General features: G+C 37.9%; 1 protein-coding gene across 2 annotated transcripts; it reads right to left on the bottom strand.

Annotated features, from left to right (window-relative positions):
• Positions 1–14,501: 14,501 nt before the first annotated feature.
• Positions 14,502–49,347, bottom strand: CCM (CCHamide). Of its 2 annotated transcripts, XM_062668871.1 has the most exons (7): positions 49,286–49,347; positions 48,526–48,713; positions 32,919–32,996; positions 22,741–22,814; positions 19,691–19,820; positions 18,195–18,265; positions 14,502–15,569 (listed from the first exon to the last, which is right to left on the bottom strand). In XM_062668871.1, the coding sequence occupies exons 3-7, from the start codon at positions 32,986–32,988 to the stop codon at positions 15,510–15,512; spliced, it is 405 nt and encodes a 134-aa protein (XP_062524855.1). In that variant the 5' UTR covers positions 32,989–32,996; positions 48,526–48,713; positions 49,286–49,347; the 3' UTR covers positions 14,502–15,509.
• Between the last annotated feature and the right edge of the window lie 17,571 nt (positions 49,348–66,918).

Genomic DNA, 66,918 nt, shown 5'->3' with positions numbered 1-66,918 from the left:
CCATAACCACGTAACGAAGATAATAGCAGACTAGTGATATCTTCTAGCCCAATGCAATAGTACCGCAGATTTTATGGTAATTAAAAAGTAGCGTCTGTCTACCCTCTAAGAACGAACCAATCGTTGTACTTAATCTGCCAAAGATAATGCAGAGATGGAAGCGTTCACAAATTTTAATAAAGGACTGAGGAAGGCGTGTGTATCATTAATCATTTACATAAATAGCAGACTAATAATAATAATTAACATAACATGCATTCCCGAAATACCTTTTTTTTCCGGACCGGAGAAAATTGCCATTAATTTAATTAAATTGCCCTATTCGTGCAGCGGGTGAGGTATGTGGGAGTCGAACCTCACTAAAAACTCCTTCCGTTCACAGCCGGCGCCCTACCCCCGACCGAGCCGAAGCCCAGTCGGAGTTATTGAGATGGCGAACGGAGGGACAGGTTTTACGCAGAGCATATTACATCCAGATGCCTAAACGACCTAGTGATTATGAAACAAAACTTGCTTTATCACGCTACAGTAGGCAGCGGCTTAGCAGCTTGGCTCTGCCCCTGACTTTGCTGACGTCCATGGGCGACGGTAACCACTCACCATCAGGTGGGCCGTATGCTCGTCTGGCTACAAGTGAAATAAAAAATAAAAAAACTCGTAAAAATTAATGTATTAGAAAAAGATGAAAAAATGAATTAATTAAAACGTATGATTGTGGCTGAAATTTGTGTAGAAATCTCACTGTGCAGTATTCTGATCAGTCAGTCACAGGTGTACTATGAACCAATCGTAAATTTTTAACGAACCTATACATACATACCATACGACTCATAAAATATACAATAACTAAAATGGCTTTAGTATGCAAAACTTATTTTATAACGTAGGTATACGAACAAATTTTGTCTTTCAGATTTCTCAACAATAACGTTTCATTTAGTAAAATTAAAAATCAAACCCGCAAAATTATAATTTTCGTAATTACTGGTGGTAGGACCTCTTGTGAGTCCGCGCGGGTAGGTACCACCAACCTGCCTATTTCTGCCGTGAAGCAGTAATGCGTTTCGGTTTGATGGGCGGGACAGCCGTTGTAACTATACTGAGACCTTAGAACTGATATCTCAAGGTGGGTGGCGCATTTACGTCGTAGATGTCTATGAGCTCCAGTAACCACTTAACACCAGGTGGACGGTGAGCTCGTCCACCAATCTAAGCAATAAAAAAAAAAGTTATCAGAGATATTATTTATTTAATTTTCGTTCATGACCCTTTTTTCTCATAATACCTCGTCTAGATTTCAGCAAAAAGACATTTGTTCATTTTTACTATGGTAAGATTTTTATTATGTTTTTCACTTCTATTTCTCTACAGAAGCCCCTAATTCGTTTCTTTAATACATGTGTTAGGATAGGCTCCTCTTTTAAATATTTTCAATGCGTAGATCAGTGGACACTGTAGGAATGTCATTGATATTTAAATCTTCAAGACGGACAGCTCGTGAACTCATATCGTGTTATCATAAAGTAGGTTTCTTTTTTTTTTGTTTTTTTTTTTTTTAGTCAGGAGGAAATCGCCGGACTTCCGCCCTTTTCTGGGGATACCGGGCGGGGTATGTCAGAGTCGAACTGACTAAAACCTCCTGTCGCTCAACAACCGACGTCCAAACCTCGCATGAGACAGAACTCATAACAAGGCAAAGGGGGGAAAGTGAAGCGTTTAGTGCGGAGCCCATGTCTCCCATCACCCTCCCCCTCGGGACGCCACGACCACCAGCCCTCTCGGTCAGTAGATTGTCCGAAGCCCGCCTAGATGGCGCCAGTTAGAGTGGGTTACCCTACGGAATACCCCGCTGGGCCAGAACCAGCGTGGGTCGAGGATAGCCGGCCTTCCATCACCCGGATGCTCTTGCGTAAAACGCGTGCAGAGCAGCTTGCACGTCGTCTTCTTAGGCCCCCCTCGCCGGTCCCCAGACCGACATGTGAGGGCCAGGGCTTGGGCGAGATCCGCCTCCCTGGCCCCCGCTCGACGGCGGCGGGATTGTGCATCTCTCATGCGCCCCGCCGCCTCTTTCTGCGAGATGGTGCACTCGCAGAAGTCGAGCATCGCCTTCCACGACTCGTCGTCGCCGAGCATCGATGCCACAACACTCGGCAACGACAAGTCGGTTCCTATTTTTGCGACGAGGACACGGCGCCACCCCTCCCATGCGGGGCAGGCGACGAGCGTATGCTCTGCCGTGTCCAAGTCGCAACCACAATGGTGGCACTCTGCCGTCGGCTCGGCTGTGATCCGGTGCAGGAACTCACCGAAACAACCATGCCCAGTGAGCACCTGCGTGAGCCGGAAAGTGAGGCGTCCTTTGTCACGATTCACCTAATCCACAAGGACCGGGCGAATCGCCTCGACCGTCCTACGACCAGCCGAAGGATCAGCCAGCCGTCTGGACCATAACTCCAGCACGGACCGCCGAGATTGGGCCCTCCGCGCTCTGACCACACTGGGGCTGGAACGCACCACGCCCCGGGCACGAAGGTCAGCCCGCCACTTATAGTCAGCGGCGAGCGCCTCCGCTTCCAGAACCCAAGGCGGCGTCCCAGCCAGTACACACGCCGCCTCAAAGGAGATGGTGCGATAACCACGGATGACCCTGACCGCGATGGTGCGTTGCGGCCGTTGCAGCAGCTTCGCCACCCCCACGGCTAGGGACTGGCGCCACACGGGCGCCCCGTATAGGGCCATTGATCGCACCACCCCCGTATAGAGACGGCGCGTCACCTGGTCAGGCCCCCCGACGTTGGGCAGAAGCTGGCTTAGCGCGCCAGCCACCCCCAACAAACGAGGGACCAGGTTCTGAAAGTGAGATCATAAAGTAAGTAATTATTTTTTTTATTGCTTAAATAAGTGGACGCGATCACGGCACGTTAAGTCGTTATTGGAACCCATAGACACCTACAAACTACTGCTACCTTTACTGGTGGTAGGATCTCTTGTGAGTCCGCACGGGAGGTACCACCGCTCTGCCTATTTCTGCCGTAAAGCAGTAATGCGTTTCGGTTTGTAGGGTGGGGCAGCCGTTGTAACTATACTGAGACCTTAGAACTTATATCTCAAGGTGGGAGGCGTATTTACGTTGTAGATGTCTATGGGCTCCAGTAACCACTTAACACCAGGTGGACTGCGAGCTCGTCCACCCATCTAAGCAATAAAAAAAACATATAAATGCTCCCGCCTTGAGACATGAGTTGTAATTCTCAGTTTTTTACAGTACAACGGCTGCCCCATCCTTCAAATCGAAACGCATTACCGCTTCACGGCAGAAATGGGGGCATTGATACCTAATTTATACCCGAATGGCGGGCTCATAATGACACCTTACTACCAGTGAAAGGGTTAGTCGAATACGCTATAAAAAAAATCGGTTGTCTGTAAAATCGGTTTACTGACGATAGTTGAACGTGACAAGGTCATAAGAAAATACTGATGGAATGGTTTCATTTTTCAAAAGAAAATTTTAATTTTATTTGTTTGATAGATATTTTGTAAGGACAATTGACACCACATTCACTTTTCACTGAACTTCATACTTGACGTAAACATGTAAATGTATTATTGTATAGCAGCTGTCCACGCATCGCTCGATGCATCGCTCGCTCAAGTAAGAGAGAGACAGATGTCGAACGCTGCCGAACGCGGAGGCCGATTGTGCCTCTTTGTCGCTCGTTGCGCGCTCTCGCTTGCACTTCAAGCCTTAAATGGAACGCCTCAATGAGTCATGTTTTTTCGTGCGTGCAGCCGGCTCCATCGAATTATAAGACGCTATCACGTCAAAAATACTCAAAGCTAAATAAACAATCCGCTTACACGTACTAGGTCAGCTTTTGTTTTTTTCCTCTCAAAACCAAAACGAATTACACTTGCACGCTGCACATTCACACATACGACATTCAGATCTCAAAAATGACATGTCCTACTTCAAACGAGGCCTGTGGAAAGTACTTAATGGTAGGCAGTGGCTTGGCTCTGCCCCTGGCATTGCTGAAGCCCATGGGCGACGGTAGTCACTCACCATTAGGTTGGTCGTATGTTTGTCCGCCTACAAGGGATATAAAAAAAAAAACATCAAAAATCGAAGTTCGAATGTTTAAAGCTAAAAAAAAGTGTAGATTCTAGTAGATTTCCAAATTGGACATCTATGTAACGTGTACTCATGCAAATTGAATTTTCATTGTATTGAATACCTGACATATCTGACTTGGTAACAAAAAAAAAGAAATGTAAAGGACAGTTGTGACACGTAATTGAATGCATCGGCTATAGAAAAACTGAGAACTACTCGTACCTAATAAATGTGGGGGCTATCTATTCAGGTTGGACCAGTGAAACGGTTATTGACTTCACACAAACTTAATTTTTATTATGTCTTTCTAAATCTGTGTAACTAAAATATAACACCATTGTGGGCAGGACCTGAATACGGCGGAGCATACACTCGCTGTCTGCCCCGCTTGGGAGGTGCAGCGCCGTGTCCTGATCGCCAAGATAGGACCTGACTTGTCGCTGCCTGGCGTCGTGGCGTCGATGCTTGGCGGCGATGAGTCCTGGAGGGCTATGCTCAACTTCTCCGAGTGCACCATCTCGCAGAAGGAGGCGGCGGGGCAAGTGAAGCAAAGCTCTCCTCCCTACGCAGAAACCCGCCGCCGCCGAGCAGGGGGTCGGCACCGGGGTCGTATCCGTGACCCGGCCCCCTAAGAGCTCAGAGATTCAGCGAAGCACTAGTCTTTCTTGGACGAGTGTTAGCAATTTTCTCAGGTCGAGCCCGTGAGCTCACCTACCGGTCCGCATGAAATTGGAATAGCCCCTTAAGCTACCAACGATTAGGTACGGGAAAAAGTACATATTTGAGTCTATAATTATGTAAGTGTTATTTGTTATATATTAATAAATTTTTGAACATCGACAGTTATTAGAGGTTCATATAGGTAGCTACCGGTGTAGACCGGTAAGGGTAACGCCACCTATCGCCGAATAGTCGAACAAATATCGAAGGATCTAGTAGCACGTAGAACTCTCGAGAAGTACAACGCCATCTATTGTCAGATAGCGGAAACGCAATACTCGAAATGTGTGGAATATTTTCGTTAATTCTAGGGATGTGGTATCGGCTATAAAAGTTTGTGAAGTGTTTTAAGTGCTAATACAGTGTTAACTTGTACTTCGGTAGATTTTTTTATTTATCCCGAACTCCAGCGCGTTACTATATTTTAACGAATTATTTTAATGAAACAATAAGTCTGTTTATGATCGCAACGCACTCCCGTTGCATTATCGTAAAATACCGAAATAATGAGTAGCGCATTAAACGCTCATCTAACTTTACCATTAAACTGTAAAAACTAACTAATTATTATATTAATGTGATCATGAGTTTGAAGTTGCTTTTATTATATCCATTATCACTAATGTTCACCTATTAGTGTCGTGTCGTGGCTTGCGATCCTAACTTCAACGATGAGACAATAACAACGTTTAATAAAAAACTGAATCTTAAAAGATATAAAGCATGATCGATTGAAGCTTTAGGGCGTGCTTAAGTCGTCGTGGCCCAAAGGATAAGACGTCCGGTGCATTCGTATCTAGCCATGTGCACCAGTGTTCGAATCCCGCAGGCGGGTACAAATTTTTCTAATAAAATACGTACTCAACATATGTTCACGATTGACTTCCACGGTGAAGGAATAACATCGTGTAATAAAAATCAAACCGGCAAAATTATAATTTGCGTAATTACTGGTGGTAGGACGTTTTGTGAGTCCGCACAGGTAGGTACCATCAACCTGCCTATTTCTATCAAGAAGCAGTAATGCGTTTTGGTTTGAAGGGTGGAACAGCCGTTCTAACTATATTGAGACCTTAGAGCTCATATCTTAAGGTGGGTATTTACGTTATGGATGTTTATGGGCTCCGGTAACCACTTAATAGCGTCTAAGCGATAAAAAAAGTGATTATAATAGCTTCATTCGTTTCCAATTAGAGGCGCAATGCTAATTCTTATAAAATAGGCGTGGCAGCATTCTCGTAGCGTCTGTATTAAATTACTCGTATTTGAGTCAAATCGAACTATCTTATTGCGATAAAAATGAAAGTTAAAAGAGAGTTCGTTAGGCGATGCTAACATCACCTCATTTCCTCTTTCAAGCGTGTAAATGTCTCGCTGATCGTAAATACCGGAAAATGAGCCTCAACGTTCTTCACGATAAGACAGAGGCGGATTAGGAATATCCTATCGAGATTGATTGAACAACTTTTGAGTATTTTTTGTGTTTTCGTAATAAACATTTGCGGATTCATTACAACCACGATTATTGAGTTACTGGTCTTATAATTTTCTTTGATCCGATTACTATCAAACTTCAGAGGCCAATTTGGAGATTTTGTGAAACTTTTATCACAATCGGTTGCACCGTTTTTGGGCCTAATAATCGATGTTTGTATCCATATCGAGGGGTGAAAAGCTATTTAGTTTAAGGGACATTGATCTTTGAAAATAAGGGTCCGTTTTATTTTGTGTTGGTATCAACAATTCGATGCTTTTGATTGAACATCAATTAAGTTGACCCCATTCAAAAAGTTAACCCCACTCAAATAGCTGAAGAAGTTTTTTTATTATGATATTTTTTGCAAATTTTATACTTTAGTTGGCTCTCTTGTAAAGTTACAAAAATTTGTTACACAGTCGGTAACAGTTTTCTTAATAGCAATACGGACTGATAAATACTTCCATTACTGGAAATGAGCTGCTAAAAAAGGCTCCTCACCTTTCGTAGGGACTCATCAGGGGGGTTGCCAGGGAAGATTTTCCACCGAGCGGGTGATATTGTTCGGTAGACTGACGGTCCGAATGTTGTTGTTCGGAACTTGTATATTCGAGATTCAGGCATATCTCCTAAGTATTTTGTCTGAGTTCAACTCTGTAACGAATGCATCGGTAATCATGTCATCTTGCAATCAATACGTGAACAGGCCCGTGAAAACTCTAAAAGGATCGTCTAAAGTGAAATGCTATGATATTTTACACTTCATAAATTATATTTCAAAGTTTGTTGGTTTTGGACGAGTCCACCTGGTGTTAAGTGGTCACCGGAGCCCCTAGACATCAACAACGAAAATGCCGCCAACCGCCATGAGACACGAGGTCTCAGTTTTTCAGCATAACGGCTGTTCTTAAAACCAGAATGCATTACTGCTTCATTGCAAAAATAAGCAGGGTGGAGGTACCTGCCCGTGCAGACTCACAACTACCACCAGTAATTACGCAAATTATAATTTTTGCGGGTTTTATTTTTATTACACGACGTTATTCCTTCACTTTGGAAGTCAGTCGTATGGCAAGCCTTGCAAGTTGAGCAGAGAGGTCCGGTGAAGTGATCAGGGAGTTAGTTGGTTTTAAGTTGGTCAAGGTGTTTCTTTGTCTTCCCGTCAAAATGAAAAGCAAAAACCTTTTCGTTCAGTGCAGCGAATTCAATGCAGCTGCTGAGAGGCATCGACATGAAACTCTCGCCATCGTTTTCTCAATAAATACGTACAATACAACACATAGACAAATATTCATACTACAATAACAAAGAAGTGCTCAATTTTTCTTTTTTACTGCATTAAGTAAATACATTTTTTTTTATTCCTTAGATGGGTGGACGAGCTCACAGCCCACCTGGAGTTAAGTGGTTACTGGAGCCCATAGACATCAACAACGAAAATGAGGCCAACGGCCATGAGATATAAGTTCTAAGGTCGCAGTATAGTTACAACGGCTGCCGCCACCCGTCAAACCGAAACGCATTACTGCTTCACGGCAGATATGGGCGGGGTGGTGGTACCTACCCATGCGAACTCACAAGAGGTCCTACCATCAGTAAATACATCTGGTAAGGACTTAATATTTACTGGAGCTTTGAACATGATTTCTTGTAAGTTAACTCTACCGGCTCAGATGTATGAGATTAATTGATACACCGGTCTACCTACCATTTAACACTTTATTCCTTCCTATAAACCAATGTGAAATCAATTAAATTCTCTTATCAGAGACTATTATTTTTAGTACCTAAGCAATTTATATTTTAAAAAGTTCACCTCACACGTCGTAAGCATTTAGAATTACGCCATCCAATCCAGAAAGAGTCGTAGACGTATTATTCTTTGTAATTAAAACTTCTGTATGTTTCTTTTGAGAGTGAGTTAAGTTTCTTTCATTTACTAAATACATTGCGAGCGTAATCTATAGTTTAGCTCTTTCCGGGACGAAGACAGCGAACTCTCAAAGCAGATTTTTGAAAGCAAACTTTATTTATTAGTCTTGATTTGGAATCAACGACTCAGGGGTCGTGTTTAAAGATTATTTTGTTGATTTCGTTTCATTCGTATTTTATTATTGGTTTATTAGATAGGTGAGTGAGCTGCCGACGCCCATAGAGATCACAATACGGTCACTACCTTGAGATTCGAGGGCAAATTCTCAATTATGTTGTATAAGATATGTTCATATCTATACTAATATATAAATCTACAGTGGTTTTTATGGATGTTCCGTTATAACTACTGAACCTTGCATTCGATTGACTTGAAACCTGGTATGCATGTAGAAAATACATGTACTTAATGGATAGACTAATATTTATATGAGTGTTGGACTCCCTACACCAGTTGCGGGGACGTTAATGATGAGAATCTTTGTGGGGGTGAGAAATAATAATGTTAATTTTAAACGCACAGCGAAGCGGACGAGTACAGCTAGTACTATCTAAATTCAAAGCTCATTTAAAGTGGGATCTAATTATCGTTCATTTAAATTACTTTTGCCTTTAGCATCAGATGCAAGATATGCAGCTTGCAGAACCCACAACTAACGTAAGTTCGCTATCTGACTTTGACTTGAATTCGAAGCATGGCAATTTAGGCTATGTGGATCTTTAATTTACAGAACAAAATAGTCTGCAACTTTACCACATATTATATAGACTAGCATCAATTTACTGGTGGTAGGACCTGTTGTGAGTCCGCGCGGGTAGGTACCACCGCCCTGCCTGCCTATTTCTGCCGTGAAGCAGTAATGCGTTTCGGTTTGAAGGGTGGGGCAGCCGTTGTAACTATACTGAGACCTTACAACTTATATCTCAAGGTGGGTGGCGCATTTACGTTGTAGATGTCTATGGGCTCCAGTAACCACTTAACATCAGGTGGGCTGTGAGCTCGTCCACCCATCATCATCATCATCATCATCAGCCTTTATCTGCCCACTGCTGGACATAGGCCTTCCCCAATGCCTTCCACATAATGCGGTCCTCCGCCTTCCGCATCCAACGACTTCTCGCCGTGCGCACTAAGTCGTCAGTCCACCTGGTTGGAGGACGCCCCACGCTTCTTGTCCAACCATCTAAGAAAAAATAAATAAATAAATTAATGGCCTATTAGAACAAGGCAAATCTTCCATCACATCTCCACCATTTTGTGCCACTATTCTGTAACATTTTCAGAGACTCCGAACACGAAATTTCATTGGCAATGGAATATTTAAGACCAGTTCTTTATTCGATGTTTGCGTCCGTTATTAAATTTGCAATATATTTATTATGTATGTACACTAGACTAGTTGGAGGAGGCCTTTGTTGATTGACAAAGAGATCCACAGAAGCTAAGGAAAATCCATATAAAAGACTAGATTATATAATAATTATAATATGGATCTGAATGGCTATTCATTCATTCATTCATACTTCCTGTATTTCATCTAAATAACAGATGCAACTCAACCTTCTCGCCAAAATGGAAAAAATTAGTACCAATCTAACAACAACAGAAAAAAAACATAGAATTAAGCTTGAAAACAATTCTTCATACTTTTTTACTTAAAATCAATCAACTATAGATCTGGAGCACGTTCCTTTACGCGACCAAAGGCTTACTGAAATAACGAGTGATTGTTATAAGGAAACTCATTTGTAACAAGTTCGTTGTGATTTCATATTACTTCTTAGAAATTAAGAGAAACAATTGTAATATGAACGCGAGCGGTTTAGCGCATTGTCTTTTTCAACTTATGAAGCGTAATTTCATTTCGTACAATTAATCAACTTTTATGAAATACTAGCTTTTGCCCGCGACTTCGTTCGCGTGGAATAGTTCACAAATAATGCTTTATTTTAAAACAAATTTGGTAAGCATAAAAAACGTTATAGTGAGCCAACCTTAACATATAGACATATGCTGTCGCGGACTCTTTTTCAGATCTTTCAAACGGAAACAATTCTGTCGTACATTATTTTAGCGAAACTTTAACCGTTTCTGCAGCGCATGCAGCGGAAGCTCTCAAAAGGTAAAAATAACCCCGATTTTGAAACATTATGTATTGGTGCTCCGCTTGTATTGGTCTTAGCGTAATGTTATATATCGTATCAATAAACGGGCTATCTAACACTGAAAGAATTTTTCAAAACGAACCAGTAGTTCCTGAGATTAGCGCGTTCAAACAAACAATCTCTTCAGCTTTATAATATTACTAGCGACCCGCCCTCGTTTCACTTCGGAAACTGTAATTTATTATTGATTTCTCCACTATTTAATGGATGTTATTATACATATAAACCTTCCTCTTTAATCACTTTATCTATTAAAAAAACCGCATCAAAATCCGTTGCCTAGTTTTAAAGATTTAAGCATACATAGGGACAGACAGATATAGGGACAGAGAAAGCGACTTTTATGTAGTGATGTAAATTTTACATTTGTTCGTACAAGCATGATTGAAAGATTACTAGGCGGAGACCCTTTACTATAACATTACAGACTGTCACTATGTTTAGTCTCTCCTCTGGTCTCAAGGTGGACCTTGAGACATTAAGTCGAAGCCTCAATTGTGCCATGTACGCCAAGTATTTCGCATGACATATCCCCATAACGATAATCCCACACGAAATTAAGCAGATCAAGATATTTCTAAGGGGTTTAACTAATTTATCCTTCGGTTACACCTCAATAACATGTAGGTTTAGAAGTTAATTTGATATCGATAATGATTCATCAAATATTATGGTCATATGACTCTGATCTCCAGTTACTAATGCTACTGCTTAGCTGTAGACCTTCCGTCGTAGCAGTCCGAAAGGAAAACTGGAGGATGTTTCCAATTTTAAATTCTGTTATTAGTGGTATTAGATATACGATCAACCATTTCCACTTTGATTATTCTCTGTCCAATTTTTTGAGTATAACAGCTCTATAGGTAATAGAGACTTGAATGTTGTCTCAGGGCAGCAGCATACGCATTCATATTCAAATATGAAACTGTGAAATTTAATGTATATCCCGCGCAATGCCTACCTATTAATGAAATTATCTCAAAAGCGAAATTTTGATATTTCGACAGGACTATTGTTCTGCGTAATTATTGTGAAGGGCTTTTCATTTATTGTGGTAAAAATACCGTGAAAAAGCCTGGAAAAAGGCGAGGATTTAGAAAACTTCAGGTCATTCTTTGAATAACGAAATATTTTACTATTTCACATTGCAATCAAATATTATATGTCCAGTTAAACACATACCAACTAAATTAATTATGATGAAAGGCTATCACTTAAAATATATTGATTGCTTTTTTAAAACTATATTTTACTCACGGCTTGATTCGCGTTAAAGGAAGCTAGTGTATTTTTTCAGGATGAAGGTAACCTATGTCTCCTATGATTCCTATCCATGTATGCAAAATTTCTAGATGACTCTAGGTTAGGTAATTCTGGTAAGAGAGCGTAACAAAGTAATTCATTTTCGCAATTATATTATCATATTTTAGTACCTATGCATTTAATTTCTAATGTTAATTTTCTTTTGTTTCTCTGTACTTCTTTCTTGGATTCATTCTCCGCATTCATGTACCCATAAAAAAGTTAAAATCGTTTACGAAATTCCCAACCTGAACAGACAATACGCAAAATGAGCCAATAAAACCTGATAGAACGTAAAATGTTGCAAAAATTAACATTGCAAACATACTTTTCTAAATAAAGCTCATCTCTATAGCACACGCCCGTGTAATGTTACGTCCCGAATTTTATTATACTCTCATTAAAACTACGACGTAACAACCCTGTTGAACAAACTAAACGGAATGTGTGCCAGATTGCGAAATAAACGCTTTAATACATTTAGGAGTTTGCTTCATAATTGAGAAATCGTTTAACTTTTTATTTTCCATTTATTTATTGACTATGCCTTATCGCTTCTGGGTCCTCGTGATCCCTCACGTTGGCATGGCAAGGACCTCGGGGAAACCCGCTCTGCCCGAACTTGAACTCCCAAACCTATTGGCGATGGTGACTTTACTGCATGCAGTATTAAAGATAAAATTGATGATGGATGAGTGAGTGAATGGCTAGCTGAATACATTACGAGAATGGCTTGAATTGATAAAGATGGAGATGGCATTGGGCAGCTTGCCATGGCTGATGTGTCCGTCCAGATTCAGGTATATCTTATCAGAGCCCATTATCGTATTTATAGTAGAATTTTCCTTTCCAAGTTCTTGCTTGGAGTTAGGCCTGGTCATTCCCAATTAGGCCTTGTTGATGGCACAGCGTATTTTCAGGGACGGGTAGATGTCTTGGACCGGTCTGTTTCTAATGTGGAATAATCATGGCCTTAAGGTTGGAATGCCATTAAATAATGCAATTGAAACTTTCAAATTCGTGTTTTGTGTCATCAAGTTTTGGTAACTACGATATAAATAAATAAATCTTTACTAATTATAAAGAGGAAAGATTTGTTTGTTTGTTTGTATTTAATAGGCTCCGAAACTACTGAACCGATTTGAAAGATTCTTTCACTGTTTAGAAGCTACACTATTCCTGAGTAGCATAGGCTACAATCTTTTTTGAAAAAATTAGGGATCCTTACTAAAACTCCAATAATGTAAACCAATGTGTAAAAAAATTACCTAAAATATTCTTTACATCGCGGGCCCTGCGGAAACTATTGATGATAGGATAAAATAATGTACTACGACTTTGTAGAACACATTATTATTTACAAAAAGTGTCGCGACAGTATATGTCTAACTACTTTATGCCGCAATAAGTGTTCTTTTATTGAAAAAATAAAACAACGTCAAACATCGTTGAAATTTTTGTTAAAGACCCGAGCAGAGCCGGACCGGGCTGCTTGTAAATAAATAAAGTCCAGTCACTATTACATCTGAGACCTTAAATGTTTATTTAATGCTCAAGACGAGTACTTCCCGTGTCTCCCGTCTGCCAGCCTCTGTCCGTCGCTGCTAATAGTATAGCACCCCAACATGAATAGCACACAAATGTTCTTCAAAAAATTCCCCAGGTGCTAATCTCAGTGAGGGTCGCTGCTATTCAAGTAGAGCTTTCCGTAACCCTTTTTTGTAGCACGTGATTTTTTATTCTTTTCTCGGACAGCGATAGTGACCGATACATCATTTTTTATATAATCGTAATGAAATATTAAACCTTTCTACACGATATTAAAACATTTACCATCTAAGTGTGACGATACAGAGAGTACTGAAATGGAACCTATCCGATGATTTGCAAGCTAAATTGTCCCGTAGAAATAAGGTGACACCCTACAAAACTTGCATACGCCCCATCATGACCTATGCAAGCGTAGTGTTCGCTCACGCGGCCCGTACTAACTTGAAACCCCTTCAAATAATACAATCCTGTTTTTGCAGTATAGCCGCCGGAGCCCCATGGTATGTCAGAAATGTGGACCTCCACGACGACATGAACCTAGAGTCCATCATTAAGTATCTACAGTCGGCATCATTTCGAGAAAGCGGCACGACACGAGAACTTTACTGGTGGTAGGACCTCTTGTGAGTCCGCGCGGGTGGGTACCACCACCCTGCCTATTTCTGCCGTGAAGCAGTAATGCGTTTCGGTTTGAAGGGTGGGGCAGCCGTTGTAACTATACTTGAGACCTTAGAACTTATATCTCAAGGTGGGTGGCGCATTTATGTTGTGAATGTCTATGGGCTCCAGTAACCACTTTACACCAGGTGGACTGAGAGCTCGTCCACACATCTAAGCAAAAAAAAAAATATCTTCGTGACCCCCGGAATGGTAAACAGTCGACGTCGTCCAAAACACGTTATTTCAGATCCTCCCGATCCGCTAATTGTGCTTTTAGGTACCCCAAGCACCGTTCATCGTTTTCATGGAACTAGTCGCTTGCGACGAAGGGCTCGGCGCGAGTAAATTAATCCACAGACACAGTCCACTGAGTTTCTCGCCGGATCTTCTCAGGTATAGTTCCTTAGACTGCCAACGAATAGGTAGGAAAAAAATGTATGTTGTGAAAGGCGATTGCTTTTTTTGTAAATATTTTTGTTATGTTCAAACCTTCTCGATACTGAACACAAGAGCTACATAATTTCAGCCAAAAACAAAGTGCAAATTATGAAAAGGTTTCTTAAATAAAACACGTCATTCATATTGTACTAACCATTTAATATTTAGGTACATAAAAGTTTTCGTATTTTAAGATTACAGCTACATTCTTGATGGTAAACTTACGTCTGAGAAATAGCAATTCTCGATATAACATGTACCATTTAATATAATTCTATAATACAAATAATTATTTAAATGTTCGATTATAGTCCAGATGTAATTAGAAACATTAAAAAATAATAATTTCCACGGATCGAGACTGTCTCTATTAAAAACATCAGAGGTTTTTTCGCAAATTTATTTCTTTCGACCAAGCGTATTTGGATGGTCTTTTATGGTAATAGCTAGACAGCCTTAACTGTAATTCACATTAATTGTAATTTATCAACGATACATTTAACAAAAACAACGGAAATTTAAATTAAGATTTCTTTTGAAGATAATAAGTTCAATGAACGATGTTTATAATTTTTGGGATTTAACTGGCAAAGGGGTCTTCTCCTATTTAATTTATAGTTCACACTTACAATATACTTCCAGCCTTACACAGAGATTGGATAGAAGTTAACACCTTGGCTGCGGCGAGTAAAATCATAAGCCTTAATCTGTTGCGGTGGCGGGTTGAAATGCACCTCCTAAGATATTTCGGCCAGTGCATTGCAGGTCTTTTTCGACCCAACAGCACTAAGGTAGATTATAATGCTACAACATAGCGAAAACATACTGTATACAGTTTATAGTTGTCGTTGTCGAATTCTTAAAAACACCTCGATCCGCATCAGCGAGAGGGACGTAGCTTCGTCCGCACCATCAGGTCAATGTTTGCCGGTTCCGCAGCGAAGGTGTTAAATAACCATTATAATTTAAACTTGTTTTATAATTGACGAACATTGAAATTTGTAGAGTAATATAGTCTGAATATATATATTATAGTAATTTAACAAGTATTATCGTAATAGAAAAACTCTATATATATAACGTCACGTGTGTGTTTTGTTTGTTTACGTCATCAATGATTAAGAATTATTTGGGGGATTTTTTGATTTAAATCGTTTCTAGGAAATACTCGTCGTTTGTGTTCTGCGACCGTCGGTAGTTGTCCATCTGTGGGCAAAACAAATATTAATATACTCGTACTAATGTCGACAATGTTCACTATTTTTTAAATTGCTTAGATTCGGTAGGCAGCGGCTTGGCTCTGCCCCTGGCATTGCTGAAGTCCATGGGCGACGGTAACCACTCACCATCAGGTGGGCCGTATGTTCGTCTGCCTACAAGGGCAATTAAAAAAAAAATAGATGGGTGGACGAGCTCACAGCCCATTGGGAGTTATGTGGTTACCGGAGCACATAGACATCTACAACGTAAATGCGCTACCCACCTTGAGATATAAGTTCTAACTTCTCAGTATAGTTACAACGGCTGCCCCACCCTTCAAACCGAAACGCATTACTGCTTCACGGCAGCAATAGGCGGGGTGGTGGTACCTACCGTGCGGACGCTCAAGAGGTCCTACCACCGGTAGTACAACTTTATTTAAACTACTTTTACGGATTAACTTCGGGTATTTTTTTAATACGGTTTTATATGATACGATACGATAAATTTTAAGTATTCCAAAAATATCGGATATAATAAAAAAGACTAGAAAAAACAGACAAAAATACAAAATGAACAGCGTGAAACGAACGCGTCGAAGATACTGCGTTCGAATAATGGCATAGATTTTTCAAGTTAATAAATATCAAATATCCATCAAAAACAAAGCAGTTCTTATATTATTTAATCACATAGTCATGAAGCAAAGTTAGCCAGACTAATTATATCTTCGCACCTTCGTCGAGATGCAAACTGTTGAATAATGCAAGACTCATGTATGCTTCTAACTTCAAACTCTATACCTGTACTGATGTGACGTCACTTAATAATAATTGTCTCTTAATAAAGAACCATTATATTATTTAACTGAGACTTTAATAACTGAGATCAAATTACGCATATGGTCATTAAGCCCTAATTTACAATTACATGTGTTATGGGTACCAGAGACTAATAAACATACTTATATATGTCTAAATATATACATAAATAGATAGTAAATATACAGACAAAGAGCAAACAAATCTGTTCATCACACGAATGCTTGCCCGACGTGGGAATCGAACCCACGACCCTTGGCGCAACAGTCAGACCCGCTAACTACTGCACTAACTAATACCAAATCAATCAGTCAGAATTTAATAAAAGATATAATATATTTTGAAGACAAACAGATCAGTGTTTTCGGTTCGAATGTAAAGGCGACATATCGCCCTATAGCCCCAATTAGGATCATTGACACAGCGGTATAATGCTCTGTCGAAAAAATACAATAATATAGTGTATTCTCCAAACCATCAACAACAACCAACAACAAACAAACAATATATACCACCATCATGCCTATTTTAGCCGCGTATAAGCCCTACGCTTCATTTGGGGCATCAAGAAGCCGTAATAAATCACAATTGAAATTTCCATATCAAGTACCAAGGATTAACACTATTCTCAACATACCTTAAAACCGATACAGAATTCAGAGGCCGGTATAGAGGATGCTATGTGGATGACGAAAAAGTCACAGTAGTGGTAATAGCTAGAGGTAACTGATTTAACCTTCCCATATATTTGAATTTGAAGCATCAAGCAACCGCTATTAATCACAACTGAAGTTTCCATGGCAAGTTCCAAGGAGTAGTACTATTCACAGAATACCTTAAAGTCGATACAGACCTAAGAGGCCGTCGTGGAGGATGCTATGTGGATGACGAAAAAGTCACAGTAGTGGTAATAACTAGAGGTAACTGATTTAACATTCCCAAATATTTGAATTTGAAGCATCAAGCAACCGCTATTAATCACAACTGAAGTTTCCATGGCAAGTTCCAAGGAGTAGCACTATTCACAGCATACCTTAAAACCGATACAGAATTCAGAGGCCGGTATAGAGGATGCTATGTGAATGACGAAAAAGTCACAGTGGTGGTAATAGCTAGAGGTAACTGATTTAACCTTCCCATATATTTGAATTTAAAGCATCAAGCAACCGCTTCACAACTGTGACAATGTTCACAAATCACAACTGAAGTTTCGATGGTAAGTTCCAAGGATTAACACTATTCTCAACATACCTTAAAACTAACACAGAATTCAGAGGCCAGGTTTTTTTTTTTATTATTATTTTTTTATTGCCCTTGTAGGCAGACGAGCATACGGTGAGTGGTTACCGTCGCCCATGGACTTCAGCAATGCCAGGGGCAGAGCCAGGCCGCTGCCTACCGCTTAATACTCTCAAAGTTAAGTGTTAAGTGGTTACTGGAGCCCATAGACATCTACAACGTAGACGCGCCACCCACCTTGAGATACAAGTTCTAAAGTCTCAGTATAGTTACAAAGGCTGCCCCACCCTTCAAACCGAAACGCATTACTGCTTCACGGCAGAAATAGGCAGGGCGGTGGTGCCTATCCGCACGGACTCACAAGTGGTCCTACCACCAGTAAAGGATGCTATATGAATGACGAAGAAGTAGTGATAATAGCTGGAGGTAACTTATACATATAACATTCCAATATATTTGTATTTTGGTCTTTCATATAAAAGCTTAACAATATTTACAATAACAAAGCAACGAGCAAGTTTGTTTTACATTTCTTTTGAATATCGTTTATGTTGTGTACATACAAACTTACCCAATGTTTGAAGATATTCCTAAGCTTGTACTTCATCACGTCTCTGGCAGCGGCGTCATGGTCGTACACACCTGAACAACAATAAAATTCTAGCCTTAAAAATTCAAAAGAACTTAACAGATTTACATTAATTATTTGTGGTACCATGGCCAAATTTCCAAGGGACCTTATCGTGTGATTTCACTATAGCTTCATACTAAGGCTGATGGAAATTTTCCTTGATAATCATTCTTTCATTTTGTTTCAATGGATACAGAATCTCTTGGCCACCTAGTGTTAAGTGGTTACCGAAGCCCTTAGACATCAAGAACGTAAATGCCACCATCCATCTTGAAACATGAGTTCCACTCAAATTATGGGACTTAGACGCGCAATTACTGAAGCTAGTGAATGATTTGTAACGATAATATCTTGAACATGACCCTATTGAATTATCTGATGGTTTTTTGTGAAGCGACTACTAGAGCTGGACGTCATTGGGTACCACAACATGAACGATTCTAGCTGATAGCTTTAAGACATGAAGGAGCAATTTCGCTTGCGTTTTAAAGAGCACCTCTTAGACCGAAGCGCGAGGTCACTCCGCTACGGGAAAGTGTAGAAAAACCGATAATGGAACCAAGTAATATAGGCTTTCCAGGTAACTTGTTATCATTAGTAAAACTCTTTTCTGTAATGTTTTTAGAACTTTAAGCATATTTAAGAAGAGTTTTCTCGGTAACGCGCTGGGACCGTAAAATTATTAAAAGCTGTATTTGACGACTTCTAATTATTATTCTTTCTTTAAATTTAGAGATTAACTAAATTAAAAAACGCAATTAAAGTAAGTAGAGCACTGAAGTGGAGATGAAGAGGACATACCTATATGTATCTTAAGAGAGAAATACGAAGAATGGCCCAAAATAATTACAGAACGTACACACGGGACGGCTTTAGAAAAAAAAAGGACAGCAACCAAAACGTTAGGGAGATGATATAAAGAGTATAGCCGGTCCCACATTGAAGTCGGATAGCCAAAAATAGAGAATATTGGAAACTAGCTTTTGCCACGTGAAATAGTTACTTTGGCATAACGCTAAATTTTACCCTAAACAAACTTTAACCGTTTCCACAGCGCACGCAGTGGAGGTTCTCAAGAGGGATTAAAACCCCGATTTTTGATTCTTTATTGGTGCTCTGCTTGTATTGGTCTTAGCGTGATGTTAAATATGGGCTATCTAACACTGAAAGAATTTTTCAAATCGGACGAGTAGTTCCTGAGATTAGCGCGTTCAAATAAACAAACTCTTCAGCTTTATAATATTAAAGTATAGATCTTTAAAACAGGCCTTTGTTAAGAGACAAGCTCATTCGAAAAACAAAGCAGTGAACGGCGAACGTAATACTTAATTATACGCTAGATTTAAATTTAAGGTATTACATACTAAGTAAAACATATTGTTGAGCAAAAACCAGTAATAAAGGCTCATTCATTATTAATCCTTTCTTATCCGAACCTCCATCCCTAATAGGAATGATGTCGTCGCCAGGCTGCAGCACGTTGTAGCTGGAATGAGGGTACCCTGGGTGAGGAGGAGTCTCCTCTTGACCGAGCTGGTGACGCACCATCATATCCTGATTCGCCATCTAAACAGAGTCAAACGTAATGATACCTATATGAAAACGACAGTTAATTTGCTACAAATATAATTAATTAATCTGGTTAAAATTTAAATTTTATACTAGCTGACCCGGCAGACTTCGTGGTGCCTCAATCGATAAATAAAAGACACATCAAGGGGATACATCAAAGGAAAAACAAAATTGTTTGTTTTTATATAATTCCGAGCTTTTTTTATATTTTCTTACCTTTTAAACCTTCTGCGGACTTCCACGAATAATTCAAGACCAAAATTAGCCAAATCGGTCCAGCCGTTCTCGAGTTTTAGCGAGACTAACGAACAACAATTCATTTTTATATATAGAGATAGAAGATAAATAATAAACAAATTTCCTAATGTCAATAAACAAACAGACCTTTTTCATTATATTTCCTTATAGAAACGCTTATTTAAAGTTAACATTTACGAATATAGCAGCATCGCCTTATTATATTAATTATTATATTTAAAGAATATTTGTATATGTGCGTATGCGGAATGCAAAACTGCTTATGTTTGGATATTTATTCAAATATGTACCACGCTTATCAAAGACACGATCAATAGACTGGTAAATAAATAAATTATATTTACTTTTTTCTAATCTGCTTAGTTACTTAGATTAGATTTAGTTATTAGTTAGAGGCTATACAATTTATAGTTAACTTTAGGTGACGTACAATAAAACTGTTATGAGTAATAAAGAATATACAGAAACCTTAACGAAATAACATAGTTAGTTACACAGCTTTGAGATATATAGTTATACATATGTTAGTGTTAAAAGTTCAATTAAAATATACCCTTTTTTCGTTAACTCCAGGAATCAAAACTATCTGACTATGTAGGGCTGTTTTCTCAACTAGTCTAACGCATTATGAAATGTCTCATATAATTAGGGGCGAGTTCCCCTACAAGGGTTCCAGTTCAAGCCGAGTAATTCATACATTACATGTAGTTTATTTACGTCATAACACCCCTAAGTTTCCATTAAGGACTTTGTTTAATTTAAAGTAAGAAGTTTCTTTAAAGTTTGTTTTTTATATGAGTGGACGAGCTCACAGCCCACCTGGTGTTAAGTGGTTACAGGAGCCCATAGACATCTACAACGTAAATGCGCCACCCACCTTGAGATATAAGTTCTAAGGTCTCAATTATAGTTACAACGGCTGCCCCACCCTTCAAACCGAAACGCATTACTGCTTCACGGCAGAAATAGGCAGGGTGGTGGTACCTACCCGTGCGGACTCACAAGAGGTCCTACCACCAGTAATTACGCAAATTATAATTTTGCGGGTTTCATTTTTATTACACGATGTTATTCCTGCACCGTGGAAATCAAACAATTACGATAGTTAGGTATAGGATGGTTATATGAAAATTCGAATGTTTTATGATTATCTATAATTTATCTAATAAGCTATTTGTCTGAGCTATGCTGAAATTGGCTATTGTGGCCTTAAATACAGCCACTACCGTTATTGACATGAATTGCCGTCAATCTGTCAATCGTGACTGAATCTTTCAGGTCCATCACCGTCAGACTTTTTTAAACTCAAGCTCGTGTTAGTACCACAAGTGTGCATTAACACAGAGATTTGACAAATTTTATTGAACATTTTATCTTCCAGATTGTTCTAATTTTCATTTGCTGCAAAATTAAAGTCGACTACCAATTCTCAAAATAAAACTATATAATTGAAACCGAGCGAATCAGATCTTGACTTTTGTTGTTTTTTCAAATTAATCTATCTATATATCTTTCAGCCCGCCGACGTCCGCTACTGAACCTAAGCCCCTTTCCATGGTAATTCATAAAAATATACGCATAGTTTTATCATTTGCTATTTCATATTCCAGAGTTTTGTCGGCACGATACGAATTTCTTATCATATCTATTCCAACCATCACCTTTATTTGCAAGCAATCAGTTTGTTTACTATATCAACGCCATTGGAATGTACTTAATTTGCTTGATTAAGATAACGGGACGTCAAGACATAAACCTTTTCTCGTATTGTTCATTCTCTTTATATTTAAATGCTTTATTTTTTTATGGGTATTGTGGGTGAGTCACATGTATTGTATGGTATAAGTAGTTATAAATCTTTTATGAATAGATATGAGTTAGAAGGGTTATTTTGATAATATCCTGAAAAGCACCCCACGCTTTTTTTACAATAAAAATTTTTTTTCTTACACTATTTTTAATTCAAATTTATTAAAATTTATTTTCTATTTTTTGTATGATTTTAAATTTTAGATTTTAGATTTTAAAAAAATTTAAAAGCGTATTTTGTTAGTTTTTTTACACTATTATTTATTAATTATTGCTTTTTGTTTCGTGTACCGCTTGTGTTACTTAGACAATCTTGTTTACTTTCTCCTTCTTTGTATATTTTGTGTTCGTCTTAAATAAAACCTTTCTTTGTGTCCTTTTGTGTTTGCAAAGACATCATAATATAACGAAAGACGACTAAAGGTATCAAAGTAGAGGGCGACTTAAAAATACTTGGATGGATTGTGTGGAAAAGGATATGTGATGAAGGGAGTGAGTGCAGAGATGATGTGTCATGCTGCGCCGGCCCCACGTTGTGGGATGAAGAAAAGAAAAATGAGACAATATTTTTCTTATCAAATTTCATAGCATACTTTTTCTTATCAAAATTTCCTAAATACAAACCAGACATTACAATTTAGGTATATTGTTGTAGGTAATTTTTTCAATGCGTGGAATTTAAAGGATGAAAAACACTTGATTTTTTAAATTTAATTAATGATTTTGTTACACTAATTTAATATTTGTTTATTATTTTCATCTTTTTACCGTTTGAACTTATTTATACAGTCTTAAGGACTCAAGGATGCTCAAGGGTGGTAAAATTAAGTTTTTTAAGAACACTTACATCCATCGGTGCAGGTTCGCCTGATCTCTTTCCATGCCCGCCGAAGCAGGAGTGCCCAAATGCTGAACAGCCTCCTGCAACAAATATATCCCGTCAAAGATCGCTGATACCTTAATGATATGCATTATGATATGCATGCTGACACTGAAATGGCAGTAAACTGATGTTTAATTTAATATTTAGATGAGACGCAAAAAATCCATCCTTCCCATCTCCGACAAAGGTATCTAGCAAAAAATATTCATTAAATTTTAAATTGTTATACGACAATATAGTGTTTTTATATCTTACACCGTGTTTACAGAGATATTTTTTTTTACTATTCTGTCAACCCACAGACATCCACTGCTGGACATAGGTCTTCCCCAAGCCTCGCCACAAATGTAGATATGATGAAGCGATAATTCTGAAAACTCATTTGTGAAAATTTGATTGTCCCCGAAAATAAAAACTGTATTAGGGAACAACAACAAATTGCTTTATCCTCTGGCCCTAACGTAACCAGTGTGTATTAAATCCTTCGTGCATTAGAATAGAATAATAATTTATTATCCCCATATACACACGGGAGCGAACTGTGTTCAATTTTGTTGATCGTCCCGCAACGACTTTGTGGAGTTTTGTGCAAATGTTTCGGGTTGTAGATTGACTTGACTTTGTATTTTGTAAACGAAGTTTAACGGGATTTAATAAAAAAAGTCATTTTATTGCTTTCAATGGATTTCGCTTGATATATTAACTTAAATCTCTGATATCATTGATGGAAGGGTTAGCCCTTCCAAAAACTAAAAAAATAAAAAATTGTGAACTTGTTTTTTTTCCCTTTTTTATTGCTTACATGGGTGTACGACTCACGGCCCACCTGGTGTTAAGTGGTTACCGGAGCCCATAGACATCTACAACGTAAATGCCGCCACCCACCTTGAGATAAGAGTTCTAAGGTCTCAGTATAGTAGTTACAACGGCTGCCCTTCAAACCAAAACGCATTACAGCTTCACGACAGAAATAAATAGGCGGGGTGGTGGTACCTACCCGTGCGGACTCACAAGAGGTCCTACCACCAGAATAGACAACACATTTTGGTACTGCCAAGCGTGTAATACGGTTTGAAGGCTGATATATCCATTAAAAGATAAAATTGTGCCTTAGCTCTCGTATGATGCGTGTGAATGTCGATGTGAGTAGATATGTTTCATATAGACTGTAAAACTCTTGGATCAAATCAAACTGGCCAGCAAAGCGGGCGGGATTTGAATAGTTGAACGATAAAGTCAAATTATCTTTTTATGTTCAAATCACTTTTTATTTTGCCTATCTATTGCTAGTTACCTCGAGCGGTTATGCTAGCTTCACCGAACGTATAGGCGAGCACATGGGTTTCAGTCAGTTACATACTTTCCTAACATCTGCCCTACCAAGAACAGTAGTGAAACTTTGCTAACATCTGCCCTACCAAGAACAGTGCTTCACTGAATCCACCACCGGATCGGAATCAAGACCCACTGAGAAGATCCGCCGGAAACTCTGCGGGTTGAATGAAGTTACCTATGATATCGTGGGTGCGTGGGTGTGAGTGCGTGTTATCCGCATTGAGACTTCGAACCCACTTCTCGAGGTCGATTATCTCATTCGCGTTGTAACACTCTTAACATTAGCTGATGTATGACCCATTAAGTGTTTAACTAGCCAACCAGTTCACTGAACCAGTCTTACATGACGTACCCTTCCTCGCATTCAACGAGTTCAAACAGAATGGTGACCGGTGCTTGGACTACCTAAAATCTCCGAGAGTGGATCAGGACGATTCGATATAACGTGTGATCATTCACGTGGCGCACGCTAATATAAACACCACAAATCTTTACCAAAGAATAACAGTAACCGCAAAAGGGTTCATTGTCTGCTTGAAAAAACAGGCGATTTTGCGAAAATTAAAATTTCTTCGAATTAGAAAAATATATATTAGTGTTACGCGCTGGGGTTCAACACTGAACAAACACTTTAAAACACTCAACAAACACTTTAAAACTCTCAATTCACTTGTTCCGCTTCGCTTCAGGTGATCCGTTCGCTGTTTCGCTTCGAGTAATTCCGACTACTGACTGACTGCGTGCCATCCCTGCAACGCTTTTATAGCCGATACCATATCCCTAGAAATATCGAGAATATTCCATACATTTCTAGTATTGTGTTTCCGCTATCTGACAATAGATGGCGTTGTACTACTCGAGCGTTCTAGGTGCTATTAGATCCTTCGATATTCGTTCGACTATTCGGCGATAGATGGCGTTACTCTTACCGGCGTAACATAAGCATGGCAATGACGTACATCCAATTATAGTTCGAGTTCATTCAAAATCGATAAAGTATAAATTCCATTGAATATAAATATTGGAGCACTTTTGTTCGAAGCCGTGTCAAGGTTTGCAATTGTTCATTTATGATTCATGCTTATTATTTAATGCGTATACATAACTATATTACCTATGTTTTCAGTGACTTGAAAAAAAATTATATGCAACTTATCAAAAACTAATAATATTATCTCTCTGGTCACGATAAGTCCGTTTATGGTTAAGGACAAGAGGATTTTTTTATTCCAATGATTTGGAATTTTGGAAAATTTATACAATACTTTACTTTGGTATAACATTATGAGAGGAGTAGTGAATGCATTAGTAGCAAATCTGTTACCACTAATGATATAGTCATCATATCGACAGGTTAAAAGTTATTTGTCTTAAACGACGTTTTTCCAACTTTACAGGAGAGTCATTGAAAATGTTAAATTTGGTAATAATTTATGACAAATAAAAAACTTCTTCAGCTATTTCTCAGCTAGGTCTCTGATGCGTGTGCAAATTTTCAAATGAATCGGTGAAGTCAATGAGAATGACTTTCTAACTTTCCATTAGACGAACTAGCCCATTGATGAAACTCCTGAGTTTCTCGCCAGATCCTCTTAGCGGGTAGCATTATTTAATTGTTGCATATGAAGCAGGCGAGCTCGCGATCCTTAAACATCCAAAATACCTAATACCCCCCTTAATTCTATACGCCGAAGAATGGCGATACGCAGCCATTAACAGATAACTCCGGTCATCGTTCTCGTCGAACCCGTCACTTGCGACGAAGGGCTCGGCGAGTAAATTAACCCACAGACACAGCCCAATGAGTTTCTCGCCGGATCTTCTCAGCGGGTCACGTTTCCGATCCGGAGGTAGATTCTGCGAAGCACATCTCTTACTAGGGTTCGTGTTAGCAACGTCATCAGGTTTGAGCCCCGTGAGCTCGCCTGCTAGCCCAGTGATGCTGACATGGTCTCTCTAGACCATTTTATTTATTTATTTTTATTGCTCAGATGCGTGGACGACCTCACAGTCCACCTGGTGTTAAGTGGTTACTGGAGTCTACAGAGATCTACAACGTAAATGCGCCACCCACCTTGAGATATAAGTTCTAATGTCTCAGTATAGGAAGTATTAGAGGAAATAAAAACACACACACACAATATCGAAGTCGCAATTAAAGTCCGCAGCGCCTATTACCAATCTTTCTCTAACTCTCTAGCTCAAAAGGAAAGATTATAAATCATGTACGACATAAGCAATCTAAACAAACAGTGCAACCACATAGGATTACCCCTAACGAACCTCAAATCCATCTATACACGACTGCTCATCCGCGCGGACGTTGGAGAAACATGAAATAATGAAAGAATCCGAACCTTTGTATTTTTAGTTTTCCATAATCCAAAGTTCTTTTTATGTGCAACAAACCACAATGTTTGCGTAGTGGAGTCAAAAAATAAAACGGATTACTAATGATAAATAATTGGTGCAACTAAATAAATAAATAAATAACTACTTAATATTGCATCTGATAAAGCAAATGCTGCTTGTAAATGTAAAACGTAATGATTTTATATATTAATTGCGGCAGGTTTTATATACTCGTATATCGAGGGGTGGAACGTTGTTTAAGAGACATTTCGCTTAAAACACAACATTAATCTTTTTAATTAAAGTTGCGTTTTATTTTGGTACTAGCAGACCCGACAGACTTCGTAGTGCCTCAATTGATAAATCAAATACCTAAACTTTTGTATAAAATAAACTGAAAACAAACAAAAGGAATCCGTCCGACGGAGGATACATCAAAGGAAAAACAAAATTGTTTGTTTTTATATAATTCCGATCATTTTCATATTTTCTCACCTTTTAAACCTTCTATGGACTTCCACAAGTAATTTAAGACCAAAATTAGTCAATTCGGTCCAGACGTTCTCGAGTTTTAGCGAGACTAACGAACAGCAATTTATGAAAACAATCCGTACGATTGGCAGTGAAAAATTTTCCCATAGAAAGAGTGCGTGCTTCTATTGAAAACTGGCCTCAACGTTTAAAGGACTGTATTGCAGCCAATGGAGACCACTTCGAATAAGCTATTTATACTTTAAATTGTTTTATATTTATGTATTAAACTAACACACTGTAAAAGTAATAAATGTTAATTGCAATAGTTTTTTTTTTTTTTAATTGTAACAGTATTTATGGCCAGACTAAGTAGATTACAGTTCGATGTTTTTAATTGAACTTCAATTAAGTTTACTCCGTTCAAATAGCTAAAGAAGTTTTTTTAGCATGATATTTTTCCAAATTTCAAACTTTAAATGTCTCTCCGGTAAATTTGCAAAAATGTCGCTTACCTAGCGTTTTATCTCTCGATATAGATATTATAGTCTTCTATACTAATATTATAAAAAGGAAAGATTTGTTTGTTTGTGTGTATTGAATAGGCTCCGAAACTAATGAACCGATTTGAAAAATTCTTTCACTGTTTGGAAGCTAGACTATCCCCGTGTGACATAGAGTATTCTTTTTTTTTTATAGTTATCCTTGCTAAAACTCCAATAATGTAACCCACGATTATTCAAAAATATCTTTATAATTTGGTTTTTTAGTAAGCCGACGCAAATAGAAGGGTTGATGTGTGTGTATTATTTATAAAATTTAAATACGTGAAGCAAAAACTTTGTATCCCTTTTTACGAAAATTGCGCGGACGGAGGAATATGAAATTTTCCACACTTATAGAGAATATAGAGAAGAAGTACGCAATGCTAATATTTTTTTAAAATAATGCATAAAAGATACATTAAATCAATAAAGAAAACATTACACACACTACATACCATGTATTTGACGCACACACGCATCCATACTATTTATTGTCAAACTTTTGTTCTTGACGTCTGTTGTCAAATTGAGAATAGATTAAATATTGTTTGTCTTTGTTAATATTTTTTATAGTTTAGTCTTGGCGAAATTAGTGATTATAGAAGTATAAAATACAATCATAATAAATAGTGTACAAACTTACAATTCCAATTAATTATAGTCGAATTTCGACTACTGCGGGACCTCTAGTGATTGTTAATTTGGATTTTTTTTATTAAAGACCCAAGCGAAGCTGAAGCGGTCCGCTAGTAATCTGATAAACTCAGATATTTCGATGTACTCATTATAACTCCGTACCGAACTCATTGAATTAAGAACCAAAGTTACATACGCCGTGTTCTATCTCCATCTCTGGGTTCACGGAATTTTTCCTCTCATCGTTCGAGTCTTTGTTGTGAGAATCCTGTGTACTTGTATCAGTTTATGACACTTATCTCACGTAAACTCATGAGAGATCAGAACAGAATTACGATTTCATTGTTTTGGAGTTAGTTTTACGATACTTATCGTTCAATAGTAAGCCAAGGTCTGCCCAAAGTTGATACATTGCGAGTGACAATCGAAATGAATAAAAAATTGGGTACGTCCACTTATTTTTTCTTTTTTTTTATTGCTTAGATGTGTGGACGAGATCACAGCCCACCTGGTGTTAAGAGGTTACTGGAGCCCATAGACATCTACAACGTAAACGCGCCACACACCTTGAGATATAGTTCTAAGGGTCTCAGTATAGTCACAACGGCTGCCCCACCCTTTTAACCGAAACGCATTACTGCTTCACGGCAGAAATAGGCGGGGCGGTGGGACCTACCCGTGCGGACTCACAAGAGGTCCTACCACCAGTAATTACGCAAATTATAATTTTGCGGGTTTGATTTTTATTGCACGGTGTTAACTTAACAAGAAAGCGTCCATTGCGTGCATAGTTCACGGGCGCTTCCCACTTTAGTTAATTCTCAAAAACTTTAAGACTCTCTTTAACAGAACAAGGATTGCTCCAAATATTATTGACTCCGAAATTGACGTAATAGTTAACCACTACTTAATAGATTTTTTTATATTCAAAGCGATATCTGAGGGTATGTAGTTTGGAAAGTATTCCCTGAAACAGATTAATAGAATAGTACAAAGCACTAGTTACAGGAAACAGTGGCTATAGTAGGCATATTTTTTTTACCCTTTCCGTACCTATTCGCTGGTAGCTTTTCTTTTGCTCAGGAGGAAATCGCCAGTCCTCCGTCATTGCGGGCGGGGCATGTCGGAGTCGAAACAACTAAAAACCTCGTATCGCTCAACAACCCACGTCCGAACCTCGCATGAGACAGAACTCATGAAAAAGCAAAGGGGGAGAAGTGAAACGCTTAGTGCGGAGCACATCTCTCCCATCACCCTCCCCTCGCTAAGTAGCCTAAGAGGCTATTCCAGCTAAGCCCGGACGGGTAGGTGAACTCACGGACTCAACCTCAGAGAATTTGCTAACACTAGCCCTAGCAAGAGCAGTGCTTCGCTGAATCTACCACCGGATCGGAATCGCGGTATCGCAAGCATATGTATTTACATACACTGCGCGCCCTCTCGGCGTGGGGATATCGTGAGAAAACTCGAACCCCGATCCCGAAAAAAAAGGTGCAGCAATGGAAATATAACATATCATAAATAACGTTCAAACGATACCAGTCAGTCGCTAATTTTATCCAATCTGACATTTTTAACAAATACAAATATCGAACCACATAACACCCACTGATTGATCGCAAACTTTTATCGAGCTTATTTGTTACGTTTCATTTTCGTAAATTAAGTTTGTTTTTAAGCCAGAGCTTTTAAATTTCGTTCAGTTCGTTCGAAAATTATTTATCGACCGCAAGAGCTATTGTCGGGAGCTTTCATAAAGAATTTTGTTTAATCTATTTTAACAAAGTTATTTTTAATTCATCCTAAAAATAACAATCAAAATGCGCTAAAAAGACAGTACGTCAAAAAAATCCTATAAGATCCAAGCCGAATGCAGACAGACTTGAAAACAGTGAATTCTTTTCACCCATTCAATGTGTTATTCATAATTATCCAGGAGTGAAAGGTTAATTGGTATAAGCGACATTTATCTTTTTAAAGGTCCGTTTTATTTGTAATTAGCATCAGCAGTTCGATGTTTTTAATTGATCTTCAATTAAGTTTAAATTCCATTCAAAAAGCTGAAGTTTTTTTGTTATAATATTTTTTCCAAATTTTAAACATTAAATGGCTCTCCTGCTGGTAGGACCTCTTGTGAGTCCGCACGGGTGGGTGCCACCACCCCGCCTATTTCTGCCCTGAAGCAGTAATGCGTTTCGGCTAGAAGGATGGGGCAGCCGTTGTAACTATACTGAGACCTTAGAACTTATATCTCAAGGTGGGTGGCGCATTTACGTTATAGATGTCTATGGGCTCCAGTAACCACTTAACACCAGGTGGGCTGTGAACTCGTCCACCCATCAAAGCAATAAAAAATAAATTAAAAAATAACCCACCCTGAGATATAAGTTCTAAGGTCTCAGTATAGTTAATTTTGTACTTTTATGTTACTTTTGATGTAATATAAATAAAGTTGTGAAAGGAACAAAAACTAAGAGCGGAAGTAATAAATAGCGATCAAATAAAGCAGACACGTGAAAACAGCTACAACGTTATAACGTTATAACATAGGCCAATTTGCTTAGTAGGAACGTCACAAAACTTTTCGCATTTGTTCATCTTAAACGTTAAAACAACAATCGGCTTGCCAAGTTGTAACTTAAACAATATGGTTGAAGTTAAGTTATGGATAGCGGGTATTGGTTGTGGAATCGACCGAACCTTGTTTATTTTGTTAGTCGCTTTGGCTGGTCTCGAATTCGGTGTGTTTTATGTAACTATGCTACTTACTACAACATTAACTATTATTTTGATCTAACATAATATGTTTTTGGTGCCGAAAGTCGTTGTTAAACCAAAACTAAGATTCAGAACTGAGAGAACAGTTACTGGAGCCCATAGACATGTACAACGTAAATGCGCCACCCACCTTGAGATATAAGTTCTAAAGTCTCAGTATAGTTAGTATAGCCGTACCATCCGCCTATGGAATGAGCTCCCCTCCACGGTGTTTCCCGAGCGCTATGACATGTCCTTCTTCAAACGAGGCTTGTGGAGAGTATTAAGCGGTAGGCAGCGGCTTGGCTCTGCCGTTGGCATTGCTGAAGTCCATGGGCGACGGTAACCACTCACCATCAGGTAGGCCGTATGCTCGTCTGCCTACAAAGGCAATAAAAAAATAAAAAATAAAAAAAAAAGTTACAACGACTGCCCCACCTTTCAAACCGAAACGCATTACTGCTTCACGGCAGAAATAGGCAGGGTGGTGGTACCTACCTGTGCGGACTCACCAGAGGTCCTACCACCAGTAATGTCGAGAAATATTAATCAAATATTCTTGAAAGTGGGTCAAAAATGATGTGAGGCTACTTTTCTCTGAGATGAATAGAAAAGGGGAATTGGACATCACCCTGCTCACTAATTTGTTCCCTACCATCTCTTAACCATTCGTCAGCAACAAATCCTGACCTTAATTTTTAACTGTCTCCTCTTTCTTATCCTCGATTCCTATCCCGAGTCCTGGTCTACTGTTATACCTATTATTTGAAACCGTCACCATTTCAAAGGTCAACTCTTACTCCAACATATCGGAGATTTGAATTTAATTTTCCCAGGTGAGATTGTGAAACATATCGTAACATATCGCAAACAAATTTTTTTTCTAAAATTTCTCCTCCGATAATTTTCTATGCATTAGACCTTTATAGCCACAAATGAAAACGCGTCGATCAGTAAGGCGATTCTGATATTCAAGATGCGATGTGAGACCGAGTGGAACACATACAAATGCTCAATTTTCGGACCTTCATTCATCGGTCATTGTTTGGGATTTTCGTTTAAAACCCAAAAACGTGGATTCCGGAGTCATTCGACGTGGAACGAATAAATGGAAATATTTAACAATCAAACCAATATATATCCAGATATCTCGGATGGAAGTTTAGGGTAATGTTTTGCAACAAATTACAACTCGTTTCGATTGCTTTAACCCGACAGTCATGTTGTTTTAAGTAGTGTTTATTATGAACTACTTAGACAACGAATCAACATAAGAATAAAATAAATACAACACATACGTTATTAGTCGTCGTCGTGGCCTAAAGGATAAGACGTCCGGTGCATTAGTATCGAGCGATGCAACGGTGTTCGAATTCCGCAGGCGGGTACCAATTTTTCTAATGAAATAACATCGTGTAATAAAAATCAAACCCGCAAAAATTATAATTTGCGTAATTACTGGTCTTAGGACCTCTTGTGAGTCCGCACGGGTAGGTACCAACACCAAATCAAATCAAATCAAATCAAAAAAGTTTTATTTAACATAAATGAAAGTACATACTTGTTGAACGTCAAAAGAACTACCGCCAATTCACAAGAATTAGCCTCCGTCCTGAGAATAATTGGCAAGAAACTCAGCGGGCATGTCTTTTTTTTTTTTTGAAATATTAGATTTTTTATTTTATTTTAAAAATTAGTTTTTTTTAAATATTCATTCACCCTGCCTATTTCTGCCATGAAGCAGTAATGCGTTTCGGCTTGTAGGGTGGGGCAGCCGCTGTAGATGTCTATGCGCTCCAGTAACTACTTAACAACAGGTGGGCTGTGAGCTCGTCCACCAATCTAAGCAATAAATTAAAAAAATATTATACCATTCAATGAAATTTATGTATATACATAAATTTTTAAAAATTAACATATCGGCTCATTCTGCGACATGTTTATAAGTATATAAGTAGATATTCAAGAAATAAAATATATAGTTTAAAATGGTTGCATTACCAATGATGCATCATCATAGTTATAAGTTAGAAGTGTAATACTCACGTTTAGCACTCACTCCTTGTGACATCATCAGCAAGGCTGCGATGGACACCGCTAAGTAGATCTGAGCCATTGTTGAAACTGCAATAAAACGAATGTATTAATTTTTTCATACCATTCATATTTTTAAGTACGTGGTACTGAAATTAAACTAGTGACAACAGTTCGCTTCTTTTTCCGCTGCAATCAGCAAAGGAGTTTCAGCCCGCTTAAAGTTTAGACGTCACCGAAGCCAATGGACATGACAATGTCCCTGGGACGCTTCGTAAGAGGCGAAAGTCATATTCTCGTTAATATTGCGTAATATAATTTTTTTCAGGAGGAATTCGCCGGACTTCCGCCCTCCACTGGGGATGGAGGGCGAAGCATGTCAGAGTGGAACTGACCAAAACCTCCTGTCGCTCAACAACCAACGTCCGAACCTCGCATGAGACAGAACTCATGAAGAAGCAAAGGGGGGAAAGTGAAGCGTTTAGTGCGGAGCACATCTCTCCCATCACCCTCCCCCTCGGGACGCCAGACTGGCGGTCGTCGGCGCCACGACCACCACAGTTTTCTGTCTGACGTATATTTCGGAGCAGAGAAAGAGGGGATGGTGATTTTTTTTATAACGTTGATGGCGCCCTTGTCTACTTTTTTATTGCCTAGATGGGTGGGCGAGCTCACAGCCCACCTGGTGTTAAGTGGTTACCGGAGCCCATAGACATCTACAACGTAAATGCCACCCCTCACCATGAGATATAAGTTCTAAGGTCGCAGTATAGTACAACGGCTGCTCCACCATTCAAACCGAAACGCATTACTACTTCACGGCAGAAATAGGCAGGGTGGTGGTACCTACCCGTGCGGACTCACAAGAGGTCCTACCACAAGTACGTTTTGCGTAATTACTGGTGGTAGGACCTGTTGTGAGTCCGGGCGGGTAGGTACCACCGCCCTGCCTATTTCTGCCGTGAAGCAGTAGTGCGTTTCGGTTTGAAGGGTGGGGCAGCCGTTGTAACTATACTGAGACCTTACAACTTATATCTCAAGATGGGTGGCGCATTTACGTTGTAGATGTCTATGGGCTCCAGTAACCACTTAACATCAGGTGGGCTGTGAGCTCGACCACCCATCTAAGCAATAAAAAAAAAAAAAAAAGTTATTACGCAAATTATAATTTTGTGAGTTTGATTTTTATTACACGATGTTATTTCTTCACCGTGGAAGTCAATCGTGAACATTTGTTAAGTACGTATTCCATTAGAAAAATTGGTACCCGCCTGCTGGATTCGAACACCGTTCCATTGCTAGATTCGAATGCACTGGACGTCTTATCCTTTAGGCCACGACGACCTCGACAATGGAAGATAAGGAGGTTCGCCGCATATAAACCGGTCATTACAGCCTTTGGGTATCTGATCGGTTAAAACTGCGCCACGCTAATTTTATACACTCCTTACTACTCTCCTCGCCTTTTATCCGTGCAAAATCTTAAAGAATATTATGTATTTTAAGCACTAGTAAAACAAAAGAAAAAAATCGGTCTCCTTATAAAAACACAAATAAATACTACAATATGAACATTACTGTGAATGGCTTTGATAAAATCCGCCGAAAATACCTCAATTATAATCGAAGGGAAACAACACTTGTATTGGCTCTCCGACATCAAAGCCCAAAAATATTTATTATTAAAAGAAACATTCGTTTTCCTTTGAATTAAAGAATTTTTTATTTATATATATTTAATTGACGTCTGGAGATTAAAATACTGTAGTAACGGCTGTATTTATATAAATTTAGTAACTTTACTACTTTTACTGGTGGTAGGATGACTTGTGTGTCCGCACGGGTAGGTACCACTATCCTGCTTATTTCTGCCGTGAAACAGTAATGCGTTTCGGATTGAAAGGCGGAGCAACCGTTTTACTGTTAAAAGTGAGACCTGATATAATGATAAAATGGAAATAATATAACCAAAAACGGACGAAGCCAGAGAAACACAGTAAAAGTATAAGTCTGGCTTTTGAACAAAGAAACAATAAAAGCGGTCGATCGTAAAACTCATTCCAAATCCGGATGCAGCATGATAAGAAGACTTGCAGCTCTGACCCCGAATAATGCGGGATAAAGACGATAAGAAGAACATCTATTTATATAAGCACGTGATTCTAGTTCCTACAACAACAACAAAAAAGATGTGTGGTGTCGTGAGACACCGGGTAAGAAGGAATTCCTTATTATAAAAATATTAATTTTAAGTTCTATTCGAGGTATAAAGAAAATAAAAATGAAGGTTTTGCAACAACCCACAGTCATTCGGTGACGTGCGAACTTATTGTGGTACACTTCATTCACAGTTGTTTGCATAATTATGAGTTAGTGTATTGCGCAAACGAACGCTCTGAGATCGTGGTCAATGAATGATAAAAAAATATGTTATTTTTTGTACGTTATTACAAAGTTAAGTCGTACACTGAGTGCATTAGTAATAAAAATCTTACGTTACGGACGTTTTTTCCCGGTTAGGGTATACGGAACTTCTTTCCAAAAAAAATTAAATTCACAGTTCTGACTAAATTATTCCTTAACTGAGCATACTATGTAATTCAGGAGAACTTAATTCTAAGCTAAAACTGTTACAATGTGGACTTGGGAATCAGTATCTGTCTTTAGCGAACACGACCAGCGTCGGGCGACTAAATACATTCAGTTCAATGTAATCAGTGCGTCCCTACCGGGGAAGCAACTTCGTTAGCCTCACTCGAGCGTCCGGACCGGAGGTAACATAACTGACCAGATAAACTTGATCCGTACAGGAAAATTTCTTGTGTTTCTATTGTAATTTTACATTCTTTCGTACTAAAAACGAGTTTTAGGCCAATGTTGCTTCAGCTCCGAGAGAAATTCAGAATTGTTTGTTTTTATTTTTAAGCTATTGCATAGCTTTTATCGCGGACCTTGAGCACGGCGACCGAATCATGAAATTCCGTAACGAAAAAACCTGACACCCCTCACTCCGCCTACCATGTAGCTCGCGTTCAACACATTCACACGTTGCGCTTGTGTAGTATTTGTGAATAAGCGCGTGGCGTGACGTCACACTGCATGCGCATCATGAAAAGTCTGCCCATTTCTCTCTAGCATATGAGTGTGAAGGGGACAGTTAAGGTTTTGCTTTTATTCATGTTTAATATAGCGTGGTCTTGTTTTATTATTGTTTTAATATTAAATTATCATTGTCTAATTATAATTGCATAAGTTGATAAAAAATGCTTTGCAATAGCTTTACCGCGGCAGTTCACGAGTACCACACGTTTTTATTTTTATTTTACAGCACTTGCGAGGAAATCTTTTTTATTGTATGCCCATATGGTTGACAATTCATGAAATAAATAGCGTATTCATTCTAAATTGATGTCTGATCAATTGAATATCGAACCTGCATACTTTGGTGGTTAAAGACAAAGATAGATAGATTCACTAACAACCCAATATGGTGTGATTTGGTCATGAAATATGATGAAACATGACTGATAAAAACAAACAAATTATTATTACAATATTAATCTGAATTAGATTTGATTTATCGTGTCAGTTTTGTCGCCAAGTACTTTGTCGTACGCTTTGATCTCATCTAACAAGATCAACAGAGATAATCGTACATCTTTTGAACTCATCTGCTCATTACTTTTTCAATAGCAATTCATATGATTATAAAGAATATATTAGTCGACTTTATCAAACGGTTAGGTTAGCGTTACACTTGAGAGTTCAATCTACGCTGGTACTTCTAAAGTTCACCGACAACAATCGAATTTGTGGTTCACCGTGTTTGCACGGAGAGTTTGCGTGTCAGTCGATTGATAAAACTATTTCCGACTGTTACTAGTTATCCCCTTTTTTTTAGAAATATTCATCCTTAAAATTAGAGAATTCAAGGCGTGAGACATCTTAATTATCTTGGAGTTTTGTTATAAAATATTTATGCACATTATTATTGTATAACACACTGTTATATTTATATACATTATTTTGCTGCTATGAACAATATTAGTAGAGAAAATACGTTATTAATTTATAATCTACGATCTGTATTGATTACTGCCTTGTCCGTGCATTAATTTTTACTTCACAACGAAGTTCTCTGAAAAATTTTAAAGAGAGGAAAATATGCAATTTTAATAGTCAATTTCGAAGTGCCAATAAACAGATTCTATAAGCTAATTATATTATATTATTATAATAAAATTAAAGAAAAACACACAGACCAGTTTATATTCAGTGATTTTGAAAAAGCAGACGAACAATGGTCAAGTAGGTATTTTTTTAAGGAAACAAGTTCCTTGCAACGAGTCCTTAATTTTTACTATTTACAAGATTTTGTGTTCGACTAATAATAATTTAATCGTAATTCAAAAACACGACTCTTGAATATTTAGATTAAGTTTATTAAGTTTTGTCTTGTCTTTTATCATTAAATTTTCTGTAAAGATGAGGAAAACTATTTCTAATTATATTTTCTTCATTATTTACTAAGTTTACTTTCAAATTTTGTTTTGCCAACAGAGGAGAAGAAAGTACATTACTGTTTTTTTTTTCCTAAATAAAACGATTTATAGAATACTTATATATATAATATCTGCCAGAACCGTAACACAGTATTTATAAACCAATCCCTTCAATAAAAAAATTCTTCTTAAATCTCTTCGAGTATTTTTTTTTTCATTGCTTATATGGGTGGACGAGGTCACAGCCCACCTGGTGTTAAGTGGCTACTGGAGCCCATAGACATCTACGACGTAAATGCGCCACCCACCTTGAGATAAAAGTTCTAAGGTCTCAAGTAAGGTTACAACGGCTGCCCCACCTTTCAAACCGAAACGCATTACTGCTTCACGGCAGAAATAGGCAGGGTGTAGGTCGCGCGTTCTAACAAGAGGTCCTACCACCAGTAATTACGCAAAATATAATTTTTCGGGTTTCATTTTTATTACACGATGTTATTCCTTCACCTTGGAAGTCAATCGTGAACATTTGTTGAGTACATATTTCATTAGAAAAATTGGTACCCGCCTGAGATTCGAACACCGTTGCATCGCTCAACACAAATGCACCAGACTTCTTATCTGTTAGGCCACGACGACTCCAAAATCTTTGACTTTAGTGGGTATTTCCAAATTGATCATATTTGGAAAATAAGATATTTTCTTTTTCGACGGAATCCGAAGTTCTGTTCGGCCGTAGTATAATAATGACTGAATTTATTTATTTATTAAAATTTTGGTAACGTAGAATCTCTCGTATTACCAACATAGCATATGGGGCCAAACCTGGTCAGATCGGTTTGCGCTGGTAGGTACCATCACCCTGCCTATTTCTGCCGTGAAGCTGTAATGCGTTTCGGTTTCAAGGGTGGGGCAGCCGTTGTAACTATACTTGAGACCTTAGAACTTAACTATATCTCGAGGTGGGTGGCGCATTTACGTCGTAGATGTCTATGGGCTCCAGTAACCACTTAACACCAGGTGGGCTGTGAGCTCGTCCACACATCTAAGCATTAAAAAATCATTTATTAATTAAAATTTTGGTAATGTAGAATCTCTCGTATTACCAATATAGCATATGGGGCCAAACCTGGTCGGATCCGTTCTGTGGTCACGTCTAATTTTAAAGCCGTGGAGTCGTTGGCTCCCGTTTGAGAAGACGTTTTCTCTATGGCTTACCGTTCTGAGCTATTAAAACACTTTATCTGTACCAATAAAAAGACAATTCCGAACTTTTAAATTTTGTGAACGGAGCGACTTAAAATCTCGTTATCTCGCCTCCCGGTACGTTCAATTTCAAACAAATCCCGAGAGTTGCTCTCAACTCTCCGAACGTAACGCATCGTTTTTCGTGTGTTTATAAATAAAATATTGAAATATTCCCTTATTGCTCTGCATTATGGCCTCAATAAACAGACGAATGAAAGTAGTCTTTTTTTTATTTTATTGCTTACATGGGTGGACGAGCTCACAGCCCACCTGCTGTTAAGTGGTTACTGGAGCCCATAGACATCTATAACGTAAATGCGCCACCCACCTTGATATAAGTTCTAAGGTCTCAGTATAGTTACAACGGCTGCCCCACCCTTCAAACAGAAACGCATTACTGCTTCGCGGCAGAAATAGGTGAGGTGGTGGTACCTACCCGTGCGGACTCACAAGAGGTCCTACCAACAGTGACAAGAGACAAAAAAAAGTAGTTTTCCTCGCCTATGGACATTTACAAGGCCACACTCCTCAATCACTTTAGTTCGTAGTAATTACCTAGCTTCCTCAAACTTCAATTTTAAGTGCAAGGCACGTTATAAGACTGCAACAGGTCGCGAAACTTAATTAAGTTGTTGTTTATTTAATTAAAGATGTTTAATAGCACATTCTGAAACATGTAACAACATAAGCTCATTTCAATTGAGTTTTAAGATACAGTAGGACTCTTTTGTTATGCGACATAAAAAGTGATCTGTTTTGCGAATTCGGCTTAGGGAAACTACAAAAAATCAACGAACTCCTAAGTCCTACAAACCCTAATGCTGCCATATTTACTCAGGGCAGTAGCCCTGATCCTCTTATTCCGTGCCCTGGTTAGGGGCTAATGCCCTAATAATGATGGGTCTCCAGAATAACTCCTAACTAATGTTACTGGTGGTAGGACCTCTTGTAAGTCCGCACGGGTAGGTACCACCACCCTGCCTATTTCTGCCGTGAAGCAGTAATGCGTTTGGTTTGAAGGGTGGGGCAGCCGTTGTAACTATAATTGAGACCTTAGAACTTATATCTCAAGGTGGGTGGCGCATTGACGTGGTAGATGTCTATGGGCTCCAGTAACCACTTAACACCAGGTGGGCTGTGAGCTCGTCCGCCCATCTAAGCAACACAAAAAAAACTCCACTCCCTTCACTATTTAATAGAGCAGACATCTACTTTAAGAAACTTTCTTTTTCTTTCCTAGTTAAGCTGGTAGCGTTGAGTGGATATGCCAGTGTAACCGAGCGAGTAGGTTAGCTCACGAGGCTCAAACCTGACGACGCTGCTAACACTAGCCCTAGCAAGAGCAGTGCTTCGTAGAATCTACCACCTGGTCGGAAACGCGACCCACTGAGAAGATCCGGCGAGAAACTCAGTGGGCTGTGTCTGTGAGTCAATTTACTCGCAAGCGACGGGTTCGACGAGAACGATGATCGGTGCTTGAAGTACCTAAAAGCACCGTCAGTGGATCGGGAGGAAGAACAAAGCCATGACACGAAACCACCAGCATTTAGTTCAATTCAAATTTTATTACAATGACGAGCATAAGACCATCCTGGCCGTCTGATCATAGTAACGCCGCGGCCTATAGCAAAACAAATTTGTCCGCAATGTAATCAAATAAATCAAATCATTATTCGATTATTCGCACGTGATTCTACTCTAACTAGATCGGATAGTAATTTCATAAAAACAAACCAACTAAACTGTTATAACGCAACACAATCGTGCGAGAATGAACAAGTTTAGTAATTGACTACATTACATTACATTACAGTAATACATTAACGTTCTTTAGTTACTGAGCGCGTGATAATTGAACTCGCGCTTATTGTGTTATGGTCATTAATGGATGAATTTGTTTGACAGGATGTAACTTTGTTAATATAGACTCGTTTAGCTTTTGGTGAGAGCCGACCCAGTGGCTTTTAAGACTTGACACTTGCCAATGTAATTTTCTGTTCGTGTTAATGAATTATTTTGTTATGTTTCCATAATCTATATAATATATACGTGAAGCAAAAACTTTGTAAAAATTTTTACGAAAATTCCGCGGATAGAGGAGTATGAAAATTCCCAAACTTATAGAGAATATAGAGAAGGAGTGCAGAATGTAATTTTTTTTTAATTATGCCTAAAAAATACATTAAATCAAATAAAAAAAACCATTACAAACCCTACCATGTATTTGACACACACACGCATGCATAATATTTGTTTATTGTCAAACTTTTCTTATTGCTTTTAGTCTGTAGTCAAATTAAATATAGAGTAATATTGTTTGTCTTTATTAATAATTGTCTGAAGTGTAGTCTTGGCGAAATCTGTGATCATAGAAGTATATTATTTTTTGACAATAGATAATAATAGTGTAGAAATTTTTAATTTCAATCAATTATAGTCGAATTTCGACTACAAGGGGACCACTAATATGGTATAATATGTTAGAATGAACAATGACGTAATTAAAACTATTTTTACATTTTGATCTCGTGTTTTCCTTTATAATATTAAGAGATAATATTTTAAAGGAAAATTGCAAAGCATTTGAAACATCGGCTCTGATAAAATGACATTAGGAAGGAACGTCAGACGTATAACTACTACGACTCGCGACAATCGGCGGATGCATACGCTTGGCAGCCTGACGTTCCAAATGTTGACAATTGGAACTTGTAACATATGTGTAAGATCATCTTTCTCATCACCTCAGCCCGCTGAAATTCTTGCCAGATTTAATACACGGGTCACAATCTCGACCTGGTGGTAGATAAGCTCGCGAAGCAGCTACCTTTGAGCAGTTATTCACTCGGGTATGTGCTAACGTCCGTCTGGTGTAGTGGTAAGTGACACGGTCACTACACAAGGGGGTCACGGGTTCGAATCCCGCCAAGGGAAGATATTTTGTATGATAAATATAAAATGTCTTTTCCGGTGTTATGGATGTATATTAAATATATGTATGTGTATAATAAAAATCTTACATTTATTTCCGTTTGGTAGCTGTAACACAAGTTCTTTACGAGCTTAGCACGGGACCAGTTAACGTGGCGTGATTGTTAGTAAACATTTTTATTTATTTATTTATTTAATATATCCGTCCGTCTTAATGACGTTCGAAAGGTTTTCGGGTCAAAATAATCCCTCCATCCCAGAAAAAAAATTATAATTGTCGTTAGAGCGGTTCAGATTTTCTTCTATTCTACTCGTTAGATAGTCACAGCCATATAAACAGCCATAAGAATAGTTCAATTTGCATTACAGTAACGTAATGAGGAAAAAGACAATTTGGGAAAGTGCTATTCACACGAGGTATTATGCATTATGAGTAGGTACTTACCGCGTTTTACGATGTTCGTAAAACAGATTCAATTCATACGCGTACAGTTTGGGGGTTGATTGATATGGAGATGGTTAAAAATTGAATAATCACTACAGGTATTGTCAGCGAGCAGTGATAGGTACCACCACTTTGGCTATTTCGGTGCGACTTAGTCATATTTTGTGGTTGAAAACCTTTTATAAGAATACTAGCTAACCCGGCAAAGTTGTTTTGCCGTATATAAGATTTCTAGGGAATTTCTAGTGTAGAAAAAAAGCTAACTTATTGTAAGTGTGTAAGGATGTGGTAAATGAGTGAAAGAGGCATATAGCGCTGTGAGCGATGAGGGAATATGAAAATAACAAAACCTCATTCAACCACATAATTCATAATAACAAAAAAAAATTGTCCAAATAATAAAGTCAGGGGTGGACAACCCTTATCACTTAGGGGTATGAAAAATAGATAGTAGCTGATTCTCGGACCTATTGAACATGCATATAAAATTTCATAAAAATCGGTCAAACCGTTTCAGAGGAGTATGGTAACTAACATTGTGACACGAGAATTTTATATCTAAGATGATGAAAACTTCCATCGAATAACTCAAGGTAAGCAGCAGCATTGACATTGTAGTAAGTATAGACTCGGGTCCATTCTTCGAGAGTTGAAAATAATTGAACACCTCTCCTTCTCCACATTTTTTATTTATTGATTATATGGTTGGACGAGCTCACAGCCCACCTGTTGTTAAGTGGTTACTGGAGCCCATAGATATCTACGACGTAAATGCGCCACCCACCTTGAGATATAAGTTCTAAGGTCTCAAGTATAGTTACAACGGTTGCCCCGCCTATCAAACCGAAACGCATTACTGCCTCACGGCAGAAATAGGCAGGGTGGTGGTACCCACCAGCGCGGTCTCACAAGTGGTCCTACCACCAGTAAAAAACTTCTGCTCGGTAACTCGTCATTAAACAGGTCACGGCTACAATCACTTGGCTTAGAGCATGGCGACGAAGAAGAAAAGCTTACCACCAATTTTGACAGAAAATCGTATAATCGATTATAGCAAAAAAAAAACAATCAATCGAAAACGAATCCAAAAATGAATCGAATAGTATGTATCAGCAGGAATTCGTATGAAAAACAAAACTGCATGCAGACTTCGTCGTGAGCGTTCGCTGGTATTCGGACAGTTTTAGTATCGGATTTTATTTGTACTGTTGCACGGTTTTGATTCTAACAAAATGTTCATAATATGTTTCGATAATTCAAACGGTCCTTTAAGCGATTTGTGACAAGATTGAATCTCTTCAAATACATATTCAGGTTTTTCTCTTTTCGTAGGATTCTTGGTTGTGCAATTATAATATTTTTTATGGTATCGCGTTTGTCGTTTTCGTGTTACTACTTCCAACGCTTCGGATACTTTATAGTTTTTGAGATAACGAAAGACTATTTAGTGTCCCTAGTGGACTATTATCACTACATAGTATAAAACAAAGTCGCTTTCTTTGTCAATATATCCCTATGTATGCTTAAATCTTTAAAACTACGCAACGGATTTAGATGCGGTTTTTTTAATAGATAGAGTAATTGAAGAGGAAGGTTTATATGTATAATAACATCCTTTAAATAGTGGAGAAATCAATAATAAATTACAGTTTCCGAAACGAAGCGAGGGTGGGTCGCTAGTGTTTGATAGCTCAGACTAACTTATATTTCCGGCTGTGAAGCAAAAGAATCCAGCCTCTCGGAGTTGCTAACTCGAGTTCTTCCTGCGCACAAAAACTAAAGCCCGTTTACTCATCTAACTATACTACGTAATGATAACAAAATCTTATCTTATCTTTCTTATACCTTTAAACGAGCAATTTTTGTATATATATAATCTGAATCTCGGAAACGGCTCCAACGATTTCCATAAAATTTAGTATACAGGGGATTTCGGGGGCGATAAATCGATCTAGCTACGATTTATTTTCAGAAAATGTTGTTTTATTCGTGTTTTCTATAATCAACTTTATGACTATTCCCGACATCTATTAGCGAATAATAATACTATTTTTCTTAATTGAAATAACCGGTCATCATCTAGTTTTATTTAAAACAACATATCAGATATTTTGTTAAAGTTTTTTTTTATATTAATTTAACAAGAAAACATGCCCACGAGAGAAGCCAAACGACGAATGGAATCAATTCCAAAAAAGGGTCAAATTTCAATCGGCACGAAATATCTTTCTAATTTTACATTGTTTCAACAAAAACATTTTCATAGGACCGGAAGGATACTTCACAACTGCCTTTGTACGTTTCAATAACTTACTAGCTCTTCATACGCAGATTCGCTCGCGTGTACTAAATTAATATATCCGGTAAGTACACAATTATATTCTTTCCCAGTTATCAAACTATTTCAATGTCGAATTTCATCGGGATCGATTTGATGATCCGGCGTGAAAATATAAAAGTGACACTGAGTACGTAACTTAATACTAATAATAATAATAATAAAAAATAATAAAAAATTATAATAATAATAAAAACTTAATGCTTAACATGTTGACTGCCGTGTTGGTCACCGGTGTCCTACGCGGCACACTAAAGTAATTACATATGTCGATTTCTTTCTTCGATCTGCTTATTAAGGTGCCGGAATGTCTGGTAGACTATGGGAAAAATGAATCCGAACATATTGAGAATGAATCTGTTTCTAAGAGACTTAAAGACTAAAACATACTGTTACGCCGGTAAAAGTAACGCCATCTATCGCCGAAAAGTCGAACTAATATCGAAGGATCTAGTAGCACCTAGAACGCTCGATAAATACAACGCCGTCTATTGTCAGATAGCGGAAGCACAATATTCGAAATTTGTGGAATATTCTCGACGATTCTAGTGATTTCGTCTCGACTATAAAAGCGTTGCAGAGATGGCACGCAGTCAGTCAGTAATTGGAACTACTCGAAGCGAAACAGCGAACGGATCACCTGAAGCGAAGCGGAAGAAGCGAATTGAGAATTTTAAAGTGTTCTAAGTGCTAATACAGTATTAATTTATGCTTCGGTGGAATTTTATTTATCCCGAACCACAGCGCGTAACAATACTTTAAAAACAAAAGAAGGCAAAGTTAGGCAATCCAGATCCTTAGTAACTGAAATCGACATGATTACTTCAGTGCACCGGTGACTTACATGGCAGTCATACGTGTTAAGCATTATTGTAATTAATTACAAACGAACATACAGACCAAAAACAAAAAAAAACTAATTTATGTTTTACTTAAGCTACCTACCTCCTTATAGATAGTAAATGTACAGAAAATATAATTAAGGATACTTTTCTGTTTGAAAATAGATTATCTTTGCATACTATTTATCGTGTCAATCGGCGGGCGAAAATAAGTCGCCTAAATTTTTTAAATGTTGCCATAATAAAGATAAATTTTATAACATCGTATATGGTACGTACCTTGGTAATAATCGACTTGTTTGGAATTATTTATTAGAGCAACATTGCAAAACAGGGTTAACAAATTTTCGCGTTATTTATTAAGGATAGTTTCAAACTTTAGTCACAGAAGCCGTAAATTTTAATTACGCTGTAATGTTACTGTTATTTTCACCTAATGTCTGCGTAATGTGAAGTGTTAAGATACATTAATACGAATCTTCTCAAGTTCATATAACCTCATTATGTATTAAGGCAACTCTCCCAAAACTCTTACAATAACTTTAATTCATTAAGTACATAATTGTGGATTCTTAGAAATAACAATCTATGTACATGACGAGATAATTTAAAAAAGTAATTTCCTTTCCAAATAATATGCATAGTTATTACGTACACTGTCCTTTTCCGTTTATTTTAAGGAAAAGGAGGTGTTTGTGTTTTCTCCTGTAATGCTTGAGATGATTCCACCATTTTTTTTAACATCATACTAATCGCCATCGTGTTCATCCTTGTAACATAAATCACCTATAGTGCATTCCAAGATATAATTGGATAATCAACAAAAATATCATGATAACACCACACATTAGTACCTAATTTATGAAGAACAGAATATTCCAATTTCCTCAGTATTTGTCAAGTGTTATGGCTTGTTCAATAAAATCAGTCACGTTTTGAAAAGAAGCCTACCATACAATCAGTTACTTAAGTGAAAAATATACTTCTATACGAAATTATAAAAATAAATATAGTTTATACCATGCATAGTTCGATTAATTACTCATAGGTCATTTTAATAGGTAACATTTGACAATTGATCAAAATTCATCAACGCAACCTTGTAACGGCGGGCGAAATAATATATTTTTTCGTTTTCTTAGAACTGGACACTTTTTTCAATAACGATTATATATTTATTGTAACTAGAGGTCCCGCAGTAGTCGAAATTCGACTATAATTAATTGGAATTGTAAGTTTGTACACTATTAGATATGATTGTATTTTATACTTCTATAATCACAAATTTCGCCAAGACTACACTATAAAAAATATTAACAAAGACAAACAATATTTAATCTCAATTTGACAACAGACGTCAAGAACAAAAGTTTGACAATAAATAGTATGCATGCGTGTGTTCATCAAATACATGGTATGTAGTGTGTGTAATGTTTTCTTTATTGATTTAATGTATCTTTTATGCATTATTTAAAAAAAATATTAGCATTGTGCACTTCTTCTCTATGTTCTCTATAAGTGTGGAAAATTTCATACTCCTCCGTCCGCGCAATTTACGTAAAAAGGAATACAAAGTTTTTGCTTCACGTATTAATATATAGATATAATGACCGATACGAGTAATTTTACGTTTTACTTTCACTAATAAACCATTCTAAACAAATAAAACTGACAGACTTCAAACGTTACCTATTAAAATGACTCAATATTACGCGAACCTAACTACGCTTTGAATCGATCGACTGATACCCGTAGCATCGTACGTACTACGAGATTATTACATTTAAATTTAATTATTTCGCGTCGATCAGAAGAAACATTGTTTTGATAGGTGAAACTCGAAAGTTAAGTCTCTCTTGAATGATAAATTGCTGTGATTGTAATATTCTAATAGACGCCGAGAGGGCGGAGGGTTGTAGTGTTTAAAAAAATAATAAATAAAATATTTCGTTTTAGATTGAAATTGTTATAAAAGCTCCGATATCTGAATTTAAATTGATTTAACAATGTTATTATCTATAATATGATTTATTTCACCAAGTTTTTCCCGGTGCACAATCATAAGTATGGATGAACTTGAAGTAGCTTGACCGTTATATATCTATCTAAGTATATAAAGGAAACTTCTTTTTATTTATTTTTTTAACCTAATATCCTGGATAATCAAGGTAAAAAAAGATTGTAATATTTGTTCTAGTTTTGCTATTAAAGTATATCTGTGTTTGTGAAATTGCTTTTTTTTGTTTTTTGTTTTTTTTTTTGTGTTCAGAATCCACATCATAAGGATTTACTGGAATCTAAATATGTACATCATAAAACTTACATATATTCACTTTGAGACAAGCTGAACTATAAATTAGTATTAAATTTTTTTAAGCTATGAATACTACGTCTAGTTACGCATCATTTATAAGAGGCACTTAGAACTTATCATAAACACCCATCTGCCTATTATTTACGGCATGAAGTTCCTATGCGTTCTGGATTTAGCATATGATAGAGCCTCTATACAAATGAGACTACGATTTTTGCCTCAAACTCGGTATGGGTATTCCCTGCCTATTCTAGCTAGCTCCCTGGCTCACGGGCTCAACTTAAGAGAATTTTCTAAGACTAGCCCTAGCAAAAGCAGGACTTCGCAGAATCTATCACCGGATCGGATTCGCAACCCACTGAGAAGATCCGGCAAGAAACCCAATGGGCGATGCCGATCTATGATCTAGATCAAAAAAGCTGTTATAAATGACAATAATATAACAACAATAATATGAAAATGACACTAGCGGAAAAGTGGCGTAAAATAATTAGTAAATATCACCTAAAGTTTCTTATTATTATTATTATTGGTGTTTTCTACGAATTTAACAGGTGAAGATCACGGTTACCCGAAAAAAACGGATATCCCGTCTGTCATACCGGAACCAGGATATTTTCTCAGAAGATTGAGGTAAGTAGAATAATCGTATGAGTTTCCTATATTAGACGAGACGATAGTGCTTTCGATTTTCGTGTTAATGTCATCATCTGGTTTTAATGAGGTGTTTTTTTTTTTAAATCAACGACTTTTCATTACAACGCTTACGAATTTAACTTTCTTACTTTTAATAATAAAAATAAATGTTGAAATGGCAACGTGATTTTATTTATTATTCGTAACAGCCAAAACCAATGGCAAATTTCTTTATTTCTATCAAATAAAGTTTGAAAGGTGTTTTTTTTATTTATTTCAACTCAAAAGCTTCAGGTGTCCAATTCAAGTAAACTTTCCGTCCTAAACAAATTTAGTGCAAAAAATATTTTATTTCAGACAACTCACCTCAAAGATACTCCGTAAGCCGAGGACACCGTGAGGAAACTCTGAGTATATGAGTTGTGGCGCGTTTTGCAGTGGAGTGCGCTACGGCGGCAACTAGCGGCGGTTTTTAAATGTTGTCCACAGAGCTAGGAGGTGGTAGAAGCGGGCGTGGGACGCAAATGACGTCACTTTCGTATCATTCAAGTCTACTGAAAATTTACTTCTGTTATTTTTATGTGCGAGTCCTGAAGATATGTAGTTTTTTTATATTTATTTGTATTTTTTTTTCTGTAGAGTTATGGCAATCTGATAGACCCGCTGGAAATTATTTCTGATAATAAAATCGACTACTACAAAAGTACATAAATCAACTATAGTATATATTTGTACGAATAAGATGATCATTATTTGTAAATTTTTTGTTGTGTGAATAATGTCTGATGGATATTTGGAACGTTATTAAAAAACTTATTAATTAAAATCTTATAAAAAGGTTATTAAGACAAAATTACTTATTATAAGTCCATATTATATTTCCGTATATAAAAGTAAGAGCTTTTGTTGTGAAGAATTTAAATAGTGAATAAGGTAAAAAAATAATTTGACAGATATATTTCTACATGTTTTTTCCATTTCACCCATTCCCTTTGTCCCTTCCGACGAAGCAATGTCAGCTAGTTAAAATATGGCAACCATACAATTTCACGAAACCTCCCGATTAAAAGTAAAAATAATCCAATTATTAGATATAGATATATAGATTATATACATTATATATTACAGCATATTTATTACAGCATATTTCGATCAATATTTTCACCAAAACCAACGAATTACAAAAACAAACAAATGAATCCTTGCCGTATCTATTTATCAGTAAGCCTACTTTACCCGCCCAACAATTGTCGGCCACTCGCAACACAGATTTCAACTTGAACTACGTTAGACAGAGACGCAAACATTCGCCGTCGCACTCGTCGTGCTCGCACTCAAACTTATCGCATCAAGTTATTAAAGCTCCAATCACTTCATTTTGTTGTTTTATTTTTTTATAGCGATGCGAAGCGATGCCTTAATTACGCTAGAGTAAAAAAAATTGTAACTAACGACTACATATGTATGTATACAAATATTTTCTTGATTTATTTTCTATATGTAAATGTGACTATTTATGAATGTAATCACACAGTAAAAATATAATCGATGATTAGACTCATATGGTCATCTGGTTCCGAGTTAGGAGTCCCTGTACTATGGAAGCAAGAGACTGATATACTTATTTATAATGCTGTATCTTAATAATAATATATAAAGTTCTTCTCTCCGTGTGTATGTTAGTGAAGTCTTCTTAAGCGGCCGGACCTATTTTGTTGAATTTTTTTATGTGTGTTCCAGTCGGTTCGAGAATGGTTTAGATTCACAATTGTCCAAAAATAGTCACAAAATAGTCCAGATTATTAAGACTTTTTCAAAAAAGTTCAGAATAAGCGGATTTAAGACGTGTGTCTGCTAGTATATTATTATACATATAATAATACGGGTTTAATAAGAACTCAACACTGAGCAAGGTTGCATCGATCGTCGAGTTAGAAGGGCTAACAAAACCACCGAATCAATCTAATCATTATGAAACTTGAAGTCTATTTATACTTCCAACGACTATTCATAATATAACACACACAATGTGGTATATATGATATTAGAACTATACAAAAACAATTTTTCAATCAGTAAGTACACCGCGTTTTAATTTCTAACCTTAGATGATTCTTACCCACCTGATGTTATTCTAGAAGAAAACTCAATAGACACTATGAGCTCAATAGACACGTCTTAGTCGACTATAAGCTCAATAGACATGTCTTAGTGGGTTATGAGCTCAATAGATATGTCTTAGTCGACAGCGACCTCAATACAAATGTCTTAGTCAACTATGGACTCAATAGACACGTCTTCGTCGACTATGGACTCAAATATTTTTGGCCATATCTTTTCAATTAGAAGACTATGGCTTAGAGTCGGTCTGTAATTCGGCTTTTGATTTGCATAGTGAAATAATTGCGGGGCAGTCATTGATTACGCTGATTTGTCTAGTGATTTCTTTGATCTACATTTTTTGTTCTGTTCTGGACTCATATTATAAAACCATTGCAATTCAATTAGTAAATACTGCTTTTACACGCTTTATATTAGCTTCACTTGTATTTATGTTTGTATGTTTGTAACTGACTCCTTTAGACGCGATTTTGACCCACTTTAAACGGCCAGATTTCATTCAAACTTTGTAGATTTAACGAGGACCGATGACAATACACTAATTTGATAAGATTATTCCATTATTCAATTTGCAAAAAGAATTTAATTAAAAAAATGAAAAATAAATAATAGTTAAAAAAAAAAATTAAAAATACGCTTTATATAAAATACAACTAAAATAAAAATAAACTTTAATAAATTTAAATTGAATATTGTGTAAAAAAATAATATTTTATTTTAAAAAAAGCCTGGGGTGCATGGTGTTATAAGTTATAAATATTTTTCTGACAGATATGAGTAGAAGAATTATTATCTATATATTAATACGTGAAGCAAAAACTTTGTATCCCTTTTTACGAAAATTGCGCGAACAGAGGAGTATGAAACTTTCCACACTTAAAGAGAATATAGAGAAGAAGTGTACAATGCTATTTTTTTTTAAAATAATGCATAAAAGATACATTAAATCAATAAAGAAAAACTTACACACACTACAGACCATGTATTTGACGCACACACGCATGCATAGGTACTATTTATTGTCAAACTTTTGTTCTTGACGTCTGTTGTCAAATTGAGAATAGATTAAATATTGTTTGCCTTTGTTAATATTTTTTATAGTGTAGTCTTGGCAAAATTTGTAATTGTAGAAGTATAACATACAATCATAATAGTGTACAAACTTACAATTCCAATTAATTATAGTCGAATTTCAACTACTGCGGGACCTCTAGTTTCAATAATACCTTAAAAAGCAATTTAAATTTAAATTTATTAAAATTTATTTTCTATTTTTTAGTTGAATTTTATATAAAGCGTGATTTTTTAGTTTTTTTTAACTATTATTTATTATGATGAAATACTACATTCTATATATTATAGTATAACCATGCAGAATAGATTTTCGCAGAGCATGTAAGCGATTTATTAACTTAGCTCACGACTCCGTTAGTGGTGTGCTCATTCAAATAAAATTACTAGCTAGGTATTTTACGATACCAGGTATCCAATGATAACCCATTAATAGCAAAAAGATGTCACCATCCACATTGATGCTATGTAAATGAAGAACCTGACTGTTCCTACAGCAAACCAATTATCTGTTCCATTCTCCGACCTGATTTCTCAAGATGAATATCGACAATTACGCTATGATGTATGTATGTATGTATGAGAAACTCTAATAAAAAATTTACATCGCAATATCTTCTTCGGCCAGTTGTAGACATCACTAAAAATACTTTTACAGTTTAATCTTTACTAGTGGTCCCGCAGTAGTCGAAATTCGACTATAATTAATTGGAATTGTAAGTTTGTACACTATTATGATTGTATTTTCAACGCCAAGACTACACTATAGAAAAATATTAATAAAGACAAACAATATTTAATCTATTCTCAATTTGACAACAGACATCAAGAACAAAAGTTTGACAATAAATAAATAGTATGCATGCGTGTGTGTGTCAAATACACGGTAGTGTGTGTGATGTTTTCTTTATCGATTTAATGTATATTTTATGCATTATTTAAAAAAAAAATTAGCATTGTGCACTTCTTCTTTATATTCTCTATGAGTGTGGAAAATTTCATACACCTCCATCCGCGCGATTTCCGTAAAAAGGGATACATTGCTCCACGTATTAAAATATAGATTTAGTCGTCCGTGACTATTATAATGGCAATTAAAAAACGCAACATTGAAACGTCAAAGTACTTTTAACCTATTATAAGATAAGCCGTGAGCTTGCTAATCTAGCAAAACGTTGCGAAAAGAGATGAAAACCTCAATTATATTGTAAAAGAGCTATCCGACATAGATTACAAAAAAAAAAAACTTACAATAATAATGTAGATTTAGAATGTTGAATTATCATAATATTGAAAGTATTAAACAAATTTCATAGTACATTTTTCCACGCGCGCTCAAAAAAATAAGCGAATCGGAGGAAAACTTTCATATTGAATTGATCAGTCTTCTTGTGTTGAACGGGGTGACGGTCGAATACTAAATAACCAATTTCATTTACTTTATTTTTTATATAGCAGTTACAACGAAAACCTGTAAAATGATCGTAATGTAATTACTAAGTTACTGTTCATTACGACGCTTATAATACTTTGTAAGCAGAGGCGGGAGTCTAATGTGCCGGTCGGAACAGATATGCTATACCCTGGACTACTCAATCTACGATATCACTCACGCAGCCGAAGATAAACTGAGCTAGCGCAAGATAGTCCAAGAGACAGCTATTCAGGGAGGCCGCGACCCTTAGCATTAAGGATTATCAAGGCAAGGAGGAGAAAGCATTTTCACCCCTTCAACATTTAGAGGAAAACAATCTGGTGAATTTTTCTAAATCTCTTTTTTTCGATGCTTACATGGGTGGTCACGGCCCACATAGTGTTAAGTAGCTACCGGAGCCCATAGACGTCTACAACGTAAATGCCACCACCTACCTTGAGATATGAGTTCTAAAGTCTGACTTTTTACAACGGCTGCCCCACCCTTCAAACCAAAACGCATTACTGCTTCACGGTAGAAATAGGCAGGGTGATGGTACCTACCCGTGCGGACTCACAACATGTCCTGCCACCAATAAATATTTTATTATTATTTGATTAAAACATAAATTACAGTTCCCGTAATTATCTGAAACCCACGGGTCGAATGTCATATCATTACGAAAAGCATTTTTCTGAAACATAAAACTTAGAAGGGTTAATGTCAATGCGGTCCGTTGACCACATAACACCAGGTGGGCCGTGAAGTGGTCCACCCATTTGAGGAATAAAAAGCTCAGTATTTCCTTCTTCATTATTAGTATCCGCAGTTTTAGTTTCTAATTTTGAAGCAATCATAAAGGTTTTTTTTTAATTCCTATGTAAATAGACGAACTGGAATACGGCCTGTCTACTAAACAACTAAGCAACCTAACTAAGCATTTACTCGTAAATACTGATTTAGGTTGTTTAGTTAGGCTAGTAACAAGGGCGGATCCAGCTTTGGTGCCAGGAGGGGGTCACATAGTCATGGTCAAGTCAAGAACTTATAATTTAATTTTGATAACAATAGATACAAGTAAAAAGTAGGTATTTTATTATTGTACGTAAGTACTGTACTTAAAGCCGATATTCATTTACAATGACAGAAACTGGAGTATTATCTAGTAATAATGTATAGTCGGTAGCTAGACTAGCTAGTTGTTTCACAGTTTCAATGTCTCCATTACTATATTCGCTTTTTGGCATGAATACGCATAGCTGAAACAAATTGAGTACATCAGGAGACAGGCGGTCCTGGAGATCACTTATCATTGAATCTAGAAGAGGGATGTACCTAGTCAGGTCATAAATTCTGTCACATGTTTAATGTAAAATAATTGAAACAAGTTTATTCATTATGTAACCATTCATATACCAAAATGAACTTAACAAAACATAGATTCTTATGACACTAAAGTTTATTCAAAATGACCTCCGTGATGTTGAATACAGGCCTTCAATCTGCGCGGCCAGTCGTCTATCGCAGCACGAACGAGGTCCATGTCAATATCGGCGGCTGCCTTAATCAAGGATGTCTTGAGTGACTCCAAATTGGGATGAGGCTTTGAGCACGCCTTTTCCTCCAAGTGCTGCCATATCTTGTAATCTAACGGATTCAAATCTGGACTGGAGGAGGGCCAGTCTTCGTGCCGGATGAAGTCGATTTCACGCGCCGCCAGCCAGTCTTGTGTGCTCTTCGCTCTATGAGCTGGCGCCGAATCTTGTTGGAATACCCAGTGCCTCTTATTGAACATGGTATGAGAAACAGGTTCCACAAGGTTCGTCAGGACTGTATTTTGATACACAACTGCATTCGTTTTTACACCTTTCTCACAAAAATGTACCTCTTTTAAGCCCCAATAAGAAACTCCCAACCATACCATGAGCGAGGATGGAAAATGACCTCGTTGGACACGCGGAATACGGTTGCTCGCTTCTTCACTACTGTGTGCGTACAACTTATAATTTTGTTTGTTGTATCTCTCTTCTACGGTAAAAATTTTTTCATCCGAAAAAAGAATTTCCCGATATTTTTTTCCCGCATACCACTTCAACAAAGCGCGGCATCTCTTCAGTCTCAGGTCCATTAGACGAGCATTCAAACGATGTCCTGTTTTTCTTCGATATGCCCGAAGCCCTAAGTCTTCATTTAACACCCTTTTCACCGTGGTTCTGCTTAACCCCATCTGAAGGGCCAACAGTTTCTGCTTACGTTTGGGATTTCTTTGAATTCGCGCCTTCACAGCTTTTATCACTGCTGGAGTCCTAACAGACGGAGGGCGACCACTTCTTGACCTGTCATCTACACTAGAGTCTTCATTGTATCGTTTGATGGTACGCTAGACGAATCTTTTGGTTATATTCAAAATTTTCAGTATGTTAAAAATTTGAATTGGCGCGTAACCGCAACGATGCAACGCAATAATTGCAACACGGTCTTCTTTAAGCGTCCACTCCATATTTAAAAATGAGTAAAATTCTAAAAGTATACATTTTTACTTTCATGAACAATTCCAAATTCGAATTCAATAAACTTTTTTGTGGCCAGCATTCTAAAAGAAAAGTTTTTACTGTGTGACAATACTTATGACCTGACTAGGTATATAGCTCTGCGGAAATACTCTTCAGTTGATTGAGCAGGTTGATTATTGACCCTATGTATTTGTTTTGATACTATTCTGGGGCATTTAATTTCTACATCTAGCTGCTCAGCTACTTCTTTAGGCTCTTCAAAAAGCTGACGAAAGATTACGTCCACGTTTTCTCTTTTATTTTGTAACACACTTAAAGTATCATTAATAGCGTTCGTAGCTTTTTTTAAATCAATTGAGTTCGATTGCAATATTCTGCTTAAAGATACAGTAGTACCTGAGAAATAAAAAGTAAGTAGGTAGTTTTACAGTCCACTGCATTTTCCATAAAGACCTTACTTAAGTTTAGGCCCCTACACGATTTTTTATTACCTAGGTAGGTACTTACGTCAAATAGGTAATACCTACTAACTTTAGGTAAGTATAGTGTTAAACAAGCAAAACAATTTCAGGTTCTCTAATATTTTATAGTTTTTAAAAATCTGTAATATACAAATAAAGTAAAAAGTAGTAGGTAGGTAGATTACTATTTAGGTACTTGTTGTAAATGCATACCTGTTAATGAAGCGCAATGTTTTTGTGTCGCGCAATAGTTTGTATCGAAGTTTTCGCTAGGTGCTTTTAAAACTTTTACGAAGATTATTTTTAAGTTTATGCATGCTATATTCATTCTTTAGGTTGCTCTCTTATTTTATTTTTAAAAGCATTAAAATCAATGTGGTCACGACGATACACTTGATTTCATTGTGTGAATTTATCTAAGATTTTAGGTTGGGTCAGTAACCTTATGCTCTTCAATCTCTGTCGTCCAAAAATATATATAAGTAGGTACATAAGGCACGCAGGACTCTTTCAGTAAGTAGGTACCTACATATCTACCTATGAGGTACTTTATGAACATTAACAACAATAACATTTAAGTTAAAACACACGCACTGGAATAATGAGAAACTGATTACTTGCCATTTCTTGTAATTAAAGAATTTACAATAATAGTTTTTAAGAATACTTATAAAGGTACACTTATAAGCACATTAAAGCTAGAAAGAAATTTTAGTTTTTTAACTTAGAACTATGTTATGATATGTTGAAGTTTAGTCGTTCCGATTCCGATTGAGGTTAGGATTCAATTTGAGGTTAGGCCTAGCTAGACGTTACGTATTCGAAAAGCGCGCGCGAGTGCGGCGCGGTAAAATTCAAATTTTCGATGCGTTCGTTCTCAAAAATTTGCCATCATACAAAGTTATTATATTAAATTAATTAAGGAACAATATAAGGAGCAACAATATATTGTGTCCTAAAATCATTAAGTTCAATATGTGGTCCACCTAGGTCCTGGAACCAGCTCAGAGGGGGGTCATGACCCCCATGACCCTCCCCCTGGATCCGCCCTTGGCTAGTAAGGTAATATAGGTATAGAATAGGTGAGTTATCTTTAAATATAAAAGAAAGTCGTGTTAGTTACACTATTTATAACTCAAGAACGGCTGAACTGATTTGGCTGAAAATTGGTGAGGAGGTAGCTTAGAACCAGGAGAAGGACATAGGATACTATTTATCACGTTCCCATTGGGACGTGTCATAAAACGTGGTATAACAAAACGCAACTGATATGTAATAACAAAACGCAACTGACAGCTAAACGTAATATATTCTATGGTTATTTATAGTAAAATTTTGAAGTGACCTAAAGGTCTCTGTCACCAGGTCATAAAATAAAAAAAAAATAAAAAAAAATTTTGAAGTTGACCAGTTGATGTGTTTGAAACAAACCGTGCGGCGGAACAAAGTTCGCCGGGTCCACTAGTATAAAATAGTAGTAGAATTAGTAATTTGAAGTGGCAATGGGCTGGCCATATTAGTCGGACAACCGATAACTGTTGAGGTAAACGCGTTCTTGAGTGGAGACCGCGTGTTGGAAAACGCAGTGCAGGACGCCTTCAGACTCGGTGGAGTGGTGATCTGTGCAGAGTGGCTGACAGGAGCTGGATGAGAGAAACCGAGTTATATCATGCCGTTTTATATCATGATGATGATCATATAATATAAAGAAACATTCATCGCTTTCCGTTTTCTTTTTACGTGATGTACTAGTATGATATCCGAAAAAAAGAAGTAACAGTTTAAAAAAACTAACAAAATACGCTTTCGTAGAAAATCCAACTAAAAAATAGAAAATAAATTTTAATAAAGTTGAATTAAAAATAGTGTAAGAAAACAATATTTTATTGTAAAAAAGCGTGGCGTGCTTTTCAGGATATTATAAAAATAACCCTTCTACTCATATCTGTTCAAAAATATCTATAACTACTGATACCATGCACCCCACGCTTTTTTTACAATAAAATCATTTTTTCTTACACCATTTTGAATTCAAATTTATAAAAAAAAAAATTCATTTTTTAGTTGGATTTTCTATAAAAGCGTATTTTGTTAGTTTTTTTCAACTATTTCTATTTTAATTTTTTAGTTGATATTCAATTTTTTCAATTTATTTTTTAATATTTAATTGTCATCGGTCCTTAATAAGTATACAAAATTTCGATTTAATCCCACGTTTGGAAGGGGGTCAAAATCATGTTCAAAGATTCCGTTACATACTAACATACTAACATACTAACTTATACATACGTCTGAAGCTAATAAAAGCGTATTAAAAACCTTTTTATACATTTTTTTATTGCCGTTGTATGCATATGAGCTTACGGCCCACCTGATGGTAAGTGGTTACCATCATGGACGTCAGCAATGCCAGAGGCAGAGCCAAGCCGCTTCCTACTATTAAGTAACCATTAAAAACAATTGACGGGCGTAACCTGAGTTCTCGAGGGTGTGAAGAGGACGCATCTGTCATCGAATTATATAGGACCACGAAATATGAACTTAACATAGCAATTATCAATGATTAGTTTAGTAAATATATGTTATCCGCTTACTATATAAGTTAGTGGTTAATAGCAATTTCAGCTTCTAAAATTGTTCAAATACAGGGTGTGTATTTTGTATGTGTATTGTTAAGCGCTGTGGTTCGGGATAAATAAAACTTCTACCGAAGTACAAATTAAGACTGTATTAAGCACTTAAGAAACTTACAGAGCACTACAATTTGTTATTCGATTCTTCCGCTTCGCTTCTGGTGATCCGTTAGCTATTTCGCTTTTAGTGTATCCGGTTACTAACCGGTACCTTCGGAACATTCTCGATAAGGCCAGTCGCTTCGATATATGTTTCGCTATTTGATAATAGATGGCGTTGCTCTCCTCGAGCGTTCTCGATTTTATTAGTTCTTTTTATATTCGTTTCTACTTTTCGACGATAGATGACGATACTCTTACCCGCGTAACAGTATGTATGTTTTTGGAATGGTATGCAGCATTTGATATCTTGAAATGCATAACCCACAATGGGGATGGCACTTTCGACAAAATATGGTGTGATAATAAAAAAGATACGATAGATTTATCTCAAGCTCCATGAAACTCTGCACTCGGCTTTCTCATACGAACGGTATTTCTAATTGGGAGGGAACAGGTGAGAGGCGAAAACGAATTTAAATTTCAATTCGAAATTAAAAACATAGATTGCTTCTGTAATCGATAAAGTTTTCTCGGTGAAGCGCTAAATGGAAAAGCTTCCGCGCGAAATGCTGATACACGTGCGATGAGCATTCTAGAATCGTTACTTTTACTGACCAAAAAGACGAGCTCACGGGCCATTGACATTGAGCGATAATTGGATACCATAGTATGAATGCTGAAAGGTTGAATTCACAACGCGGAACCCACCACCCACCTCGATATATGAGATCAAGTCTCAATTATATAGTTTTACGAGTGGCCCTTCCCCCAAAACAGAGCACATTACTGCTTCGCGATACAAATAGAGAGCAGGATGAAAACTAGTCCAGACGGCTGGCTGATCCTTCGGCTGGTCGTAGGACCGTCGAGGCGATTCGCCCGGTCCTTGTGGATTGGGTGAATCGTAACAGAGGACGCCTCACTTTCCGGCTTACGCAGGTGCTCACTGGGCATGGTTGTTTCGGTGAGTTCCTGCACCGGATCACAGCCGAGCCGACGGCAGAGTGCCACCATTGTGGTTGCGACTTGGACACGGCAGAGCATACGCTTGTCGCCTGCCCCGCATGGGAGGGGTGGCGCCGTGTCCTCGTCGCAAAAATAGGAACCGACTTGTCGTTGCCGAGTGTTGTGGCATCGATGCTCGGCGACGACGAGTCGTGGAAGGCGATGCTCGACTTCTGCGAGTGCACCATCTCGCAGAAGGAGGCGGCGGGCCGCGTGAGAGACGCACAATCCCGCCGCCGTCGAGCGGGGGCCAGGGAGGCGGATCTCGCCCAAGCCCTGGCCCTCTAAGTGTTTCGGGTCCCCCTCACATGTCGGTCTGGGGACCGGCGAGGGGGGCCTAAGAAGACGACGTGCAAGCTGCTCTGCACGCGTTTTACGCAAGAGCATCCGGGTGATGGAAGGCCGGCTATCCTCGACCCACGCTGGTTCTGGCCCAGCGGGGCATTCCGTAGGGTAACCCACTCTAACCGGCGCCATCTAGGCGGGCTTCGGACAGTCTGCCGACCGAGAGGGCTGGTGGTCGTGGCGCCGACGACCGCCAGTCCGGCGTCCCGAGGGGGAGGGTGATGGGAGAGATGTGCTCCGCACTAAACGCTTCACTTTCCCCCCTTTGCCTTGTCATGAGTTCTGTCTCATGCGAGGTTTGGACGTTGGTTGTTGAGCGACAGGAGGTTTTAGTCAGTTCGACTCTGACATACCCCGCCCAGTATCCCCAGAAAAGGGCGGAAGTCCGGCGATTTCCTCCTGACCAAAAAAAAAAAAAAAAAAGGATGAAAACTATCAATTCTTCCTCCTCTTTCTCCCTTCTGTCATTGCGACACCCCAAGTTTTGGTTTATACTGTTAATTTGTAAGTAGACTAATTAAATAAATAAATAAATAAATAAATAGGTGGGGCGGTGGTACTTATACTTGCGCGGACTCACAAGAGGTCCTACTACCAGTAATTATGCAAATTATAATTTTGCGGGTTCGACTATAATTACACGAAGTTATCCCTTCACCGTGGAGGTCAATCGTGAACATTTGTTGAGTACGTATTTCATTGCAAAAATTGGTACCCCGCCTGCAATTCGAACACCGTTGCATCGCTCAACACGAATGCACCAGACGTATTTATCCTTTAGGCCGCGACGACTTCAACCATCATGCTATCCCTTTATCGTCTTAACATCAAACTAAGTCCGGCAACAGTAGGTACACTTCGTATCATAGTTAAGCAGTGTAGCCATTGACTTTTAGTTGAATCAATGATGTAAACAAAACACCGAAAGAAGAAACAGAAAAGTGCCTCCATAAGGCACATAGCAATAAATATTATGTATTACTGAAGATATAACCTGAGCAGGGTCGACGCTAAGCAGGCGATCAGTCGCAAAACTCATGCCAAATCCCTACGCGGTGTGATAAGAGGACATGCTTCTCCGGCCCCGCAAAATTTTGATTAAGGGCAATACAAAAAAAGTTTTTTTTATTGCATAAATAGGTGGACGAACTCACAACCCACCTGGTGTTAAGTGGTTACTGGAGCCCATAGACATCTACAACGTAAATGCGCTCACCCACCTTGAGATATAAGTTCTAAGATCTCAGTATAGTTACAATGGCTGCCCCACCCTTCAAACCGAAACGCATTACTTTATCACGGCTGAAATACTCACAAAAGGTCCTACCACCAATAATTACGACGCAAATTATAATTTTGGACGTTTGATTTTTATTACACAATGTTATTCCTTCTCCGTGAAAGTCAATCGAGAACATTTCTTAAATACGTCTTTCATTGGAAAAATTAGTACCTACTTGCGAGACTCGAACACCGACGCGGCGACGTAGTCGCATCGCTATATACAAATGTACCGGACGTCTTATCCTGTAGGCCACGATGACTATTCATATTTGGTAAAGGAGTAATAAAAAACAAGAGTGCGTTCTATGTTTCATCTAGTGACGACCAAGTAGGTACATCCACACATCGCGGTCAGTTAAGTTCATTCAAGTTTCACTGACTTGAGCAAACGTGGCTCACGATTTTTGCCACGGACTGGGAACGGACTTGTGTATTCAGTGCAAGTTCACACTTTTGATTCGTATGTGAGATGAAGTATTGAAAATTTTCATATATGTTCTCAAATTCTTACAGAGTAATGAATACATAAACACAAAATACGGTAGGTAATCTTATCCATAATATCAATCTCTTCCAGACAATCAAGTGATCAGATCAAGTGAACAAAATTCATCTAAGAAATTGATTAAGGCGAGTGCTGTGTGTCTTACCTGAGAAACCGCTATCCAATTTCCGCAGACATGCGTATATTATTATGCAAGTAAATACATTTAATAAGCGTATAAAACATAAAAGAGTTGTTCAACAATGTCAATGTCATATCCCACCGTGTTCCCAGTGTCGTGTATATGATACTCACTACCACTCAATGCCAGATGGGCACACTGTTAGCTTGCCTATCCATACAATGCAATTAAACAAAAATATAATGGGGTCTCGAATTTGTGGGATGGTGTTTTCTCAAATTACCATCTACCTCTCATGGCTTTCAGGACACCTTGTTTATATTCGCACCGGTGTCAGTGCGTCTTGTGAGCCTGAACGGGTAGGTACTACCACTCTGCCTATTTCTACCGCGAAGTATCCATACGTTTCGCTTTGAAGGGTGGGTTTAGTCGTTGTAATATAAAATTGAGACTTGGAACTTCTGTTTCAAGGTGAGTGGTAGCATCCACGTATTGATACCTATGAGCCCCGATAACCATTTAAAACCAGGTAGGTCCTGAATTCGTTCATCCATCTATGCAACAAATAGTAGGAATATAGACTGGTACCTTATCGCGGACAGCTGTACCTTATTCAATAGCATCTCAAAAACCTCAAAAAGGAAAGGCTGGAAGACCGTCCGATCTCTTCAATATATTTGTCCTTAGAAGGAACATCCTCGGATGTCCACGCTAGGATGAGCAAAGAAAAACAAATACCAAAAAATACTATTCAGCTCACTATACACCATATGAAAAAATCTGCCCAACATCTGCTCACAATCGCAGACCGTTTTCCACTACTCAATCGGTCACGTGACAAATTAAGCTTCCATCGCACAATGAACACACTACGCTACATGTTTTCTTAACATATGTGCCTGTTGTATCGTTAAAAATAGAGTGCCTTTGAGTGGCTGATAAATTGCGACAATCACGTGTAACACCCGAGGTAATATTTCATTTTTGAACAAAAATATACTGAGCGTTTGCACGGGGATTTCCCGTTAAAAAACTTTTTCTACTTTTGCGTCCGACGAAAGATTTAACTCGTCATTAGGTTGAACTGCTTAACCTACCATCGCCCATGGACATCATCAATGCATGGAATGAGACCGGTGCCTATCGCTAAGTACTTTTCTCAAGTCTCGTTTGTATAAGGACATGCACAGCGCTCAAGTGGATGGATCATATGGATATGGATGGATCATATGGATATGTATGGATCATATGGTACGTGGCCGAAAGATGTCTGGAAATGTACTGTGAATAAACGCAGTGGTTCTATTTAGTGTGGATGAACCCAACTCCGGTGGTAACATTGCGATTGGACGTGATGATAGGATCATTCGAAACATTTACTCAAAGTCATGAGAGATATCATTATACGGTATAAAAAAACAATGAGCGAACCGAAGTCCACGCGACACTTTACCAATGCTTTGTAAAGCATTAGTCTTTGTCTAGGCGCTTCGCTCCGTTAAGGACTCCCAACTTCATAACTGCCAACTTAACTTGGCTTTAGTCACCAAATGATTCCAATATTCAATATCGCTTGAAAACTCAACCCAAATATATCATCCCATTATATCACTTAACACAATAATCACATTGGAAGGATGCAGGGACACTCATTGAAATTCCACCATCATGACATCACATTTCATTTTACATTTAGTTCATGCTTTCAATTTTTCATTTCAATCGTTCAAAACTAAGATGCGTTTGAAGCTAGAGCTATATATAAGCTTCCGAAAGCTTTCGAAAAATTTAATCCGAAAAACCGCTAACAAACTGCATTCATATGTAACAAATTAATTCGCAAACTAAACATCGTTTGCACATAGCGATCGTAAAGTTGTCGGTGATCAACAAAAAATGTGTACCTATGCATACATATCTAGAATTTTTCGTTTCTTAACAAATTATAGCATTCTGCTTTCTGCTTTTTTTTTATTTTTGTTCTGAAACTAACAGCTTATTTGTGTAGTTATGTAACTAAAATAGCGTTAAAATTTCACCGTCATCTATGTTATACACACTATTATTTAATGAGTTTTTACCACGATTTTCATATTTCAGGATTTCTATATATTTCGACTGTGTGTAGAATTTCATAAGCAGACAAATCTTTTTCTAGTCCATTTTTGGTTATTACCACTAAAATTAAAAAATTAGATTACTAAAGAATAGTGGTGGTAGTAAGTAGGTAGTAGTACCAAGTGTGGACCTTTTAATGTAGAAAATCGTGGTAATGAGAACTTGGATCATCCATGGATCGATTGATAAGATTAACCCACGTCAAACATTTACAATAAAGAGATTCAATTATTTTTTCAAATGCCATTCTCGCTCATCACGTAAATAACACATAGAAAAAAACATTTAAAGAAGATTTGTATTCCTCGTTCGATTTATATTCGCAATACTTACCCCTGCTGACCTCTAAGCCGCTTACTATTCTAATCTCTAATATCGCTATTGCGGTAAACAGATACACCTATCCCCTGATGTTTTGTTGGATAGAACGATCGGTAGAATTGAAATTATTTGCATAACAGGCGCCGTGAGGGCAACGTTTACATATAACTTTATGTTTTTATATCTATGCCTTTGAATAGGAAGTTATTCGTGAATTAAGTACGTATTTCATTAGAAAAATTGGTGCATGCCTGTTGGCTATTAACACCGACACAATCGCCACGCGCCAAACAAGCAACCTGGATATCTTATCCTTTAGACCACGCGGACTCTTTTACTGGTGGTAGGACCTCTTGTGAGTCCGCGCGGGTAGGTACCACCGCCCCGCCTATTTCTGCCGTGAAGCAGTAATGCGTTTCGGTTTGAAGGGTGGGGTAGCCGTTGTGACAATAATGAGACCTTAGAACTATATCTCAAGGTGTGTGGCGCATTTACGTTATAGATGTCTATGGGCTCCAGTAACCACTTAACACCAGGTGGTCTGTGAGCTCGTCCACACATCTCCGCAAAAAAAAAATAAAAAAAAATCTACGAAATTTGAAATGTTACATATGTACATAACTATGAACAGTCATAAGACGACGTAATGGACTGAAAAATATAGTATTTGTTTTAAGACGCTCAAGAATTCATTGTTGAAGATTTTTTTTAATACCAATTAAAGAAGGAAAAAATTCTTTCTGAAAAAAAAACAATAAGAAAACCAGCTTGCGCTACATTATTTTTTTAATTTCCTTATTGCGTTTTGGAAAGTGTGGATATTAATAGAAAAATATAACATGTTTTGTCGTAATTTCAGATTTAACGCGTTTTCGAACTGAGATATTGATATGGTTCTAAATTGTCTGTGATTGGTTTCAATGCGAATTCGTAAAGACATTTTTATAAACGTACTTTGACTAAAGTTGTTTTGTTGTTGTTTGTTGTAAAGTTCGAATTGTTTTTGGAATCACCAGGTTCACTCGACTTCCTTTTTGGAAACTGTCCGAATGCACTGCGTTAAAGAAATGAAATAATAATATACATATTTGTAGTGTCGAAGGCGACACGTTTTGTAAAACACCTCGTTAACTTTAACTTAACTTTAGCGAGTGAACTAGGAAACTTTTCCACCGGAAACTTGTAGTTGCATTCCGGCAAACTGGAAAATTGTATTCAAATTGTAAGTTGTATTATTACAAACGTTGCCAGTAATATTTATTCACATTACGTAAACGTAACGTGGGAAAACCTTCCACAAATTAGATCGATGACCTGTTAGGAATTCGCTGGATGCAGGCAGCAAAAGATCGGTCGTCGGTCAGACTCAGGAGAAGCCCATGCTCACCTGTAGCAGCACGACAATGAGCCCACTTTTACTGACGGTAGGACCTCTTGTGAGTCCGCGCGGGTAGGTACCACCACCCTACCTATTTCTGCCGTGAAGCAGTAATTCGTTTCGGCTTGAAGGGTGGGGCAGCCGTTGTAACTATACTGAGACCATAGAACTTATATCTCAAGGTGAGTGGCGCATTCACGTTGTAGATGTCTACGGGCTCCAGTAACCACTTAACATCAGGTGGGCTGTGAGTTCGTCTACCCATAAGAGCAATAAAAAAAAATTCTAACTTCAGTTTAGCAATTCGATCGAACTATGTCTGTTATTTTGTTCTTTCATAGAGGTTCGACGAATAAGTTCAAAAAAAAAAGGAAAAACCTTCACTGTCCTAGATTTTCTAATTGAGGAAATAAATGCAGTAAACATAAAACACTTCCACTATGCAAATGCTGAACCGGATGCTTGAGTAAACAATTCAGTAGCGTTCGTTTAAAAATACAATATTTCTTAATGCAAGAACAATAAATGAACGAAAAACATTATCGGTAAACTAAAAGAGAGAATTAATTTTCATTGCTGCTTTTTAAAAAATCAAAAACTTACTTCGTTTTAATTTATTTTAAACTAGCGACCCGCCCTCGCTTCGCTTTGGAAACATTATTGATAGCTGATGTCCCGCGATGTTACCTGCGGGTGGCGCGGCGGGGCGAAGCTAGTCTAAAAAAAGTAGCCTAAGTTACTTCTTATATCATCAGCTACCTATCAGTGAAAGTCTCGTCTAATTCCGGGGATACGTTGGTCGTGGCCCGGGGGATGATTAAAGAGAGTCTGCCCGTCTCGCCACAGCGGAAGTGGCCCTCGTCGTCGGGAGGATAAAAAGGCTGGGCCTCGACGTGGCGCACAGTAAATCCGAGGCTCTGTGGTTTCACGGGCCGCGGAGAGCGCCACCCGTCGACGTCCACATCGTGGTTGGAGGCGTCCGGATAGGGGTCGGGGTGCAGTTGAGGTACCTCGGCCTCGTGTTGGACAGCCGGTGGGCTTTTCGTACTCACTTTGCGGAGCTGGTCCCCCGATTGATGAGGACGGCCTCAGGACGGATCAGGTTGTACGTTACCTCTACGCGGGGGTGATGCGATCGATGACCCTGTACGGTGCGCCTGTACGTGTCGCGCTGTCGGGTACGCGCAACCGGGCCGCTATGGCTCAGTTCCTGCACCGGCCGCAGCACACCGTTGGTATCAGGGTCATCGGCAGATATCGCACCATCTCCTTCGAGGCAGAGTATGTGTTGGCGGGGACGCCGCCATAGGAGCTGGAGGCGGAGTCGCTCGCTGCCGATTAACGGTGGCGCAGCGAGCTTCGTGCTC

This window comes from Bombyx mori, chromosome 6, assembly GCF_030269925.1.
Source record: "Bombyx mori chromosome 6, ASM3026992v2".
Classification (NCBI taxonomy): domain Eukaryota; kingdom Metazoa; phylum Arthropoda; class Insecta; order Lepidoptera; family Bombycidae; genus Bombyx; species Bombyx mori.
This window is presented reverse-complemented; position numbering and strand designations above follow the sequence as displayed.

Coding starts and splice junctions, on each gene's coding strand:
- CCM (XM_062668871.1), bottom strand. CDS start 32,988: ATGGCTCAGATCTACTTAGCGGTGTCCATCGCAGCCTTGCTGATGATG. Junction 22,815..32,918: donor ACAAGGAGTGAGTGCTAAAC/GTGAGTATTACA, acceptor TATTTGTTGCAG/GAGGCTGTTCAGCATTTGGG. Junction 15,570..18,194: donor GGAATATCTTCAAACATTGG/GTAAGTTTGTAT, acceptor TTTTGCCCACAG/ATGGACAACTACCGACGGTC.